We start from the raw sequence: 66,141 nt of genomic DNA, 5'->3' as shown, positions 1-66,141 counted from the left end.
CAGCAGGCTGTGGCATTTCCTTGAAGTGGCAGGCTCTTTAATTAGAGCCTTTCACTACAGAAGCCAATTAAAATTGGGTTTTATATTAAGTTGATGAGTTTTGTCGCTAGAACTTATAAGGTGTTTTAAATCACAGAGGCCCTGTTGACTGTCAGTAGGTTGATCACTGGTCAAAAAAATTTTGCCCTTTAGACTATGCAAACAAACCATTCAAAAACAGTGGCATTTTGAATGTGGAAACCTAAACCCAATCTAGTAAGTCCATCAGTCAACAAACCAGTCAAAACCAAAACAAAAGGAAAATGTTTCATAGTATGCATGAGAAGTCAGGGGCTTTTACTTATTTTATATCTTGTATGTCTGCATTGCTTGAATTATTTACCATGAAGCATGTAGTATTTTTAAACTACTCCTAACAAGACTGGTAAAGAACAAAATAAATGAAGAAAAGCTCCAAAGCATTTGAGAATGAAGAAAGGTATTTCCCATTGCTACTCATTCAAAATACAAAACATCATCAAATATTTAGAACATGTACACCTATCTGGACAGGATGCCTTGGTCCAGCAATGGATTTGCACAACCTCCTTTTCCAGGGAATACTACCTTTTAAATGGCCAAGAGTCATATTTTAGGGTTTTCATTTCTACCATGTTAAAGTTGTTAGAAATGAAAGTTGGTGGTTATCCTCATTTTAGAGATAAGAACAATGAGATTCAGAGACGTGTGGTGAGTTTACTACTCAGTCATCTGGATTCTAAATAGCAGGGATAAATCCAAATCTAACTTTACCTGGCAGAGAGGCCTATGTTATCTCCTCTGCATCAGAGACTTTACACTGTCTTCCTCCCACTGTGATACACATGCCGCTTCACATTCACATCTACGACACACAGGTGTATTTAGGGTCATGCATGGGATTCTCCACCTGCTGCCTGTAATTTGAGCTCTTTCTCTCCCTCCGGACAAAGCACACTGAGCCACTACTAAGTGGTATTCTTGTAGGGGACAACCCTGAATCCATTCTAATTCCTAAAAGAGTCTAATAACTTGCTTCTTATTGCTAGAACCCACACACTAGCACATTGCACACCACCTTGGAAAACCATACTGCACCACACCCCAAAGGGCTTCAGACTTTACAGAAATGCTTTAATATATATATATATATATTTTAAATCGTCCTTGCAGTGTTGCTAAGAATGGCTCTTCCACTATTTCTCCATGCAAAACATGTTGGGACACATGGCCTCATGACCTGCATCAAAGGACAGCCAGTGTGAAAACTTCTGCATTTCCTTTAACTCAGAAATTGTACTTCTAGGAATTTTTTTGAGAAAATAACCACTATTACATTTGATTTAAAAGACTTAAAATAAATCTCAGTTTATTTTTTTTTTAAAGATTTATTTATTCATGATAGAGAGAGAGAGAGAGAGGCAGAGACACAGGCAGAGGGAGAAGCAGGCACCATGCTGGGAGCCCAATGCAGTACTCGATCCCAGGACCCCGGGATTGTGCCCTGGGCCAAAGGCAGGCACTAAACTGCTGAGCCACCCAGGGATCCCCAAATCTCAGAGTTTAAACAACTGAAAGGATATCATGTCAGTATATACCTATTCAACCAACAGTAAATGAGTAAGTTGGTATGTTCTATTTTTGTGCTAGGTTAGTAAATTTAATGTCTCCAAGAAATAAAACACTGAAAACATAGGTTAAGATGCTATGTTTAAATAGGACATATTTGTTTCTAAATATTTTAGCTCAACATTTTAAATACAAATTAAGCTAGTTGCACCTAAAAGATGGACAACCTCACAGTACATTTTGAACTTGAGCACTTGTGCCAAATTACAAACAGGTTTCTCTGGCCATCAGGGCTCTGGGCCTCTCTGAACAAGTCTTGATTTAGGCCTGGACATTTGCCATCTGGTACTACTTTGGCTTCTCAAGTCAGTGGTCTACATCTGCTCCTACCTTGATACTTAGTTTCCAACCTCCTATTTTCCTGAAACCACATTCCCTTGACCTCAAAGCAGCCATTTGGGATGAATGACCACTGCAATTCAGTGTGTCTAAGCCACACACTGGCACAAAGCAGGCATTCAGTGAATGAATGGTAGTACACACCCATGGCTACCGAGCCTTTGTGCAAACTCTCCTCACAGGTTCCGGGAGCCCATATTGTCCTGTTATTCTCCATATCCCTGTCAACTGCCCTTTAAGTATTTTTCCTAGTTCCTTCTCTACCCATTTCTGAATGTGAGGGATTTCCAAAGTTCTTTTGCAACTTTTTCTTGTTTATATATTGACTCAGAAATAATCACCAAAAAAAAAAAAAAAAAAAAAAAAAGAAAGAAATAATCACCATTATGCACATTGCACATTAAGGAAAATCTCTTTTCAGTCTTAAGTCCCAGCATCACATTCCAAACTAAATGGGGTAACTACCCAAAAAATGTTGCTACTGCCCTTTACCAATCTACTTTTTTCAAGGGGAGACTGTATCTTATACTTTTTACAGGCTTCGCATGTTTTATATGCAGTGTGGGCCCTAGATACAATTCACTTACCTTTACTGATTTATAAATCTATGCATTCCTAAGTTGCTAGAGGCTTTTCAGCTTAAAAATAAATGGGAAAACCAAGGTCCTAAGTTCTATGCCAAAAAACAATGGTTTCCAAAGTGAGGTGTGTGTTTGTGCCAGGGGCTGATAAACAATGATTTGTTTGAATGTAGAAAGAAAACATTAGAATGTTTTTTCATCTCATCCTAATTTGAGGTCTATTTTTGGTGGCTTATAATTATAATAAACACACATGCATATCATTTACAAATACATTAGTGTATAGTCAAGAACTTTTTTACTTGTGTAATTTTATAATTTAAGCTTGGAGTCCACTGACAAGAATTGTCCTGACTTAAACTATGTATTATTACATACAATTCACCGGGTGATAAAAAAGAAGCCTATTAAGGAGCCTATTAAAATACTGACACAAACAGACCCTATAGTTGGATGTACATCTCAAGTTCAAATGTGATAAAGATATCCTGACACCTATCCTGACTATTATCCCCATGTAAAATTTTAAAAATTCTGAGAAAGTTGAGGACAAATAAAGATCAAATAATTTTTATGTTAAAGGAATTCAATATAAAAGTAGTTCTTCCCACTACTTTTTCTATTTCTCTCTTGACAAAACTCAAAGTATAGGACTATCTACATACCTCCCGCACTGTGAATTACTTGATATCACAGGATTACTGGATGAGAAGAGATCTTGGAACTCATCTACTTCATCTCCCTCCACATTCTAGAAGATCCTGCCGCATTGTCCAGGCATGACCAGACAACTGCCTTGCTAAGAACTTATGGGAAGAGAAGCTTACTCCATAAGAAAGTCATTCTGCTCCTGGCGTTGTAATCATTTTTCTTCCATAATCTTCCAGATCTGCCCCCTGGGACAAATAGCAACTCTCCAAGTGCCTCCTTTGGAACCATAGTGTAAAATCTACTCACCATCCTAGACCTCTTTCCCTGCTGAATGGAATCTAGCCAGGTACTGTTTCACTTAAAAACAACAAAACCAAAGACACGGAGAATCAAACACCAATTTTACATGAAAACTGGCTATCAATGAATAAAGAAGACTTTGTGTACGTGTGTTCTCCTAAACTAACGTTGCATTCCCCCCCCCCCCCCCCCCATGTTTTTAAGTAGGCTCCATGCCCAGCATGGAGCCCAACTGGGGCTTCCAACTCAATGACCATGAAATCAAGACCTGGGCTGAGGGGCACCTGGGTGGCTCAGCGGTTGAGCATCTGCCTTTGCCTCAGGTCCTCATCCCGAGGTCCTAGAATCGAGTCCCACATAGCCTGTTCTCCTTCTGTCTGTGTCTCTGCCTCTCTCTGAATAAATAAAGTCTCAAAAAGAAAAAAAAGAAAAAAAAAAAAAAAGAGAGACCTGAGCCAAGATCAAGAGTTGGATGCTTAACTGACTGTACTACCCAGGTGCTCCAGCATTCCCTACCTTTTAAAGCAGAGAAATAATACTACATTCATAACAAGTCTATAACAAACTAACACATTGGCTCTCATATAAAAAAAAGATTCAAGGACAGATTCCTGTCCACATTTTGGATTTGTACAATGCAATTTTTATTAATCCTAATTGGATTTACATTCTAAATATAATTTACATCTATTAATCATATTGGTACAAAAGTTCAAAATTAGATTAAGTCCACTTACTATTACAATATGTTGCTTTGCCTTGCTGAAAAATTTTTTTAAATATTTTTTTATTTATTTACTAGAGAGAGAGAGAGAGAGAGAGAGAGAGAGAAGCAGACTCCATGCCTGACATGGGACTCGATCCCAGGTCTCCAGGATCACACCCTGGGCTGAAGGCGGCACTAAACCGCTGAGCCACCAGGGCTGCCCTGCCTTGCTGAAATTAAGATGTATTATCAAGCTGTCCCTTGACTTCATGTTTTATATGCATTTCAAAAAAGAAAAACTACTTTGAAAACTATAAAGTATCCTACATATATGGCACTGCCTATAACAAGCACTGGGTATGACTTTAGTTAAAAAAAGAAATCCGAAAGTTTTTAAAAGTAATCCACAAAAGCAACAAGAATGATTTCTTGCAATTTAGGAAATACTCCATTTAAAGATAATGAATAGTTGCATGCTCCATCATAAGCATTCAAGTAGGCACAAAAATAAGACAATTCCTGGTACCTATGGATCCTAAATAAGAACAGCATACATAATGTCAGAAAGATAAAAGACTCTTCCTAGTGCCTGAGAGCCAGAAAGAGGATCCTAGGAGACTGGAGAGCATCAGGAAGAGTTAGATATAGGCCTCTAAAGAGTGGAAGAGAGAAAAAGAGGGCACCTTAGTTAAAAGGCAGAAAAATTGTGTGGAGACAAGAAAAGAGTAGTGAGAATTACTCAAGGAACAACACGGGCTCAGCAAGGGCAGCAGAAGGAGCTGGCTTGCAAGCACACGCTCTGGGGCCAGACTGTGGAGGACCTGCCAGTCTCAGCCCAGGAGTGTGTTCATTTGATGGGAACCGACAGCGTCAGAGGTGGGGATATGGCTTGAACTATGCTTCCGGAGAATTTCTTATTGCAGGGAAAACAAACATGGTTGGGGGAAGAGACTAGTAAACTACACATGTAGTCAGGCCAGTTGAGGAAAGGGAATTCACAATTAAAAGCTAATGCATACATTTACCTAGAGACTAAGAGCAAATATACAATTCTGTCCTTTTTAAAAAAAAAAAATTTATTTATTTATTCATGAGAGACGGGGGTAGGGAGGGCGGGGAGGCAGAGACACAGGCAGAGGGAGAAGCAGGCTCCATGCAGGGAGCCTGACGTGGGGACTTGATCCCGGGTCTCCAAGATCAGGCCCTGGACTGAAGGTGGCGCTAAACTGCTGAGCCACCGGGGCTGCCCTGTCCTTTCTTTAATATCCTCTTTTTTATGAAAATCAAGACACAAATTACCTATCTCTATCTTTTGGAATAGCTTCTCATCTGTATTACTTTCCTAGAATGTCAGCGCTTCGGGCTTAACAATATCAAATTCTGCAAATTCCTATAGCCTTCTGAGTTGTGATTAAACCAAGGCCAAGTGAAGACCCAATGAAATCAAGTCCCTCTTCAGAACTCCATCATATTAGGTTTGTTGCATTTTTATAATGAGGCTTTCACTAAATACACAGCAAATAGACATTGCTGAGGTAGTGCTATCCAATACCCATTCCTTATTCTTGCTGCTTAACTGAAAATAAACACATTATTTTTCTTTACTGCTTTTCAGAAACCTAGAAATGTTTCCAGAAAAAAAAAAAAAAATCAGCATTTGAGTTGAGCCCTGAAGAATGGGTAGCATTTCCACAGGAAGAGACTGGGTCAGACAGAGAAAAGAAAGCTCTTTCAGTAATAAAACACACAGGCAGAAACCAAAAAATAAAAAAATAAATAAATAAGAGACACATTATGTACTAATGTTCAGTAGGAGAATGAGGAAGAGGAAGAGTGGGAAGAGAGCTAAATTCTGGAGCACCAACTAACTACACAAGTACTTGTATCATTATGTCATTTTCTCCTGAAATCAGAACAATCCTTTGAGGAAGGATTAGTGTCTGTGTTTCATAATGTGACAGAAGATACTGTAGGGCTCAGAAGGCTGAAGTAACCTGTCCACATTCACTCAGCTGGGAAAAAGCAGAGCCGAATCTGAACCTCAATGCTGCCATTCAACTACATCCTTCAACTAGTTATTCACCTATGGCCTCAAATGTTGTACAACCTCCTACCCTAGTTAAGAAACTGTGTTCCTGTTAGAGATATTCCTGGCTACTTAAAACAAGGGTTAAATACGGTCTATTTTGTTACTATGAAAGTGCATATACAGAAATATGAAACAAAATGCAGACCAGAAATAAGATCTAGAAACATGAAAGATTTTGTTACTGTAACTTGAATTAACATAATAAAAACTTAACATAAAAAAAAAACCCCAACTATACAGCAAATCTACTGGATGGATCATTGGAAGGATCATTAAACAGCCAGAAAAATGGCTTACACAATGTTTGTAACATGAAAAGAACCCACTTGTTAAGTAAAATGGAAAACATCAATGTGTAAAAAGTGACTACACAAAATCCAACTTTACTACATTCTTCAAATTACTATGTGTAATGAAAATATTAATATTTTTATAATGTATCACAGTGGTATCATTGCAATACTTCAGAGCAAAATTCTTGCCTGTAAATCTGCATTAAAAATGACCTTGAGTAAATCAAAAGTTAAACTATGGATAGTATACTGTTAAAAAAAACAAGTATAAAAGATTGTAAAAAGATCTCTATCAAAAAAGTACCAACAGAATATATCACTAGTAAATATTAATCCCCCTACCATCGTGTCACTCTCCTGTCCCCAAACCCTGCAAGTGTTCCTATAGTGTTGGCAGTAATTTGAATTATTTATTGCAGTTGTGCATGCAATCTCCCATTCTAATAATTGCTCCCCACTGTCATCCATGCGCTCAAAGGCTCTCATTCACAAGCCTTATGTTCTGGCTGGCCTACTCACTTTCTCTCAAAGAAACTTTATGTACTTAATTGAGCTTTTGCTCACTCAGCCACCCTCACTTGGATTCTCCTATTCACTCCTACTCTTCACCAGCTGACTCCCCACCTTCCAGGCACAAATCAACCTGTCCAACCCACAAGTCATCTCCCTTCTACATAACCCTATAGACCTTATTGTTTATAAAACACACCAAACATACAACCCCAAATTGAGTAAATATATGTTATTTCCTAAAATGCATTTTAATATCTAAAGAGACCTTTACTGTATTTCTTTCAAAATAATGAGTTACTTCTACATAATGCTTTATAGCTCATAAAGCAACTTCATGTGTATTATTCTCAATATCCTGGTGACTTAAAAGAGAATGCTTCAAAAAAAGAAAACAAAATTAAATTTTTTTTTTAAATGGCCAAAAAAAAAAAAAAAAAAAAAACAGTGCTTCACTAATAATGTGCGGGGAGCTCATCCCATAAAGGTAGAAAAAAAGGTCAATATCTCTTACACACACACACAAAAATCAAACCTCATACCCAATGGCCAGATCTTGGTTTTTAAACACCATTCAGAGAAATGGCTCATTTGAGGACTGGGCAGAAAAAATACAAGATGAACATGGAACTTTTTGTAGTACTACAAGTAAGGAAATGCTCAAGAAAAGGAAGGGGTATAGTAAAGAGATACAGGAGCCAATCTGAAAGAGTTCCCAATGGCCAAAGTTGAAATAATTTGAAGAATAAATAATACTGAATTAAGTGTTCATATGTATAAACATCGGGAAGAACAAATCTTCCATATAGAAGAGTTCCAAATAATACACATAGGTACTCTCTCCCTTCCAGGAGGTGGAGCTAAATCCCCACTCACCTTAAGTTAAGGGCTGGACTTTGAAAAACCAGCATATGGGAAAGGAAAAAAATTGTAACTTTCCAGTGGAGAAACCTAGCAGACAGTACCTTAATCAAGTGATGAAGGCTAACACCACCTGTGATATCTTGTGGGGAATCATTTATTCCCGGGATGCAATGAGAAGGGCATATCACCTGTGGTCTTCTTCACTAAAACTTGGGGCCCTAATGAGAAAAAACCAACCAACCATGAGAACAAAACCAACCAAATGAAACTAGGGGACATCATACAACATACCTCAAAACTGTCAAGGTCATGAAAAACAAGAAGACTAAGAACCCACCACAGACCACAAGAGACCAAGGAGAAACGACAATTAAATGCAATGTGGCATCTGGACTGGATCTTGTAACAGGAAAAAAAAAAAAAAAAGACATTAATAGACAAATTAGTAATGGTAATATAAATGGTAACGTACCACTGCTGGCTTCTTAGTGGTGATAAACACCACAGTAAGATTTTAACAGTAGGGTAAACTTAATCTTACACCACACATTTTATAACTTCTCTGTAAATCCAGAAGTACTCTAAATTTAAGAGTTTAGGGGTGCCTAGGTGTCTCAGGTGGTTAAGCATCTGCCTTCAGCTCAGGTCATGATCTCAGGGTCCTGCTCAGTGGGGTGTGGTCTTCTCCCTCTCTTGCCCCTCTCCTTGTCTCTCTCAAAATAAATAAATAAAATCTTTAAGAACAAAACAAATAAAGAGTTTATAAAAAAAAAAAAACTGCAGAGATCCAGATCAAAAAACACGTAGAAGCATCATGTATCAAAATCTCAAGATTTCCCTAAAGTGTTTACTGCTTTTTGCCCAGAGGACTAACCTGCAGCCAGGGGACAGATCTCCCTCCCTTCCTCAATAAGTGCTCTATAGTAAGTAGCAGCACCTCTAATCTCAACTGGATATTTCCCATAAGTCCTTTGGGAGAAGAGATGATCAGGAAATAAAAGTCTGAACTCAGTACAAACAATATTAAGTTTATATGAATTCTTGTGAATAAAGGCATTTCAAGGTTTTGGAATCTAGTTCATCTATCTGACCAGATATTTAAGTCTCAGTAGGATTAAAAAAAAAAAAAAAAAAACTTAAATAAAAATAGGTGGAAGGCCTTTACAAGACAAACCTTGCCAGTATCACATGTTCCCATTTAGGAATAAGAATTTCTGGGTACCAGGACGCCTGGGTGGCTCAGCGGTTGAGCATCTGCCTTCAGCTCAGGGTGTGATCCCGGAATCCCAGGATCGAGTCCCACATCAGGCTCTCTGCATGGAGCCTGCTTCTCCCTCTGCCTGTGTCTCTGCCTCTGTGTTTCTCATGAATAAATAAATAAAATCTTAAAAAAAAAAAAAAGAAAAAGAATTTCTGGGTACCATAAGATTTTTTTAAAAATGTACATTTTAAAAAAGCATCTCAGTTGTTTGACAAAAGTGACCTATGAACTGGTTGACACGTGTGAGTAAAAGGAGGCAATATTAAGATTTATAACGAAACAGGGCAGCCCCGGTGGCCCAGCGGTTTAGCGCCACCTTTGGCCCAGGGCATGATCCTGGAGAGCCAGGATCAAGTCCCATGTCAGGCTCCCTGCATGGATTCTGCTTCTCCCTCTGCCTGTGTCTCTGCCTCTCTCTCTCTATGCCTCTCATGAATAAATAAATAAAATCTTTAAAAAAAAAAAAAAAGACATAACGAAACACCTTAATTATCTAGTATAAGTCTGATATTTAATACTAAATTAATATTTTAACCAAGACTGTCTTTGGCAAACCAGGATGTATGGTCACCATAACTACAGACCTAATTTTGAAAAACACTGTTACATTGTTATAGAGGAAACATTATGTTGGCCTACTTCCTACTAATTAAAATTTTAATATAGAATCCAAAATGCAAGTCACATTCAGAATTTTACAAGACAGAAGACAGTGATAAAGTGAGGTACTTATTTGATCTAAAGAAAGCCTAAGCTATTAATGATATGTATAGAAACAATAATGGTGTATACATAAAAAATGATTAGAAAGTAGTATGATTTTAACATAATTAGTTCACATTGTAGATCTGCTCATATGGATATAAACAAATAACTAAAGTCTGGCTCCATATGTGCAGATTTTAAATTTGGAGCCATGCCATGTACAAAAAATTGGACCTAGAGAATGGCTGTTCAAAATAAAAAGGATGGCTCAGTGGTTTAGTGCCGCCTTCAGCCCAGGGCATGATCCTGGAGACCTAGGATCGAATCCCACATCAGGCTCCCTGCATGGAGCCTGCTTCTCTCCCTCTGCCTGTTTCTCTGTCTCTCTCTCTCTGTGTCTCTCATGAATAAATAAAATCTTTAAAAAATAAAAATAAACAAAAAGCTCCGAAAAGATGGTAACTCAGTAAACAGCTAACCCAAAGAACATTTAAAATAGGAGACATTTTTGGGTGTCTGAGTGGTTTAGTCGGTTAAGCATCTGACTCCTGATTTCAGCTCAGGTCCTGATCTCAGGGCTGTGAGATGGGGCCTAGCTTCGGGTTCTGCACTGGGTGTGGAGCCTGCTTAAAATCCTCTCTGTCTCTCTGCCCCTCCTGCTACCCCCTACCTTGTACACTTTCTCAAATAAATAAATAAATGGATATTTCATTTTCAGTTCAATATAGTAATCTGCAATTAATGACACACTGAACTTTTATTAATAAAACATCTATTTTTCTCAAAAAGTATATAGGTATCTTAGTAAGTCTACACAAAGGGAAGGGCTTACGATTTTTCTGAAACATTTATAGAAGATAAAATTTGGCTAGCCGGAAAGATGTCAGACTGTAAAGTCACAGTAAACACAACCCCCCACTGTTGATCTTCATTTCTAGGCACTTGAAAAAGTACGTGTCTGGCCAAAATCAAACCAAACCAAAAACTCCTCCAAAATGAAAAATCTAGAACAAATAAAGTAATTCAGATTCAGTAGTTTACCTTGATATTAACTACATTTTAAAACACATGCAGTATATTCCATATACTAATAAAAATAAAAAACAAGGGTCTTTTTGCTAAAATAGTAATGTTGGTAAATTCTACTGTACTCATGCTACATACTTCTTGGGTTTGAATTATGATGCCATTAACTAGCTGTGCAGTAGCCTTAATATAAAACCAGTCTTATCTCAAATTGGGAGTCAACGTCATAAAGGACTTACTCATTCAATTAACTGACCTAAGCATTTTTCCTTTTAACATTACTTGTATGTTAATAGCCAATTACTTCTCCCTTTCAATAACTACACTTTTCCTGTGCAGGAAGGTTTCAGAATGACAACCTTTTTCCTTTCACTCTTAAGTATTCTATACACCTAAAATAGACCAACTGCAGGAAAAACAATGAGAAATGAAAGAAATTTCTTGCTGCCCTTAGAATGACTGAACTCTACACCTCTACACTCAAGAGACAACTCTGAGAAATTTTAAAAAAAAAAAAAAATGGGAAGAGGCAATGTAAAAATCTCCTCAAATGTAGAAGAAATTAGACTAGTTTAGTTTTAATATCTTCTTTAATAAGACATTACAGCACACAACTGAGCCCCAAGTGTGTCAGTTAAACATGGGGATGCAGATCCATAGGAAGTAAAATGGAAACAAATATAATCTTAACCCCATTCCTTTTGGCAATTAATGGAAACACAGAATACAACGGACCAATTCCCTCTCAGTGTCTCAGATTTTATAAAGTCTTTGAAGACACCATAACAGTTTTATGATGAACTTTGCTGTGATCTGTTAAAGAATCTTCAAATTAAATAATGAGGATGCTTAAGAATTATAGTTTTCCCCTTAGAGCAAATTTAACTCAAACATAATAGAAAGGGATTGTACTAATTATCCTTACACAAAGCATGAGAATTAATGTCTTATGCAAGACCAATGCAGCTATTTTCCTATCACTGAGGTATAACATTAAATATGGTGTCTTCAGCTGCTTATAAAAAAGGGTTAAATACAAGAACAAAAAGCTTTTATTCTGAATTACAGTCAGTAAAACAAATGAAAAAAAAAAATAAACCAAAACTTGTGAATGATTTTTAAATGATTTGTTACTAAATGTAAACATACATATGGTCAAAGCATTTTTAAAAACCTTTAAATTGTAATTTAACCAGAACTTCAATAATACCCACCACAAGCAATCAGGCAAATTCTTACGTTCTGGTACCCAACATATTAGGAAGTAACAGATATTAAATCTGAAACTTAGGAAATTAAATACATGAAAAAAAAAGACTAAATTAAGAATGCAATAGAAGTCGCTAAAAACTATCACCACTGAAGAAGCTTTTCCTTGTCAATATCTTAAACTTACAGTGAAGTCAAACATGGTGGGCAGAATCTGCACAGCTACAAAACAAATGCAGTGATAAATTACAGCAGAAAGAGGGAATGCAATTTGTAAATCCACAGGATCAGATTTGTGGTTCTAAGCAATTACCAGCAAATAGTTGAGTGTTCTTCCTATTATATTAACTTTAAAATTTAAAGTTACAGCAGTTACACTAGTAAAGTTAATAGTTGACAAGAGCAAATTAGAAGAACCCTAAAATTGTCTTAACTGGGAGGGATTTACCTCATCCATCTGAACCAGCCCATTTCCCCATCCTCAGAGCCAAAAGAATGTGGAGATTGGCCTATTTTAATTCTTTACTAGTTCAGACAGAAGTCATACTGTACACAGTCTTTGATTTTAGGAACCAGCACAAAGTAAACTCCTAAAATCAACTATTCATTTACAAAGGAAAGGAGGGAGAAGGTTTTGGGGGAATTAACCCAGCGACAAGCCATTCCAATCTTCCTGTTAAGGAAAAACCATTCATAAAATTGGCCAAAACATTAATAATTTCCAAAAAGTCCTTCAAAAATTGAGTTTTAATTGCCAATTAATGAACTTGGATTCTGAAAGAATCTGGTATAAGTTATATAAGATAGATCTTTACCAGTTCACATATGATCCATCATATTTTGTATTCAATGGCAGCCTCACTGATGATTTTGTTATGGCATATACTTCAGAACTTAATCTTTCAGAAGGGCTCACTGAAAATCCAACCACATTAGGAATTTATCAGTTATCTACAGGGTATACCTGGCTGGCAGCTACGGCCAGGTCATATAGCAAGTTGAAATATTCCAACCTCAAACATAGAAACATCAGAGGGGGAAATGACACACGATGTTAATACACTAAGGCAGCAAGTAAGTCATTTTTCACCTAGGTCAACAGCTGCCAATAAAACTGTATGAATGAGTCTGTTCTAGTTTAACTAATGAACCTGCCACTGAGCTGAGAGAGGGAGATTAAGAATTGCGCTTGCAATTCTAGCTGACGAATTCATTAGATTTTCATAAGGCAAATAATGTGGAAAGTTAGAACAGAACAGAATTTCTAGAACCATTTATCCTGTGATGTTGTAAAATCAAAGTACTACTTTATTAAATGAGTTATTTTACACAATATGAACATCAATATAATTACAATTGTAAAAAAATTTTTATAACAAGGATGGACTGATTTTCAGATTTCCAAATCAGAGTCAACTGTACATTTACACAGAATTGTCTTTGCATGAAGCCCAAAAGGGAACAGCATAAAAATGAGTGTTTCTGTAGCCCCTTTATTTTTGCTGATCAACAGTTTGTTAGAAAAGCAGCTGCAGGTTTGTTACCTAAGGTCTGAGACAGTAGAAGAGTCAAAGGTGTCATGAATTCACCTATAAAACATAAATGAAATTTTCTGTGAATGTAAGCATTGCACAAATACAACTTAAATGCATTTCAAATGTCTAAGAAAAACGCACCACATGCATAGGCTATCAAGTTAGTCTGATGGATTTGTCAAAGATTTTATAAACAACAAATCTTCGATGAATTTACTTTAAAAAGAAAAAATTATCTCACACCACCATCACCACTTAGGGAAAATAAAAAACTAAAAACCAACCACACAGAAAGTGTAAACAGATTATTTTCAAGCAACTATCAAGTTTATATAGTATATGCCTACATTTGCCATATACCTCAATGCACTCAGAAGCTCTGTTAGACACTGGAAGTGAAATACCTGCAACAAGGCACTCAGGAACATTGTTCTGCATCGTTTCTGGGAGCAAGACCCTCAAATGCCTTTGTAATAGTTATTTTCTTTTATCTGGTAAGTCTCTTCCATTCTTGGACCAGAGTTGGTCAGCATCACCTCATCCCCCCATTTTGGGCTACAGTAGTAAAATACTTGGGTGTTTCAAAGGCATTGAGAAGATCTGGTTTGGGAAAATGGGCTTTTATCAATTGTAAAGGTAAACATGAACTTAACACGGGGAAGCAATAAAAACTCAGCTGGAAGGTACACATTATTTTCAGTTACAGAAGATCATTTTGCTCTTGCTTACAACCTTGACATTAACAAATGAAAAGACAAAAGGTCAACTACCTGTAAACAACTTTATGCCTGAACATCAGCCAATTCTGGAGGAAGTGGAGTCTTAGGATGCTTGCTTTCAAAGTGCTGCTTGAAGGTCTTCGGGTCTGGCATTTGTGTCTAATTAAAAAATTGTGGAAAAAGAAACCTTATTCATGAAATAAAAATGTTAACTTTTCAAATCCTGAGCCTGCTCATGATAGACAATTATCTCCAAAACACTTTTAAGTTCCTGTAACTAGTGGCGGACATAAAAAAGGACCTTGTAACAAAGAAATTCCTAATATATCACCAAATTTCACATATGAACAAAGGGTGGGTCACTAAGAATGAGGCATTCTGCTTGTTTAACAGCAAACAGATACATAATGTGTTAAACATTATGCCAAGCAGGTTACCTGAATTCTCACAGAACCTTCCTATAGTAATCTTAAATTAGTTCCTACTATCCTTCCTCATTTCACATGATAAAGAAACTAAAACCTAGACTGTAACTTGTGCAAGATCTGTTTTAACTTAATACTAGTACTTCAGTTCTCAAATGCTACACTATACCAACTTCCCTATGCAACGACCTTCAATTATTTAGTCTTTAGCCCATTTGATTAAACCAAAACACAAAATGAAAGTTTTTGCTGTTTTGTTCTGAGTTTTTATTTTATTTTTTCAAAAATATTTATTCATGAGAGACATGGCGGGGGGGGGGGGGGGAGGGCAGAGACAGGCAGAGGGAGAAGCAGGCTCCACGCAGGGAGCCCGATGTGGGACTGGATCCCTAGGCCAAAGGCAGGCTCTAAACCGCGGAGCCACCCAGGAGTCCCAGTTCTGAGTTTTTATTTATTTTTAAAAAAGATTTATTTATTTATTCATTCACGAGAGACACAGAGCGAGAGAGAGAAAGGCAGAGACACAGGCAGAGAGAGAAGCAGGCTCCATGCAGGGAGCCCAACATGGGACTCGATCCCAGGTCTCCAGGAACACAACCTGGGCCGAAGGTGGCACTAAACTGCTGAGCCACCCGAGCTGCCCCAGTTCTGAGTATTAAAATAGGTGAACCACTCTAAGTACTTTTAGATCAAAGTATTTACTCATTAGTAATTTAATGAAATTTACTTTTACCCTTCCTCTTTACAGAGACAAGTTGGAAAGTTGTCTTTACAAGTCTAAAGTTGCTTGATTTAATTATTTTGAGTGTATCAATGTTCAGTATGGACAAGATATTTAATGGATTTCCTCTTTTAAAGAGAACTTTTACATAGCTAGGAACTTCTATTCCATCAGTAATGCCTTCAGATGATGAACTTTGGTCTCAGAATCATGTCTTGCCAAGATCCTTTCCCACAACCTAACCCAGGTACAGGACTTCGGGGAAAAAAAAAAAATACAATCACGTTTATACATATGGTATATATATGCATATATATTGGACAAACTTTACTATGTACTTTTCCTTTGGGGCTTCTGCTAAGCTTGAACAAAAAAGCAAGAAAGAGATTCTGGCTTGGAATCTAAGAGAAACTTCTTTGAAAGGCAGTGTGTATACAGTGGGCTCCAGAATTAGACTGCCTGGGTTCAGAGCCCAGCTCTTTGCACTAGCTGGGTGATCATGCACAAGTTACTTAATCCCCATGACTCAGTTTACTCTTCTACAAAATGAGAATAAAAGTCCTTTATTTCATATGGTAGATTAGTGGACTGATACATATACAACGCTTGATAAGCACTGAATAGTAGTTGTTATGATTATTCTTCAAATCTATTAAAACACATTAGTTCTAGTCAATGTAAATATATTCCATATAGTTTTGCAGACATCCTCACTATGAATTTAGTGGGGGGAAAAGAAGTCAACTCTATAATCAGAGATATATTCACTTGTATCCTACATAGCTTAAACTAAGAATGAAGATCTGATTTCCTTACAAAGTTCAAAAGGCGGTATCTGCCCTGAAGACATCTTTATTCTAAAGGAGGGAAAGGGACTTTGCTTTGTTCTCTCCCTTTCCCTGACAAAGAGAACTGTGCCTGCCCATAGGAGCCATTCAAAAAATTATCTGTTAAATAGACAACTGAAGACAGACACTTAAAATAACCAGCTCTCCAATCTACTGTTTATTTTGCCTTAGTTGCAAAATTTTAACCTATATAAACAAACGTCCAAGGAAAGAATTGTCCACAGGAAAACTATGTCTTTCAATTCCCCTTACCCTACAAACAGTGCAGGTATATATTAAGGCAGCTTTGGCAGCAGCCTTTTGGTCATGTCCTTGTTTCTTCTTTTGTCCAGCTTGCTTTTTGGCATTTTTCTGCTGAGATTGAATCTTCTGCTGTCCACGAGCCATATCTAAAAACAGAAGTTGAGGCATTACAGTGATTAATACAGAATAACATTCTCAGAGTTGGAGACTTAAGTTTTATATAGGTATCAAAATGTATGAGTTTTCAAATTCTCACATACAATGCTACTAGAGAATAAATTAGTACAACCACTGTGGGAAACTGGTAGTAGTCTATTCTATAACCTAACAATCTCAGAATATAACAAACTGAAATACAAATATATATATATATTTGTATATCAGAGCATCATTTCTAAAACTGGAAACAATCCAAATGCCAGTTACTGGTAAAATGGATACATAACTTGCCATATATTTATACAATAGAATATTATGCTACATCCAAAAAGAAACTATTGTTACAAGTAACAACATGGTTGTATCCAGTGTTAAGGGAAAGAAGCCAGATACAAAGTATATAGGTTGTATAAAGTTCAAAATAGGCAAAGCTAACCTAGGAGGTAGTGACTAGGAAAAAAAAAAAAAAAAAAAGGCATGGGGGGGAATTTAAGGGTGGTGATTGGTTCTATATCTTCATCTGGGTAGTGGTCATACGGGTGTGTTCATTTGTAAAAATTCATTGAGCTTTACATCTATGATTTGTGCACTCCGCTATATGTAATCTTTAAAAATTTACCAGAAAAGTTTAGTGCCATTTCCCAAGCATTTGCTGGAGCACTTTACTTTCCAGTATTCACTGTTGTGAATTAAGATTTTTACAACTTTAAGAGGTAGCAGCCATCTATTGCTGGGCATAATGGCTGCCCTGAGACCTCTGGTGAAGCCCAAAATCATTAAAAAGAGGACCAAGAAGTTCATCTGGCACCAGTCAGACCGATATGTCAAAATTAAGCACAACTAGCGGAAACCCAGAGGCATTGACAATAGAGTACGAAGATTCAAGGGCCAGATCTTGATGCCCAACATTAGTTACGAGAGCAACGAGAGCAACAAGAAAACAAAGCACATGCTGCCCAGTGGCTTCCAGAAGTTTCTAGTCCACAACGTCAAGGAGCTTTAAGTGCTGCTGATGTGTAACAACAAATCATATTGTGCAGAGATTGCTCACAATGTATTCTCCAAGAAAGCAAAGCCATTGTGGAAAGAGCAGCCCAGTTGGCCATCAGAGTCACCAATCCCAATGCCAGGCTGCAGTAGCGAAGAAAATGAATAGACAGCTTATGTGTATGTCATATTTGTGTTAATAAAGCCATAAAACTACCAAAAAAAAAAAAAAAGATTTTTACAACTTTAAAAGAAATAAGGGCTGTCATCTAAAGCTTCTAAAGGAGATACTAAGAGCAATGGGAACAGTTCTCTTAAATACTCAGGTTCCATAAAACTACTGTACTATCTTAAACCTTTCAAAAAAATTAGTCCCTGCAGTATTGCTGGAGAAATAATTAAATAAGACTAAATTAGTTTCCAGTTGAGAGAATGAACCTTGTAAAAAGGGTAAAGATGCCTTTACAAAACTGAAATGTACCACCTTTTACTGATAGTCTGAAATGAAGCTAGATGGATTAAAAATAAGTTACTGAGAAAAAAAAGTTACTTTACTTTTTCATTAAAATTAGTTTTCTTGGGGATCCCTGGGTGGCTCAGTGGTTTAGCACCTGCCTTTGGCCCAGGGTGTGATTCTGGAGTCCTGGGGACTGACTCCCGCATCGGGCTCCCTGCATGGAGCCTCCTTCTCCCTCTGCCTGTGTGTCTGCACCCCCCCACCCCCACCCCTGCTCTGTCTCTCATGAATAAATAAATAAAATCCTAAAAAAAAAAATAAATAAATAAATTAGTTATCTCAAACCAAGAAACAGACTCTTAACTATAGAGAACTGATGGTTCCCAGAGAAGAGGTGCATGGGGCATGGTGAAATAGGTGATAGGGATTAAAGAGTACACTTAATCATGAAGAGCACTGTGTGTATAGAATTGTTGAATTGCTATATTGTTCACCTGAAACTAATGTAACACTGTATATTACCTATACTGGAATTAAAAAAAAAAAAAATTAAAGTCCTCTATTATACAACACAAATTAAACCTGCTCATAAAGGGTCTAATAGGCCCCAGTTGCTTTTTAAGTATATTGAAATTGGGTCCTAAGTAGAATTCTGATGTAGGACTTTGACTAGCACTGCAATTAAGCTTTAAGCTTTTAAATCATTGTAGGATATGAACACAATATGGATCTAGATCATCTTTACCAGCAAACAGGGCTGGCTTTTTTTCTGACTGGAAACCTAGCTAGTTAATGGATATAAAGTCAAAGCATTTCATAGAAACACACGAGCTTCTTCCCCCAAAAAAAGGGAAACTGAAGAAACAAATACACTGCTTGGACAAATTCCCACTAGTGTTTAGCTCAGGACTGAAAGTCAAATAAAACACAGAAGAGGATCAATGCTTTTTTTAAAGACTCGGTTGAATATTTTAACAAACTATAAAAATTTTCAGTATGCTAGTTTAGTATATTCTCAAATAATAGTAAATATTACCAGATGTGTTAGCCCTTGAAAACTAAACTTTCATTTTAGTTTTTATAAAGCCAAATCTTTATTAATCCCAAGCCAAGTGGGATGATTTTTTAAAAAATGTATATGAAGTACAAATGCTATGGCAAGCATATGGAACCTATTCCCACAGAAACAGATTTGGACACTTAAGTATGATTTGGATGATAACAGGTATTCAGTCTTTATGTGTCCCCATTTTCTGTAACATCTTTTATCAGTACCTTATGTTAGAACACTTCAGTCCTCTCATGCATCTGAACTCTCCTACAGAATGTCTGCTACGAATGCTAGCACAGATTCTGTGGGTAACCTCAATGGATTTAAGCCGCCAATTCCAGAAGTTTCTTTGGTGGTTACAAGTTATTAACTATTTTCATGCAGTGATCTGTACAATGCAATGAGATGCACATTATTTTTAACTTTTCCACTTAGCGCTTCTCCTAAAATATAACATTACACAATAGATTTAACCCATTTTCATCTAACAGCAACAGATAAAACCGTAAAGGCTTTAATAGGTAGAAACTGTAATCGCTTATTCTTATTTTTAAAACAGAAATCTTAGCACCCGGTAAAGGAAATGGAATCAACAGTCTAAATGCGTGGGGTAGGCCCCTAACTTCTAACAACTCACTGCACTGACTTCCCTTCTGAAAGCAGAAATGCAAACGAGCGGGCCACCTGCTTTTGGGCAGCTCAGCTTAGGAACTGCTCTCAAGCCAACCCGATTCTGTACAAAATCCTAAGCACAACTTCGTGACTGCACAGGACAAACCAGGGCCACATGACGCCCTGAACGCCGGCTGTTAATGTAACTCCCATTTAGTGTGGTTTCCTCGGAAGGCTGCGGAGAGTCCTCTCGAGATGAGGAGCTCTACGGAGGCAACAAGCGCCCCCCCGCCCCCAAGATCCCCTTAAAACCAAAACAAACGATCCAGGAAGTAGGATCGTCCTCCACAACCCTCCGAAACGGATCAACGTTCCGGCCCCAGCTCTGAGCCCCATCCGTCGGGGGAGGAGGAAGGCACCGGAGGAAGGTCCTCTCCCGGGCGGGGAGCCCCGTGCCCCTTCCTCAGCCGGCCGCACAGCCCCCACCTGCCCGCCGCTTCTCCCAGGCCCCGGCTCCAGAAGCCCAGCGGCGGCTGCCGCCCCCGGGAAGGTTACCGCTGCGCTCGGCTGCCGCGGGCGGCCTGCAACCCCGCCACCTGCAGGCCCGGCAGGCGCCCAGCTCTCCCGCCGGCCCGCGCCCGCGCCCGCGCCCGCACAGGACCGTCCCGGCCCGGCTCGGCCGCCGCTCTCCCGGCGGCCCCTCGCCCCCGCCCCCGCCGCGACCCCGCCGCCGGGCCCCCACCCGGCTCCCCGACGTCCTGCGGCGTCAGCGCCGCCCCGCAGCCGCTCACCCGGGCCGGGACAGTCTTGCGTCGGAGACACCGCGCAGCGCGAGGGCCGGGGGAGGTGGCCGGAGGGAGAGGAAGGGGGAGCGCGCCCAGCACCGCCTCGACCGCCTCCACCCGCCGAGGAGGGGAAGGCGACAGGAGCACAACAGCCCGCGCCTCGCGCCCGCCGCCGCCGCCGCCGCCGCCGCCGCGCGCGCCCGCCGCCGCCTCAGCCTCGGGGGAGGCCCCCACGCTCGTGCCCGCGCACGCCGCGCAGCGCTCCCAGGCGCCCACTCGCCTTCCTGCCGCGGCCGCCTCCCCCGCCCTCCCCTGCTCGCACGCCTGCGCCCTTTCCGGTCGCCCGGGCCAATGGCCGCGCGCCCCTATTACATAAGCGCCGGGGGCGGGGCCTGGCGGCGCCGGCGGCCCCTGCGGGACGGCAACTGCAGGGGACGTCGCCCCGTGTCCCCGGCGCCCCGCCCCGGCCGCGTGCTCTCTGGGCGGCCTCTGCCGGCGCGGGGGCCGCGTGATGCCGGTCCTGTTGGGAGACGGCCCGCGGCCCGTTTCGCAAGTCGCTCGCGAGCTCACTCGGTCGGGCGGCGGCCGGGCCCCGGCCCCTTCTCACCCGCCTCCCGCCCCGCCGGCGCCCTGCAGTGCCGCGGCCCGGGGGCCGGCCCCGAGAGGTGCGCCGGCGCCGTGAGGCCGTGGGGCCCGGGCCCCCGCCGCCCCCGCCGGCCCCGCCGCCCCCGCGGACCCTCCTGGGGCCGCGCAGCCTTTGTTCTTCCACCACCGGCCCCCAGCCTGGTTCCCACGGAAACGGTTATTTTTACCAGTCTGGGGGCTTTAGTGAGAGGAAGATGCCAGCCTCACTGGGGTACCCCGGCCGGCTCAGCCATCTACTTCCAACGCGCAGACTTGCTAGTATTGGGGGAAATGGTGAAGTTGATTTTTGTTGTTGTTTGCCTCTTGATTTACAGGCCACGACATCGAGCCCCCAATACCCGATTAAGGACGATTGCGGTTGTGATCTGCGGATCATCTGGACCTTGGCTTTACGCCACCTCTGCCTTGCCCCGCCCCCACCGCGCGCGGCGGTTTCTAATTAGATTTACTGGTGACGAGGGAGGGGAAGCCCCTGTGTTCGGCGTTCACCTTGCCGGTTCTCACCTGCCCGTTCTCACCTGGCGCATAGCGTCCACTCTCCCGCTCGCCTGCCAGTCCCCAGGAGAAGCGAGTTTAATGTAAACTCGGGGGGTGGGATGCAGTTGTGACAGATGGTTCAGAGTAAGCCGGAAGGAGCTGGCCGCTCGTCGCATTTGGGCAGCATACAATGGTGTGGTTGATAAGTCCTTCCTTACCCTCATTTCAGCCTCTCTCATCTTTACTTTCATACCTCTCCCCGTTTTATTATTTTTATTTTTTTAAACACTCTTTTTTAAGATTTTATGTATTTATTCATGAGAGACACACAGGGAGAGAGGGGGCAGAGACCCAGGCAGAGGGAGAAGCAGGCTCCATGCAGGGAGCCCGACGTGGGACTCGATCCCGGGTCTCCAGGACCACACCCCGGGCTGCAGGCGGCACCAAGCCGCTGGGCCACCGGGCCGGGCCTGCCCCGCTCCCAGTTTTAAATTGACGGTCTTAAATCCTGTTGATACCTCTCCAGTATTGAGCTGCAAGCTCATTTTCGTCACCATCTGCTCAGTGCCTAGCAGTGTGCTAAACATGGTAGGCACTGATTAAATGGTTGTTGACCAAATGAACTGGAGGTATCTAAAGAAAGCAAAACTTTTGACATCTCATGAAGCTCTAGCTTAGTCAGTAGTCACCACAACCATAATGACTGTGTTAACCTGGCTAACAGGAGGGGGATGAGGTACTCAGAGAACCTAAAGACAGGAAATCCAAAGAGCTGTGTTTGTCTAGCCATGAATCAGAGTGGGCAGTGGAAAGGGACAGAGAAATTTGGCAGGCTGAGATAAGTCTTACCTGCAGAGGGGATTTTTGCTGTGAGGGGATATTACTATGCCACTTGTTACTGATGCCTAGACGAAATATCCATTTAAGCTAGTGTTTCTTAAAATTCTGCTTTATACCACCTTTTAGGTATAGTAAAAGCTAAGGACTTTGCCCCCAGAAAGTTCATATACATAGAAATTTATCTCCATTGGTAGAGTTTCTCAACGTTGGCACCACTGACACTTTGGGCTAGATAATTTGTTGCTCTGGGGGGGCCTATCCTAGGGATTGTAGGATGTTTGGCAATATCCCTGCTCTGTAACCTTTTGATGCCAATATCATGCTATCTCCAGTCATCACAAATGAAAAATGTGTCCATATCTTTCCAAGTGTCCTCTGGGGGGTCAAAATCTACCCTGGTAAAAAACTGCTGCTTTTACAGGATATGGTATTATGGTAACTTTATATGTTGGTTAGGGCATTTGAAATATGAAGGGAAGAAAGGAATGGATAAGATTCAACATCTGAGAAGTGATGAACAGTAAACGAAAAGTGGATGAATTAGCATTACTACCAGCTGGTGTCCTACTTATTCTATAGAAATGTGACAGCAACTGGGATATGAAAACCTTAGAAGGATTTTTATACACATTGCTGGTTTTAATTGTGAATGCTGCAGTATTTCTATTGACTAGTTCTCTTCTACCTTTAGACAATTACTCGAGGTTAATATACAGTAACCATATGCCTATTTTTTTTTTTAAGATTTTATTTATTTATTCATAGAGAGGCAGCGACACAGGCAGAGGGAGAAGCAGGCTCCATGCAGGGAGCCCGATGTGGGACTCGATCCTGGGTCTCCAGGATCACACCCCAGGCTGCAGGCAGCGCCAAACCACTGCGCCACCAGGGCTGCCCCCATATGCCTATTTTCAAACCAAAATCACAACCAGGTTAAAATGCTTCTCTAAAGACCTAAAAGATTTATTTATTTGTATTCATGTCCGATTTTCAGGAGTGAAAGAGTTGATAGTTAATATATTTCTCAAACAGATTATTCTGAATCACTTTCAATTTATCTGTGGCATGTAGGTTAATATCTAAATATAGTAAAGTGCTTAGCTTAGAGGTTCATTAAAGTTTAAAAGAGGCGAGGTCCTGGCCCCATAGGTCCTTCCATCTACTGACACCAATAATAGCAATAATGACAACAATAAATTCAAAACAAAAATGTTTCCTTTTCTAGCTCTTATTCCTCTAAACAACTTCTTGTTGCCATTTCTCGGGGCTACAACCTGGATTCTCTCATTTTCTCTATACTCTTTCCCCGAAGGAATCTCATTCACTCTTGTGGCTTTAAATACTGAACTTCAGATGACCCTACATCCGTCTACTAATTCAACCCTCTCTTCTGATTTCTAAATTGGTGTATCCAAATGCCTATTTTCCATGTCCACTTTAATATTTTATAGACATTTCACATTTAAATACCATATGGTATTGAATCAAAGAAGCTATTGATTGTAAGTTACATTTATCTCCACCAAGATAAAAAAAATGAGTGCCACTTGAACTATGGCATAATGCTAAGACACCCTTGATTATATAATACATCTCAAATTTCAGAGATGTTAAAATCAGTTTTTAAAATATTGTAATTTATTAAAATTGCATCAAAAAGAAAATACTTAGGAATAAATTTACAAAAAGAAGTGCGAAATTTATATTCTGAATGCTACAGAACATTATTGAAAGAACTTACAAAACACCTAAATAAATGGAAAGGCATTCCATGTTCATGGATCAAAAAAAAAATTAATATTGTAAAACTGGCAATATTCCTCCAAATATATCTGCATATTCAGTACTTCCCCTATCAAAATCTCAGCTGTCATTTTTGCCTAAATCAACAAGCTTATTGTGAAAACCATCTGGAAATTCCATGGAACCCAGATGTGATAAAATAAGAAGTATATTTGGTCTTTGACCCCGTTCCTGGCGCAAAGCTCCAAAAAACCTTGGAATTTCCTGAGTGATAGGAGTGTCTTTTGTCATTCATAAGAAGCTCCTTTTGAACATACCTGAATTTATGCTAATGAAATGACTTGGGGTGGGGCCCCTACATGTCAAGATAGGACTGGTTACCAGAGATAGACTAAGTGATTAGAGGATTAAAACTTCCAGCCCTAACCACCAACCTGTGGGGAAGCAAAGGGGAGGGGGCTGTAGATTAAGCTCTATAAAAACTACTGAGCAATATTTGATCAGCTTCCAGGTTGGTAAATGCATCCCCATGCTGGGAAGGTGGCACACCCCAGTGACATGGGAACAGAAGCTCCTGCACTTGGGACCCTTCTGAAATTTGCCCTATGTTCTTCCTCATCAGGCTGCACATTTACATCCTTTATAATATCTTTTACAATAACAGTTTAAACGTAAGTAAATGTTTCTCTGAGTTTTGTGAGCTGTTCTAGCAAGTTAATCAAAACTAAGGAGGTGATTATGGGAACCTCTGATTTATAGCAGATTAATCAGAAGCACAGGTAGCAACCTGCTATTGCTATTGACATCTGAAAGGGGATATTGGGGTAGTTTTGTACGACTGACCTCTTAACCTGTGGGACCTGATGCTATCCCCCTAGACAGTAAATTGCAGGATATCTATCTGGTGTTGCAAAATTGATGTTTGGAAGTCCTACCTATCTAGTGCCAGAAGGGAAGAAGTGTTGTAGTGCACTATTGGGAGTAGAGGAGACACGGGGAAGAGGAGTCTGTTTTACCCTTACATCAGAATAGCCAAAACAATGTTGAAAAGAGGAACAGAGTTGGAGGATTTATACTTTCCAATTTTCAAAACACACTATAAAGCTATAGTAATTAAGACTGTGGTACTATCATAAGAACAGACATATAGATCAATGGGATGGAATTGAGAACCCAAACATATATATTCACATTGACTTCAACACAGATGCCAGGAAAATTCAACAGGGAAGGAGCAGTCCTTTCAACAAATGGTGCTGCAACAATTGGATATCCACATGTATAAGAATGAAATTGGATCCCTACCTCATCTGTATACAAGAATTAAAATGGATCACAGATCTAAATGTAGATGCTAAGAGTATAAAATCCTTAGAAGAAAATACAGGAATAAGTCTCCGTGACCTGGGGTTAAGCAAAGCCTTCTCAGATATGACACCAAAAGCACTGATGACAAAAGAAGTAACCCAGGGGTGCCTGGGTGACTCAACTGGTTAAGTGTCCAACTCTTGATTTCCGCCCAGGTTATGATCTCAGAGCTGTGGGATCAAGCCCCACTTTGGGCGCTCCATGCTGGGCATGGAATCTGTTTAGGATTTTCTCTCTCTCCCTCTCCCACTGCCCCTCCTCCCCCATCTCCTCCCCCATCTCTGAAGAGAGAAAAAAAAGAGGTAACTCATTTAAAAAATGGGCAACAGATCTGATTAGGTATTTCTTCAAAGAAGACATACAAATGGCCAATGCGTACAAGGAAAGATGCCCACCATAATTAGCCCTCAGGGAAAAGCAAATCTGAGATAGAACTTCACACCTATTAAGATGGCTGTAATAAAAGAGATAGGTATTAAGTACTGGAGTGGATGTGGAGAAGATAGACACCCCTCCCCCCATACTTGCTGGTGGCAGTGTGAAAACCTTCTGGTAGTTCCTCAAAAGGTTAAATGCAGAGTTATCATATGGCCCAGGAATTCCTGTCCTAAGTCAACATCCAAGAGAAATGAAAACTTACATCCACACAAAAACTTGTACATGAGTGCTCAAAACCACATTCTGGCTATTCATAATAACCCAAAAGTAGAAACAACCCAAATTTTCGTCAATGATGAGTTGATAAATAAAAGAGGTATATCCATAAAATAGAATACGAGTCAGCCATAAAAAGACATTAAGCACTGAGACAGCATGGACAAATCTTGAAAACATTATGTTAACTGAAAGAATGTAGACACAAGAGACCACATATTGTATAATGATTTGATTTATCTGAAATGTTCAAAATTGGCAAGTCTATAAAGATGAAGTAGATTAGTGGTTGCCAAGGGCTGGGAGAATTGGAGGGGGATGGGAAGTGCTTGGTAATGGGCCTGGACTTTCTTTTGGGATGATGAAAATATTTTAAGATTGGCTGTGGTGTTAATTGCACAACTCTGAATATACTGAAAGCCACCGAATTGTGCACTTTAAGTAATTTGTATCTTATGTGAATTATATCTCAATTAAGCTGTTGTATTTTTAAAAAGTGATTTTGGATGACAAAAACTGGAACATCCAATATTTTCTCCACTGCCAGGCAGCAAATCTCCTTCTCATCCACTTTACTCCACCTCAGAAAAGGCACTGACACCCACTGGGGTAACCATTTCAAAACCTTATTGTTAGCCCTGATACTTCTCAATCCCTTATCTCCCACTTCCAATCTATTGCCAAGTCATGTTGACTCTATTTCAAAATATGTACTGACTCTCTCCGCTTTTCACCAACTGCACTGCCACTGTTCTAGTCCAAGTCGCCATCTTTCACCTGGTTTGTCTGGAGCAATTAACCTACCAGGAAGTGAAGAAATTCTTCAGCTCTCCTTTAGTATAATTACTTCTGGGCAATCATAATGATGTTTTAAAACTGCATATCTGCTCAGGTTACTTCCATGCTTAAAACCCTTCATTGGCCATTCATGGCACACTGAGTAAAATCCTGTCTTCTTATCATGGCACACAAAGCATTGTCTGGGCTCCTGAAATTCTTTTCTCTTGCTGTGCCCTAGCCTCCATGGTCTTTCAGTTCCTTAAGCCAACGATCTGATCTCTTGCCTCTCTTGTATGCCCTGCCCTCCCTTCGAGCATGGCTACTTTCTATTCTCTCTTCAAATTCCAACTGAAGTATCATATTCTCAGAGAAACCTTCCTTCCTTGAGCGCCCATCTGAATGAGGATTCCCCTGGGGGCACCTGGCTGGCTCAGTTAGGAGAGCATATGACTCTCAGTCTTGGGGTTGTAAGTTTGAGTGCCATGTTGGGTGTAGAGATTACTGAAAAATAAATATTAAAAAAAAATAAATAAATGAGGATTCTTCTGTGTGGAGAAAAAGGAACCCTTGTACACTATTGGTGAGAAAGTAAACTGGACAGCCACTGTGGAAAATAGTGTGAAGATTCCTCAAAAACTTAAAAATAGAACTACTATATGATCCAGTAATTGGGTATATACCCAAAGAAAACAAAAACACTAATTCAGAAAGATATATATACTCCTATGTTAATTGTAGCATTATTTGTAATAGCTAAGGTATGGAAGCAACCTCAGTGTCCATTGATAGATGAATGGATAAGGATAATGTGGTACACAAACACACAGAGGAATATTACACAGCCATGAAAGCAGATGAGATCATGCCTTTTGAGACAAGACGGACAGACCTGGAGGATATTATGCTAAGTGAAATAAGTCAGACTGAGAAAGACAAATACCACATGATTTCACTCATATGTGGACTCTAAAACAAAAACAATTGAATAAACAAGAAAAAAGTGAAAAATCGACCTGTAAATACAAAATAAACTGATGGTTGCCAGAGAGGAGGGGGAACAGAAAGATGTGCAAAATTGGTGAAGGGGAGATATGGGCTTCCACTTATGGAATTAATAAGCTTGGGAATAAAAGGCACACCATAGGGAATATAGTCAATAATATTGTAATAGCAAGATATGGTGACAGATGGTAGCTACACCTGTGGTGAGTATAGCATAATGTATAAACTTGTCAATCACTATGCTGTCCATCTGAAACTGATGTAACATTGTGTGTCAACTAAACACTTTTTTTTAGAAAAGAAACAAATGCAAAAGGCAGTTCTAAGGGGAAAAAAATCTATACCATCTACTATGTTCGTAAAAGTAAAAAATATTTAATAGCAAAAGAATAAAAAAAAAACTATAATGGGGGTAGCGTGTAGAACAGTATTTAAATGGGTAGCATCAAGGTTATCGGTTCCATTAAGGGCAGTTAATGAATGCAGAAAAACCTTCAGGTACTTACTTTTGAAAAACAGTTTTAATGAGGTATAACTGACATACAATAAACTGAATATATTTAAAGTGTCAATAGGTAAACAAATATTTTCCCTGGTTTAGTGCTCTTGCAGCATCCTGTACTTCTCATTCTTAGCACTTATCATGTACACAGTTTATTATTATTGTAAACATAGATTGTATTCATATATACATAAACATATAAGTATATATATACATAATTATATGTATATATGTTTACAGAATATATATGTACATATGTACATTTCTCCTTTCCATTTGACTTCTAAAACAATGAGATGTGACACTCACATAGTGCCTACCATCTACCAAGTACTGTACTTGACACATTTTCATTCATTTAATCCTCTTGATGATCCTTAGGTAACTGAGGTAAAAAACAGTTAAGTTACCCAAGATTACTCGACTAGTAAGTGGAAAAATCTGGTTTCAGACACCGGGCTCACTGGCCTACACCACAGCAGTAGGTGCTATAGCTCTTTTTGCCACCCTAGTATAGCCAACATTGAGCATAGTGTTTGGTATGGTATAGACATTGCATAAACCCTTGTTGAGTGAATATATGCCTGAACGATCCCTGCATACCAGGTGAAGAGTCCTCCTAAGTATCACAGAGCATGCTGTAATAGGATTTACATAGTGATAATAATATAAATATGGACCTACCCACAATTATAATTACAAATATAACTTAATTGGGAGGATGGGGAAGGAGAAGTCTATGTGTGGTGGGGCCAAAGGAGGGTGGGAAGAGCACTCAAAGAGAGCTAAGTTCTCACTTGCCACGGTTGGAAATCCCTAGATAATGCATAAAACTGAGAAAAACTTTTAAGGAGTCAGTATAAGAATCTTACTGGGCGACACTCTCGGGTCCCCTCCCTCTTCAGGAGCTTTATACTATCACTCAATAAACTTTGCTTTGTTACCCACCAAAAAAAAAAAAAAAAAAAAAAAAAAGGAATGTTACTTAGAGGTATAGAGATAAACACCAAAAGAACGGACTAAAAGAATTGTACATAGCTGTGGCTGAAAAGAGAGAATTTGGCAGGCAAGAAACCACTGTTTTTCATAACTAGTCTTGTAGGACTAGTCATATGTTTCAACTGTGTGCATGTGTTACTGTGATAAAACAGAAACTAAATGAACAAAATGGTTTGTATTTCTAATAATTTCCTAACCATGTTTGTTTCCAGGCGGTATGTATGTCTTCACGGTGCTCAGTGCTTCCAGGTATCATAATATCAGTCCAGGTATTATTAGCACCCTTGACATCTCCCTGCATTAGTTTCTACTTTTCATTCCAGGTAAGGACATGCTTTGGGTTCCACCGTTCCATTTTTCTAGTTCTCTGCATACCATCCTTATCTTTAGACCGTCGGGTAGCTGAATGAGCTAGGGGAGAAGAGAATATCCAAATTTAATGTGCCCATCCTCGTTGTCATTACATTAGTACTCTGAAGCAGGTGGAAACACCAAAACAAAATAGAAAAATCAAGCATGGAGTGTTTCATTTTTCCCCAGACACGAATTCATACAGGTGTCTCTTGGGTGAGGGCCTTTGCCTTGATTTTAACCATAAAGCGTTTTTAGTCCAGTTGATCGTTCACTGATTTTGTCGGAAGTCTGCTGACTGCACTGGTGATGGATGGCAGACTAATCCCATACACAGAAATGAGTCCTGAAAATGACTCTCGTCATTTCTCCTGACTTCTGCCGATCTGCAGAGATGTTTTTCTAATGTCTTCACTTTGGAGTTTGGAGGACAGAAGACAAGAAAAAAGCATTTAGTTGCACTCTGAAATTTAACCACTTTTTGGCTAAGTTTGGTTATTAATGCTTTTAACTACATGTTTAATTATATTCTATGTTTGATTTTAATAGTAGTTAAGCCATTATGGCTCAGAAGAATTTTTAATGACTGACTCCCCAGGTATAAAATCAAAGGGACAGTTTGAGTGACTTCCCAGACCCCTTCTAGTCCTTGAACTTCTGTGACTTGATGACTCAACATGAACTTCATGGTTATTTATTTATTTATTTATTTTTATTTATTCACAAGAGACACACACAGAGAGGCAGAGACATAGGCAGAGGGAGAAGCAGGCTCCATGCAAGGAGCCCGATGTGGGACTCGATCCTGGGACTCCAGGATCACACCCTGAGCCAAAGGCAGGCGCTCAACCACTGAGCCACCCAGGTGTCCCTTCATGGTCTTTTAACAGAGCTCTATTAATGAAAGGCAGAATAAAAATCACCCCCAAATATGCAAATTTGAAACCAAGGGTGCTTACTATTTACACAGAAAATGAAAATGTAATTTCATAATACTATAGGAAAGCATGAAATGTTTGAGGGAGGAGCAGAAAATAGCAAGAAAGAAGAAATAGTTGCTTGAAACTTCTGTGCCTGTGTTCATCATGGCTTTTATTCCCTGTATCTTAAGATGTTTTAATATCTGGGGGGCCTTCCAGCCACAGGGAGAGAGACTACACCTCCCAGGGCTAGCTAATCTCTGCAGATAATAACAGTCTACCTCGAATTATACCTTCTGTGTGCAAACGCAGTCTCACATCTGTCCCCCAAACACCCTCCTTTTCTGACTCCCTGACAGACACCAATATTTTCCCGGAACCTAAGTCGTCCCAGGGCCAGGTACCAGGCCATCAGAGTTCATCCCTGTAGCCCGAATTGACCTTTCTGTATCATCGTTCTGTTACTTACGTAAATTAAAATCCCGTGGGTCCAAATGAGACAGACATTTGGTCTCTGTTGACCGTGGGAACCAGGAGAACTCCCTGTACTGCATGTTCCTCGTGGCTATGGTTGGCTCACTTCTGTAGGACACCTTACAGATGATAACCCAGACCTCTGATTCAGTCCCCTTGCAGGCTGCATAGCTTTGCGGTATTTCCCGATCATGCATCCAACCCCTAGACTGGGCCACATTCGAAAAATAAATGTTTAATCTTAAAGTGTAAGGTGACAGGCCTGTGGGGACAGAGGTGGAGAATGACAGATAATCACTGCGGCTTTACTTGTTATTTTGGGACCATTAGTCATAGGCCATGCCCGACCAAAGCCACATCCCTCCTATTGTCTTCCCATATCAAACTGAATTCATTGTTGCTCTGAGCCTCCTACCCGTAACAATAGCCATAATTGGGGCACCTACTCTGTGTCTCTCATCCTCACATCAGACCTTCCCTGAAACTCCGATTATGTCTCATTTTTTGATGAAGAAACAGACTCCAAGAGGTTAGTTTTCTCACTGGCACACAGCTAGAAGGTGGGGAGCTAGTAAGCGTAAGAGCCAGGACTGAGAGTTGAAATCTGATTCTAAACCCTGCCTTCTCTCCCCCATGCCACACTGCCCTGGGAACGGATGAAATCCAGTGTGGAGAGCTCCTCGCGTGTCTGAACCGCATCACGCTGACAGTGGTTCACGTGGGCAGCAGGCATCTTTCTGTTGTCGTGACTAAGTCCTGCTGCTCTTCTGCGTTGCATGGGGAGAGCTCTTATGATCTCCGGCTCTGGTTTCTTACTCTGAAAAACAAGGGGTTTGGAGTAGATGTCTTTTATGATAACAATTTGGATTCTTAAAATGTAACTTTGCTACCCTCTGATGCATGAGACATTTCTATTTTAAATCCTTCTTATTTCCAAAGTAGACTTGAAGTACCCAACTACTCAAGTGTTAGCTTTATTTAGCTGATATTTTAACTTTTTTTTTCTTTCTTAGAATTCCAGGAAGTCAACAAAAAACGTGAATTGGTTAACCTGAAGGAGATCTTTAGTGGCCCGGAGTTTAAAGTACAAATAAAAGAAGGAGATCTTTATTTATTTTTTAAATTTTATTTATTTATTAGAGATACAGAGAGAGAGAGAGAGAGGCAGAGACACAGGCAGAGGGAGAAGCAGGCTCCATGCTGGGAGCCTGACGTGGGACTCGATCCCGGGTCTCCAGGATCCCACCCTGGACCAAAGGCGGCGCCAAACCGCTGAGCCACCCGGGCTGCCCAAAGATGTCTTTAATAAGCAAATGATGTGTCATTTGGGACAAATGTAATATGATGTGTAGGTTCATCCAACATGGTTGTCAGGATACTTCAAGCATACTGAGCATAGTTAACATTTCCAAGGTGTATGTGTGTGTACGTGTCAATCTCAGTATTTAATTTCGCTACTGATTGGTCTCAGCAGGGCTTGTGCTTTTAGCTCTTTCTGTTAGTGGGGATGGGTAGATACGCAAGATCCTTTTTGTGTCTGATCTATATTTTGACCTACGGCTTACACAGGTCAGACGTTTAGTTCACTAGAATCTGTGACCAGGATAGCATATTATTACCTGGCCCACCAGAGACTTGGACCAGAAGCCTTGTCCCATTAGCCTCAAAGTCTACTCGACTAGCCTTCAAGTCTGGGTTGCCAATCACTCAGTTCAAGAAATGTGACTTCTTTACATCAGCGGGGCCACTCATGCTACTTGATTGCATCTCTGTTTCTACATTTTCCCCAGGGATAGTAATACCTCTGTGGCACCTAATAGAAGCCAATATTTTGCCTGATATTTGATGTTGATTGCAAGTAGTTGACTGGCTTACAAGATAATCCAGTTAACTGGAGAGAAAGACAGTGATAAATGTTAAAAACAATTGTATTGATTAAAACCTAATTATAACTAAGTTGAAAATTGGCCTTTTTAAAAAGAACTTTTTTAGTTTAGAGGAAATTTAATATGAGGAAAAGAGAAAGAAATTGAGAGAAATAGGAAGAGGATTTTTCCTATTTTGAGGTCAAAAGTTTTTGAAGAAGCATATATATGTATATATAATAGTATATATATATTTATATATATATATATATATATATATATACTAGTACTTGTTTTTCTTACTATTCAATAAAATGCACTATTCATAAAATTTGCTATAACATGATGATCCTGAGTTCTTTGTCAGACAAACTCCCTTTTGCTGTTTTATCATTATTGTAATTAGGGTGTTTTTTTCAGCTGGCACAACATTGTTGATTTTTCTTTTTCTCATAAATGTTTAGCCTGAATTGTAATAAAAAAAAGTGGCAGAGTTAAAAAAACTAGGTCATAAATGTGTATTAAAATGGGAATGAAAGTAGCAATTCCAAAATATTGGAAATGTGACTGAATAAGCATTTGCAGCAGGGTGTGATCCTAAGTACTACCAATACATCTGGTTGCTGCCTCGTTAGGAAAGGGATGAGTCGACTTGCTAGACGAGTCCAACCGAGACTAACCAGAAGCTCTGAAACTGTGTGCTAGTTCTCACCTTCTGCTCTCCTAAGATGATGTTTGTCAGCTTAAAAAAAATTGCCAAGCAATGCATTTTTCAGCAAAACAAAATGAGCCAGAGGATTTTGATATTATAGCAGGGTTTTTGGTGATATCAGTGTAATTTCTGAGAGCAGTTGACGGATGTTCACCATCTTCTCGCTGAACACGTGCCATGCCATGTCACCAACTCCTTCATACTGAAAATCTCGTGAATGCTCTGGTAGCATGACATACCTGCAGAATTACAATGGAATCTTGATGACCACAGCTATCTTCATTTTCCATCATCTAAAAATATGATCAATCTATTTGCTCAAAGGAATTCTCACTCCACAAATCTGATTTTTATTTTTTCATTCATCTTTTTTCTCCTCCCACACAAAAGCTTGACAATGGTTGAAACTTTCTTTTTTTTTAATATAAATTACATATGTTTATAATTTTTCTTTCTTTTTTTTTTAATTAATTTTTATTGGTGTTCAATTTACCAACATACAGAAAAACACCCAGTGCTCATCCCGTCAAGTGTCCACCTCAGTGCCCGTCACCCATTCCCCTCCAACACCCGCCCTCCTCCCCTTCCACCACCTCTAGTTCGTTTCCCCGAGTTAAGAGTCTTTATGTTCTGTCTCCCTTCCTGATATTTCCCAACATTTCTTTTCCCTTCCTTTATATTCCCTTTCACTATTTTTTATATTCCCCAAATGAATGAGAACATACACTGTCCTTCTCCGATTGACTTACTTCACTCAGCATAATACCCTCCAGTTCCATCCACGTTGAAGCAAATGGTGGGTATTTGTCGTTTCTAATTGCTGAGTAATATTCCATTGTATACATAAACCACATCTTCTTTATCCATTCATCTTTCGATGGACACCGAGGCTCCTTCCACAGTTTGGCTATTGTGGCCATTGCTGCTAGAAACATCGGGGTGCAGGTGTCCCGACGTTTCATTGCATCTGAATCTTTGGGGTAAATCCCCAACAGTGCAATTGCTGGGTCGTCGGGCAGGTCTATTTTTAACTCTTTGAGGAACCTCCACACAGTTTTCCAGAGTGGCTGCACCAGGTCACATTCCCACCAACAGTGTAAGAGGCTTCCCTTTTCTCCGCATCCTCTCCAACATTTGTGGTTTCCTGCCTTGTTAATTTTCCCCATTCTCACTGGTGTGAGGTGGTATCTCATTGTGGTTTTGATTTGTATTTCCCTGATGGCAAGTGATGCAGAGCATTTTCTCATGTGCATGTTGGCCATGTCCATGTCTTCCTCTGTGAGATTTCTCTTCATGTCTTTTGCCCATTTCATGATTGGATTGTTGGTTTCTTTGGTGTTGAGTTTAATAAGTACTTTATAGATTTTGGAAACTAGCCCTTTATCTGATATGTCATTTGCAAATATCTTCTCCCATTCTGTAGGTTGTCTTTTAGTTTTGTTGACTGTATCCTTTGCTGTGCAAAAGCTTCTTGTCTTGATGAAGTCCCAATAGTTCATTTTTGCTTTTGTTTCTTTTGCCTTTGTGGATGTATCTTGCAAGAAGTTACTGTGGCCGAGTTCAAAAAGGGTGTTGCCTGTGTTCTCTTCTATGATTTTGATGGACTCTTGTCTCACATTTAGATCTCTCATCCATTTGAGTTTATCTTTGTATACGGTGAAAGAGAGTGGTCCAGTTTCATTCTTCTGCATGTGGATGTCCAATTTTCCCAGCAGCATTTATTGAAGAGACTGTCTTTCTTCCAATGGATAGTCTTTCCTCCTTTATCGAATATTAGATGACCATACATTTCAGGGTCCACTTCTGGGTTCTCTATTCTGTTCCATTGATCTATGTGTCTGTTTTTGTGCCAGTACCACACTGTCTTGATGACCACAGCTTTGTAGTACAACCTGAAATCTGGCATTGTGATGCCCCCAGCTATGGTTTTCTTTTTTAAAATTCCCCTGGCTATTCGGGGTCTTTTCTGATTCCACACAAATCTTAAAATAATTTGTTCTAACTCTCTGAAGAAAGTCCATGGTATTTTGATAGGGATTGCATTAAACGTGTAAATTGCCCTGGGTAACATTGACATTTTCACAATATGAATTCTGCCAGTCCATGAGCATGGAATATTTTTCCATCTCTTTGTGTCTTCCTCAATTTCTTTCAGAAGTGTTCTATAGTTTTTAGGGTATAGATCCTTCACCTCTTTGGTTAGGTTTATTCCTAGGTATCTTATGCTTTTGGGTGCAATTGTAAATGGGATTGACTCCTTAATTTCTCTTTCTTCAGTCTCATTGTTAGTGTATAGAAATGCCATTGATTTCTGGGCATTGATTTTGTATCCTGCCATGCTACCAAATTGCTGTATGAGTTCTAGCAATCTTGGGGTGGAGGCTTTTGGGTTTTCTATGTAGGGTATCATGTCATCGGCGAAGAGGGAGAGTTTGACTTCTTCTTTGCCAATTTGAATGCCTTTAATGTCTTTTTGTTGTCTGATTGCTGAGGCGAGGACTTCCAGAACTATGTTGAACAGCAGTGGTGAGAGTGGACATCCCTGTCTTGTTCCTGATCTTAGGGGAAAGGCTCCCAGTGCTTCCCATTGAGAATGATATTTGCTGTGGGCTTTTCGTAAATGGCTTTTAAGATGTCGAGGAAAGTTCCCTCTATCCCAACACTCTGAAGGGTTTTGATCAGGAATGGATGCTGTATTTTGTCAAATGCTTTCTCTGCATCTAATGAGAGGATCATATGGTTCTTGGTTTTTCTCTTGCTGATATGATGAATCACATTGATGGTTTTACGAGTGTTGAACCAGCCTTGTGTCCCGGGGATAAATCCTACTTGGTCATGGTGAATAATTTTCTTAATGTGTTGTTGGATCCTATTGGCTAGTATCTTGTTGAGAATTTTTGCGTCCATGTTCATCAGGGATATTGGTCTGTAATTCTCCTTTTTGGTGGGGTCTTTGGTTTCGGAATTAAGGTGATGCTGGCCTCATAGAACGAATTTGGAAGTACTCCATCTCTTTCTATCTTTCCAAACAGCTTTAGTAGAATAGGTATGATTTCTTCTTTAAATGTTTGATAGAATTCCCCTGGGAAGCCATCTGGCCCTGGACTCTTGTGTCTTGGGAGGTTTTTGATGACTGCTTCAATTTCCTCCCTGGTTATTGGCCTGTTCAGGTTTTCTATTTCTTCCTGCTCCAGTTTTGGTAGTTTGTGGCTTTCCAGGAATGCATCCATTTCTTCTAGATTTCCTAATTTATTGGCGTACAGCTGTTCATAATATGTTTTTAAAATCGTTTGTATTTCCTTGGTGTTGGTAGTGATCTCTCCTTTCTCATTCATGATTTTATTAATTTGAGTCTTCTCTCTCTTCTTTTTAATAAGGCTGGCTAATGGTTTATCTATCTTATTAATTCTTTCAAAGAACCAACTCCTGGTTCTGTTGATCTGTTTCACAGTTCTTTTGGTCTCGATATCATTTAGTTCTGCTCGAATTTTAATTAACTGTCTTCTTCTGCTGGGGGTGGGGTCTATTTGTTGCTTTTTCTCTAGTTCCTTTATGTGTAAGGTGAGCTTTTGAATTTGAGTTCTTTCCAGTTTTTGAATGGATGCTTGTATTGCGATGTATTTCCCCCTCAGGACTGCTTTTGCTGCATCCCAAAGATTTTGAACGGTTGTATCTTCATTCTCATTAGTTTCCATGAATCTTTTTAATTCTTCCTTAATTTCCTGGTTGACCTTTTCATCTTTTAGCAGGATGGTCCTTAACCTCCATGTGTTTGTGGTCCTTCCAAACTTCTTGTTGTGATTAAGTTCTAATTTCAAGGCATTATGGTCTGAGAATATACAGGGGACTATCCCGATCTTTTGGTATCGGTTCAGACCCGATTTGTGACCCAGTATGTGGTCTATTATGGAGAAAGTTCCATGTGCACTTGAGAAGAATGTGTATTCAGTTGAGTTTGGATGTAAAGTTCTGTAGATATCTGTGAAATCCATCTGGTCCAGTGTATCATTTAAAGCTCTCATTTCTTTGGATATGTTGTGCTTAGAAGACCTATCTAGTATAGAGAGAGCTAGATTGAAGTCACCAAGTATAAGTGTATTATTATCAAAGTATTTCTTCAGTTTGGTTATTAATTGGTTTAAATATTTGGCAGCTCCCACATTCGGGGCATATATATTGAGGATTGTTAAGTCCCCTTGTTGGATAGATCCTTTGAGTATGAGATAGTGTCCCTCTTCATTTCTCACTATAGTCTTCGGGGTAAGAAGATCTCTCACTTCATCTTCATCTCTCACTATAGCCTTCGGGGTAAATTTTAATTTATCTGATATAAGGATGGCAACCCCTGCTTTCTTTTGAGGACCATTTGAATGGTAAATGGTTCTCCAACCTTTTATTTTCAGGTTGTAGGTGTCCTTCTGTCTAAAATGAGTCTCTTGTAGACAGCAAATAGATGGGTCCTGCTTTTTTATCCAGTCTGAAACCCTGCGCCGTTTGATGGGGTCATTAAGCCCGTTCACGTTCGGAGTTACTATTGAGAGATATGAGTTTAGTGTCATCATATCTATTCAGTCCTTGTTTTTGTGGATTGTTCCACTGAACTTCTTCTTAAACGGGAATTTTAAGAGTCCCCCTTAAAATTTCTTGTAGAGCTGGTTTGGAGGTCACATATTCTTTCAGTTCCTGCCTGTCTTGGAAGCTCTTTATCTCTCCTTCCATTTTGAATGAAAGCCTTGCTGGATAAAGTATTCTTGGTTGCATGTTCTTTTCATTTAGGACCCTGAATATATCCTGCCAGCCCTTTCTGGCCTGCCAGGTCTCTGCGGAGAGGTCTGCTGTTACCCTAATATTCCTCCCCATAAAAGTCAGGGACTTTTTTTCTCTTGCTGCTTTAAGGATCTTCTCCTTATCTTTGGAATTTGCAAGCTTCACTATTAAATGTCGAGGTGTTGAACGGTTTTTGTTCATTTTAGGGGGGGATCTCTCTATTTCCTGGATCTGAATGCCTGTTTCCCTTCCCAGATTTGGAAAGTTTTCAGCTGGGATTTGTTCAAATACATATTCTGGCCCTCTGTCCCTTTCGGCGCCCCCAGGAACCCCAATTAAACGTAGGTTTTTCTTCCTCAGGCTGTCATTTATTTCCCTTAATCTATCCTCATGGTCTTTTAATTGCCTGTCTCTTTTTTCCTCAGTTTCCCTCTTTGCCATCAACTTGTCTTCTATGTCACTCACTCGTTCTTCCACCTCGTTAAGCCTCGTCGTTAGGACTTCTAGCTTGGATTGCATCTCATTTAATTGATTTTTAATTTCTGCCTGATTGGATCTAAATTCTGCAGTCATGAAGTCTCTTGAGTCCTTTATGGTTTTTTCTAGAGCCACCAGTAGCTGTATAATAGTGCTTCTGAATTGGCTTTCTGACATTGAATTGTAATCCAGATTTTGTAACTCTGTGGGAGAGAGGGCTGTTTCTGATTCTTTTTTTTGAGGTGAGGTTTTCCTTCTAGTCATTTTGCTCAGTGCAGAGTGGCCAAAAACAAGTTGTATTGGGAAAAGGAGAAAAAGAGAGAGAAGGAAAGAAAAGAGAAAAAGAGAAAAGAGAAAGAAGAAAAAAAGGGGGGGGGGGGAAGAGAAGAAAAAGAGAAAGAAAAAGAAAGGAGAAAAAAGAAAAAAAAGGGGTGGGGTGGGGGAAGCAATCAGAAATCAAGAAGAAAGAAAGAAAAAAAAAAGCACAAAACAAAAACAAAAACAAAAAAACAAAAAAAAAACACGGGGGAGTATCTTCCGATTCTGTATACTCTAAGTCCCTTGACTTCCCTTGGAACTGGTCCATCCAGCTGGTCTTCTGGGGGAGGGGCCTGCTGTGCTGATTCTCAGGTGTTAGCACTTGGGGGAGATGCTCATCCCCTGCCTGGTGCAGGGCTCAGTGGGGGTGTTCACCCCGTGAGGCCCTGGGAGGAAGCCACAGTGGCGGGGGCAGCTCTGGGACCCTGGAGTCAGCTCCCGCAGTAACTCCAGGGCTCTCCGTCTGCAGGGCCTGGGGGCTCCCGGGCGGGGCCGCTGATCTGCTCAGCTCCAGGCAGGAGCGTCCTTGCTGTCCTGGGCCCTCCCGGCCTCTGCCTGTCCCGGGGGGGAGGCCGGATCCTGGGCTGTGTCTCCGCGCCCTGTGCTCCGGGGCCTGCGCTGTTGGATTCGCGCTCCCGCCCCGCAGCCCCCTCCGCGGAGCCGCCGCCCGAGCCCCTCCGAGCTGTCCCCATTGCCGCGCTGCCCCCTCCGCGGAGCCGCCGCCCGAGCCCCTCCGAGCTGTTCCCGGAGCCGCGCAGCCCCCTCCGCGCGGAGCTTCTTCCTCCGCCCGAGCCGCCGCCGCTGAGCTGCTCCCGGAGCCCCGCAGCCCCCTCCGCGGAGCCGCCGCCCGAGCCCCTCCGAGCTGTTCCCGGAGCCCCGCAGCCCCCTCCGCGGAGCCGCCGCCGGAGCCCCTCCGAGCTGCTCCGGGTCCCGCCGAGCGCTGCAGCCCTTAGGGAGCTCGGCGCATCTCCCGGGGCGCAGTTCCTCTGTTACTGTCCCAGGGAGCCCGAGGGCATCCCCGCCTTTCTGGGGATCCTGCTCCAATTCCCCGGGAGGCCTTTCCGCGGGGAAGGTTGGTGCAGCTCCTGCTCCTCCGGGACGGGGCTCTCCTGTCCTGGGGACACTCGCCCCGGCCTCAGCCCGGCTCCTCGCGGGGCCCCTCCCCCTTGGAGGCCTTTTGTGTCTTTATTTCTTTTTCCCCGTCTTCCTACCTTGATAGAAGCGCGAACTCTTCTCACTGTAGCATTCCAGCTGGTCTCTCTTTAAATCTCAGGCCGAATTCGTAGATTTTCAGGATGATTGGAAGGTTATCTAGGTAATTTGTTGAGGACAGGTGACTTGGGGACCCTACTCTTCCGCCGTCTTGCCCCTCCCCCCTGGTTGAAACTTTCTTACATCATTCCTGCTTCATTGATATCCCAAAGTATGTGTCAGAGAAGGGAAATGTAGAGGGACTGCCTTAATTCAGCGTGAGGACTAATTAGGAATCCCTCTGGAAAATTATAGAAGTCAAATCAAGGCCTGCTCAAATGAGATAATCAGGAGGTTGATCGTATCTAGAAAACATGTTGATTTCTATGAATAACTCAAAATGTCTCATCTACTTACTTATTAGCCTCTTTGTAATTACATTGTAGGGAATAATTTTTCGTTTTTTCTTTCCGCCATTTATTTCCGCTACTTTGAATTTGTCATTACAGCAAGTAAAGCATTTCCTTAAAGCAACAAGAGTAGTATTTAAGAGATCTGTTAACAGTGGTGAGGAATTTAGAAATAGAACAGTCCTAAAGTTTGTAGGGAATTAGCAAAGACCCCCGAATAGCCAAAGCAATCTTGAGAAAGAAGAGCAAAGCTGGGGGCATCATGCTCCCTGATTTCAAACTATATTACAAAGCTATAGGAGTTAAAACACTGTGGTATGGGCATAAAAACAGACACAGAGATCATGGAAGGAAATAGAGAGCCTAGAAATAAATCCACATATTTTCAGTCGATTTTATTTTTTTATTTTATTTTTAAAAAGGTTTTATTTATTTATTCATGACAGACACACACAGAGAGAGGCAGAGACACAGGCAGAGGGAGAAGCAGGCTCCATGCAGGGAGCCCAACGCGGGACTTGATCTCAGGGTTCCAGGATCACACCCCGGGCGGAAGGCGGCGCCAAACTGCTGGGCCACCGGGCTGCCCTTTACAGTCGACTTTAACCTATGACAAAGGAGTCAAGAATGTACAGTGGGGGAAAGGCAGTCTCTTCAATAAATGGTACTGTGAAAGCTGGACAGCAATGTGCAAAAGAATGAAAATTGACCACCATCTTATGCTATATACAAAAATTAACTCAAAATGGATTAAAGACTTGAACACAAGCTCTGAAACCATACACTATGGGAGGTAGTATGGAGATTCCTCAAAAAATTAAAAATAGAACTACCATATGATCCAGCAATTCCACTTTTGGGTATTTATTGAAGAAAACAAAACATTGATATGAAAGGATATGTGCATACTCATGTTCATTGCAGCATTATTATTATTTTTTAAAGATTTTATTTATTTATTCTTGAGAGACACAGAGAAAGAGAGAGAGGCAGAGACACAGGCAGAAGGAGAAGCAGGCTCCACTCCATGCAGGGAGCCTGACGTGGGACTCGATCCCTGGTCTCCAGGATCACACCTTGGGCTGAAGGCGGCACTAAACCGCTGAGCCACCCGGGCTGCCCCATTGTAGCATTATTTACAAAAGCCAAGATATGGAAATAACCTAAATAGCCATCAATGGATGGATGAATGAACACAGATGTGGTATATATATACCATGGGATATTACCCCACCATAATAAAGAATAAGATATTGCCATTTGTGACAAATGGGCGAATCTTTTTTTTTTTTTTTAAGATTTATTTATTTATTCATGAGACACACACACACACACACACACACACACACACACACACACACAGAGGCAGAGACACAGGTAGAGAGAGAAGCAGGCTCCATGTAGGGAGCCCAATGTGGGACTCGATCCCAGGACTCCAGGATCAAGTCCTGGGCGGAAGGCAGGCGCTAAACCGCTGAACCACCCAGGGATCCCCAAAATGGGTGAATCTTGAGTGTATTAGGCTAAGCGAAATAAATTAGAAAGAAACAAATACTGTACGATCTTCTTATACATGGAATCTGGAAAAAAAAATATCCAAGCTCATAGATACAGAGAACAGATTGGTGGTTGCTCAAGGCGGGGGTGGGAGAGGGTTGGAAGTGGGAGAAATGGATGAATTGTCTTGTGGGCTTTTTTAACTTAAACAAATCAATTTTAAACAAATTGAATTTAAAAAATCTGTTAATAGTGGTGATGCACTGAGAAGCTTAATGGCTCTGGGCTCTGGTGGGAGTGGGGAGGCTCGGACCACTGTAAGCCGAGTGGGAGTGATGGTGCACCTGCTGCATCATGTGAGCAGTGAGAGAGGATAACTACATAGTCTCCTATAAGAAGGAAATTGTGCAAACAAGTTTGGCAAATAAGGAAAAGCACCCCCCCTTTTTTTATAGTATAAACAAATATCCTCAGGCAGAGATTGGCATTCAGATTTAAATCGCACATTAACTTCTATGTCCTGTCTAGTGAACTTCATGTTAAAAGTCTGCAGATCTTTTCTATTAACAGAAGTAATAAGATGTTTGCCACTATTCATTTAAATTAGGAAATGTGCATGTTTTCTGTGATTCCTTTCCTCTGCCACCTGGTGGATTTTACTTAAAACTGCAAGAGTAATGTCCTGAGTTGAACATGTCAAGCTGATGTTATGATTTACCTCATTAGAATTTTTCTAAGCTATTGACGGATACTGTAAATAAACAATTAAAAAACACATCCTAGGTTAATAATGGAAACTTCAGGGATATCTAGATCTCTTTTAGGATACTTTAAACATGTTTATTGTTAAACTATTTTTTCCTTAGGTCCATTTCTCTGCAGAAATGGAATGGTCATAACTTTAGGCAAAAGTCTGGGTTAAAATGTCCAATTTCTTTTGGAGTTTTTAGAATACAAAGGTTTCCAAGCATACAGGAAAGTTGAAAGAATTTTACAGGACATAATTGTATATCCCCACAGAGATTCTACAATTAACATTTTTTACTTTGTCTTGTGTCATATACTCATGATTAATGAATTTTAAAATTAAGTTGTGGGCATCAGTACACTTCCATCTAAATGCACTCATTAATAAGAGTTCAATGTTTGTTTATAGTTAGTTTTCTGTTTTTAAAGATTTTACTTATTTATTCATGAGAGGCACACACACACACAGAGGCAGAGACACAGGCAGAGGGAGAAGCAGGCTCCATGCAGGGAGCCCGACATGGAACTTGATCCTCGAGACTCCAGGATCACGCCCTGGGCCAAAGGTGGCGCTAAACCGCTGAGCCAAACTGTGGAAGGAGCCTCGGTGTCCTTCGAAAGATGAATGGATAAAGAAGATGTGGTCTATGTATACAATGGAATATTCCTCAGCCATTAGAAACGACAAATACCCACCATTTGCTTCGACGTGGATGGAACTGGAGGGTATTATGCTGAGTGAAGTCAGTCAATCGGAGAAGGACAAACATTATATGGTCTCATTCATTTGGGGAATATAAATAATAGTGAAAGGGAATAGAAGGGAAGGGAGAAGAAATGTGTGGGAAATATCAGAAAGGGAGACAGAACATAAAGACTCCTAACTCTGGGAAAGGAACTAGGGGTGGTGGAAGGGGAGGAGGGCGGGGGGGTGGCGGTGAATGGGTGACAGGCACTGAGGGGGGCACTTGATGGGATGAGCACTGGGTGTTATTCTGTATGTTGGTAAATTGAACACCAATAAAAAATAAATTTATTATTAAAAAAAAGAAAAAAAATAAACCGCTGAGCCAGTTTTCTTTCTCAGTTTTATTTCTTTTGAGGTAAATTTTATATACAAAGGGATGTAAAAAATTAAGAGTACAATTCGATGAGTTTGGTCCCTTTTAAACTCCTGTAAAACATAGAACATCATTCCACTTTCCCTTTCCTGTCTCAATCAATCCCTACCCCAACCCATCAGAGGTAACTGCTGCTCTGATTTTATCCACTGTGGATGGATGGGTGAAATATCTGTTCTAGAACTTCACATAAATGAAATCATAGTGTGCACTCTTTGGTAAGGCTTCTTTATTCGGCATGATATTTTTGGCAACAAAACATAATAAATTTATTATATGATGTCTTCCTTGAGCTATATTTCTCTTTTCTCCCCTCCTGCCATCTGATATCTTATTTTGACTAATAATATTTATTCTGTGCTGATCTTTACCAAGTACTTTCAAATCAGGGTTAAATGAATGGAAGCAAATTACAGAATGACACATACAGATAACTGGTATGTAAAATTTTTAAATACAAAATAAAATCACATCCATCTTTAAGTAATTCTCAAACTGGGGGATATTAGTTCTGTTTTCTGCAGGACAAAACTGAGGCCACTTAACCAGGGCCCTGGAATTAGACAAGAATCCTCACTCTGACTCGACAGCACACTTTTAAGTTTTCACGTGATTTCCTCATCTACCAAATTTTTGTCAGCATAATGTTGCTTGTATAAATTGTTCTTTCTTTTTTATTTATTTTATTTCCTTATTATTATATAGGTAAACCACAGTGTGTTTATCCATTCTCCTATTGATGGACGCTTAGTTTTTTATTATTATGAAAAACTGGAAAAAGCGTAGTTGCTGTTATGAACATTATATAAGTCCTTTTGTGAACATGTTTTAATTATTTTGGGTAAATACATAAGAGTGAAATGTCTAGGTCATGTGAGACACACAGAGACAGAGAGGTAGAGGGAGAAGCAGACTCTTCATAGGAGCCCGATGGAGGACTCGATCCCAGATCCCGGGATCATAGCCTGAGCTGGAGGCAGCCACCCAACCGCTGAATCACCCAGGCATCCCTAGGCCTTCTAATTTTAAATAAAGGGTTGCCAGGACTATATTCTGCTTAGAAAATTATTCAGTAAATCAATTTTCCCCTCATCAATAACATGGGCAAAGAGCTTCTAGATTCTTTTCAGAAATTATAACCTAAAGTTTTCTGCTATTCAACTCAATAAAAATAGTAGTTATAAGAAATCATAATTAAAACATCATTCCTTGAGAGTACACAGTTCATCAATTCCTGTTAAGACCCACATTTCATTCCTGGAGCAGAGAACTGAGTATCTGAATAGCTTTCATTTACCTCCTCCCTTTGTTATTGTTTTGTTGTTATTAATGTTCTACTTTAGAGTAGCTCGATAAGAAACAGCTATGTGAAACTCAGTTTGTATTTACTAGGAAGTCAACGAAGACACACTCTACTGTATCAAATGGTTTTCACCGATTCTCTTGTGATTCAATAGTGGGAACATCTAGGCTTCTTTTTCCTGAGCAACTCGCAGTGTTTATTTATTTATTTTATAGACCCTGTGATTCTTATGAGTAATTCTTTCTCTCTTTGGTCAGTAGGAAGCTGAGAAATTGTAACCTATCTACTTTGCCAGAACTTCTGCTATTTTTTGCCAGAACTGTGCATTTTTATGTATGTTACCACTAGCTGCATTTATAAAATGGTATTATAAATGGTATTATAATGGTATTATAAATACCATCCTTAGTTTTCTTTTCATCTTCCCCTCTTTACCTATTTTGATTCTTTTGTATTTTGTAACTTCCTCAAATAATTCCTGGACCAAGGTGAACATGAAATTAAACTAGTTTGTTATACTGTTTAAAGCACTGATATATATATATGTATATATATACTGTTTGGAACAGAGGTGGAACACAAAAACAGGTTATATACCATTGTTTTCCAATTAGGGTAATTAGAGTTGTTAGCCATTTAGTAACACCAGCATTAGTCACAATAGTCAAATTGTGGAGACAACCTAAGTGTCCATCAACAGATGACTGGATAAACAAACTTCAGTATACACATGTGACAGAATATAATTCAGCCATAAAAAGGAACGAAATTCTGATACATGGTTGAGCCTTGAAAATATTAGTGCTAAGTGCAATAAGCCAGACACGAAAAGACAAACACTGTCTGATTCCGCTTACATGAGATGTCAAAAGTAGACAAGTTCACAAAGACAGAAAGTAGAATAGGAGTTGCCAGGACTGGGAGAGGGGAATGTGAAGTTATTGCTTAATGGTTATAGAGTTGCTGTTTGGGGTGGCGTAAGAGTTTTGGAAATAGATGGTGGTGATGGTTATGTAACACTGTGAATGTACTCACATGCCGCTGAATCGTACACCTAAAAGTGGTTAAAATGGTAAAGTCATGTTATGTGTATTTTACCATAGTAAAAAAAATTTTTAAAGCGGGTTAAATATCATTCTTTTATGATTAGGATAATTAGAATCACTAGTCTTTTAAGGTGTTGTTAGTAATCGTCATGCAGTTTTTCCATAAGGCATCCTAGAACCCATGCCACAGAGTTGGTCATCATAAAGATGATCGTGTTTTATTAAAGGAACAAAGTTATAATCGAGAGTTACATTTAAGAGTACATGACCAAGGAAGCAGTAATATGTAAATTGTAGAGATAACCAGAAATGTGCCATAAGAGTCAAGACACTGTAGTAGTTGTCGCGGCTTAGCACTGTTGTGTGTGTTTACACACAAGAGAGGGCAGTAGGGGAAGGCAGCACCTGACTAGGGCAGGGGTGACCCTGTGCAAGGGGTCTGGCAATGTCTAATAGGGTACAGAAAAGTGTCCTGTCCTAGAAGACAGAGCAGTGGGGCAGAGAATCTGGAAAGGGAGCCATGACAGAGAGCCAGATAGACAGGCATACCTGTGACATACAGAGACGTCCGGGAGGCCTAAGTATGAGGGCCAAGCTTCCACCCATTGATGGGGACATAGGGCGGGACTCTAGTTTTAGGATGGAGTTAGGGACCTACTTAGCTTCACAGATCAAGAACTTGGAAATAAGGAAAGCTGGCAAAAGCTTTGATAATATTTATATCCTTCAATTTAACAAGTTGATTATAAGGAATTTCTTCCATAGAAGTAATTATCTAGCACAAAGATGTAACTATTAACACAAACATTTTAATAGCAACAGCGCGTAAAATAGTGAAACATTTGATTAACTTCAGTGCCCAGTAATAAGGAAATCCATACAGCAAAACAACACGTAATCCTTAAAAATGCTATTGCGGAAGAATTCCCAAAGGCTTGTAAAAATGGTTCCATTTCTGTGAATACTGCAGACTGTTCCTTGGTTAGACAGTACTTATTTACGTAAGTACTCCACTGAAAAGATAAAAGGGGTTGTGCTGCTAACGTTTTATATGTGAAGCCATTGATGTTACTCAGAACTTCTTTGGGTTGCAGAGGGAGATCACGGGCTAAGAGAGCTCTTTCTTTTGCTCATTTCATTCATGTTGTTAAAATGTGTTATTACCTTTGTATACTTACTGAAAGAACACTTTTGTAGTCTTGCATGAATGCAGAGACAAAAAGACTGTATTAAAAAGTTTGCTTCTGGGGCGCCTGGGTGGCCCAGTCGGTTGAGCATCTGACTCTTGATTTCAGCTCAGGTCATGATCTCTCTATCTCCTTCTCCCTCACTGCCCACCTTTGCCCCTTTCTGTCTCTCTCCCTCTCTAAAAACAAACAAACAAACAAACAAACAAACAAACAATACTTCCTTGTGTTAATGCAGAGGAACCCTGCTTCATAATAAATGCCAGTTTCATTCATTCATTCACTGAATACTTACCTTGTGTCCAGCATTGGTTAAAACCAGACAGAGCCCTTGTTTATCGGTTGTTCAAACTCTAAGACAGACCACCAATAACTACACCATGTGTGATTGCAGATAGTGATTAATGCTATTTAAAAAACTGAACAGGAGATAGCAAGACTAGGTGGGGTAGCTGCTTCAAGAAAGGTCTTGCTCTGAGAGGCAGATATATGACCAGCTATATATGTCAACCAGGTGGAAGTGTCCTGCACTGGACACTTCTCTTAAATATAAATCATGTAATTTTAAACAATTTATACTTATGTGCTCTGTGTTAAAGTATGGCAAGATGCCAGTGCTGTATTATTGAGAAGAATCTTGCACTAAATGTCATCTTGACTCACTTTATAATTAATTGAAAAGTCAGAAAAAGTATTACCAGGTAATTAATCTGGACTTTACAAAAGGAGCTTCAAATTTTCCTGTCCAGAAAATTTCTAGGACACCACTCTCAGTGGGTTCTGCCCCAAAGCTAGTAGCCCAGAGTACAAATTGTGACCATGGTGCCCAGCCAGTGCCGAGATAGCTCCTCCTCTTCCTCACCCATCCCCCCGTCAGACCCTGCAGGGAGGCCAGGTTTGTGCTAGGGGCTCTGCTTAGAGCCTACAGAGTTCATTTTTCTCATTCATTCTGTGAATATTTGCTGAGCGTCTAGCGTGTGCTAGGCCCTGGGTAAAAAGTAGAGAGAGAGCCAAAAAACATGCCCCTGTGCACACAGAACCTGTAGCCTAGTAGAAGAGGCAGACAATTAAGCAACAAATTACAACAAATTGTAATAACATTATGATAAGCTGCTTTGGGAATTCCAAACATCAAGCCCATGGAGAACTGTGAGAAAAGGGATGCCAAGATACTTGCCAATTCTCTTACCCATTATATATATATATTTTAAAGATTTATTTATTTATTTATCATAGACAGAGAGAGAGAGAGAGGCAGAGGCATAGGAGGAGGGAGAAGCAGGCTCCATGCCGGGAGCCTGATGTGGGACTTGATCCCGGGACTCCAGGATCGCGCCCTGGGCCAAAGGCAGGCGCTAAATCGCTGAGCCACCCAGGGATCCCCCCATTATATTTTAAACACAAAATTTTCAAACCTATACTGAGATAGAGTGAATAACACAATGAAGCCCCACATCCATCACCCAGCTTCAATAAATATCACCTCATAGTCAATCTTGTTTTCTCTATAGCTTGTTTTGTCTATACTGACTCCTGAAGCAAATCTCCGACATGGTTTCGTTTGTCAACATTTTTGTGTTTATTCTGTACTTAACTTATCTTCAGCTCCTGATACAGTATCTGCTCAAGGTAGGTGCTTTATAATGAAACTGATTTGTTTGCTGAACCAATAAACACTTGAGTGGATAGGAGAAAGGCACATGACCAAGGGCACCTTCTGCCATATTGGAGTTTGGACTCCATCCTGTGGGCACTGGGAAGTTGGTGCAGTCTCGAATCAGAGAGTGACCTAAAGCAGTCACTCTGTCTAAAGTGAAGAAAGAATTAGAGGTGGAGGCCTCATCCACAGAGGGGTTTTTAGGGGGCTGTTGTACAAATCCAGGCAACCAATTACACTTCTCTGTGGGAAAGGCTAAGAAACTGGAAGAAGTGAAAAGGAGGGAAGGCAGAAAAAAAAACCCCAACTAACACCCAGAGATAGAAAGAGGAAGAGGAAGGAAAGGAGTCAGTAAGACAGAACGAAGAAAAGGGGTAAATCAGAGAAAGAAGAGGGAAAGAGTATAAATGAGAGGATGCCGGGCTGTACAGAGGGAGAGGGGCACTAACATCGGGATCCAGGCAGTTTCTTACATTGATCTCTTGTGCCATACTGGGCAAAGGCCCACTGAGAGAGGGTTGCCCATTTCCTGCCAGTTCTCTTTGCCTCTGTGGGTGCCAGCAACACTCAAGCCACTATTTGATCCAAGGAGGTGGAGGAGGGAACAAAGGAATGGCAGTGACAATAGTTCTCAAGGTCTTGTGGGTATCCTAGAAGCATGCTGGCAATGCGGGGGCAGGGGGAGGTGAAGTCTAGGCAAGAAAAGAGCTGGCAGGAACCAGACTGAGGGGGAAGAGCATCCAGCCAACTGGGAAGAGGTTCAAGGCCAGGTCTTCTCTCAGAGGGAGCTGGAAAGGGAACAGAGGCTCTGGGCAAATGACCACTGTCCCTGGAACATCTGAGCAGTGTTTAATAGAATGAGGGTGGCTCCAGGCTCCCACAGTACACTGGCAGCAAAGGAGGGGGCAGCCACTCTGTCCTAAAGCACACACTGAGCCCCGGGCATGAGAGCCCCCTGTTGTCTCTAGCCTCCACCCTGCCCACCAGACTTTCAGGTTCAAGGCCTTGGTAGAGCACATCTTACGAGTGAACACCCTCTAGCACCCAAAGCTTGGCAGGCAGGGGACCAATATTTGAGATATTCCTATTTCCTAAACTGGCAAGGTTTAATAAGGTTTCCTAGGCGTCATGAATATTCATTTGCTTTAGGGGTGCTGTGAAGGATTTCCCTCCATAGGTAGAGCCAGCCTCCTACCGCACTGCTTCCTCTGTGGTCATAGGTGGTCATAGACTTTGGGTCCTGGCTCACAGTCATTGGTCTGGTTTGTTGATTGGGCGGAGTGATCTCCCACAGCTCCTCAGGAAAAATGAGTAGCATTTCTTCCTCTTCTTGTTCTTGTTCTTCTTGTTCTTCTTGTTCTTGTTCTTCTCCTTCTCCTCCTTCTTCCTCCTCCTCCTCCTCCTTCTCTTCTTCTTCCTTCTTTTTCTTTTTTAGATTTTATTTAAATTCAAGTTAGTTAATATATGGTGTATTCTTAGTTTCAGGGGTACAATTGAGTGATTCATCAGTTGTATATAGCAGTGCTCATTCCATCACGTGCCTTCCTTAATGCCCATCACCCAGTTACCCCATCCCCCTACCCCACTCCCCTCTAGTGACCCTCAGTTTGTTTCCCATAGTTAAGAGTCTCTTATGGTTTGCCTCCCTCTCTGTTTGTTTATTTTTAAGATTTTATTTATTTATGAAAGACACACACACAGAGAGGGAAAGTCACAGGCAGAGGGAGAAGCAGCCTCCATGCAGGGAGCCTGATGTGGGACTCGATCCTGGGATTCCAGGATCACACTCTGAGCCAAAGGCAGACGCTCAACTGCTGAGCCACCTAGGCATCCCTCCCTCTGTTTTTATTTTACTTTTTCTTTCCCTTCCCCTATGTTCATCAGTTCTGCTTCTTAAATTCCACATATGAATGAAGTCATATGGTATTTGTCACTTAGCATCATACACTCTAGTTCCACCCACATCATTGCAAATGACAAGGTTTCTTTCTTTTTGATGGCTGAGTACTATTCCACTGTAAGCTTTTGTTCTTGTCCTTCATTTTCCTTCTGAGCCAACCAGAGGCTGCCACCCGCCAGCCTGCAAGAGTATTTTCTTTGCAGACTCCACCTTACCCTGGGTGGAGGCTGAACTTGGACCTTAACAGACCCGTTTAGGTAATGGCCCTGAGCTATACTCCCTAACCTAGCTTTCATTGGGCAGCAAAGGTGGAATTTTGTTAGCTCTTTGCTGCTGCTTCTGTCCAGAACTTGGTGACTTGCTCTCCTTGGGCCCCTGGAGGACCTGGAGAATGTTGTGGGTGGCCAGGCTTCTGCAGGCAAGACTTGGCCACCAGCGGAGGAAGATGTCCTGACCTGGTTTGTCACTCCCCAGGGCTCCTGGTGAGATCCCTGACTGTCTTTTTGGCTTCTTTATGATATATATGGATAAGTTTCTCCCAAACTCTTCATGGAGTTATTTGAATCAAAAACAAAACTCAAAAAAAAAAAAAAAAAGAGAGAGAGAGAGAGAGAGAGAAACTCACAGGAACAGTAAACAAAAGGGACTCTAAGCAAGGGATTGGTGGATGTTATATAAATTCCCTGGGTCTGAAGCCACATATTTTTTATAGTAAAGAGAACAGCCACCCTTAGTTTACCTTGCTCAAGAACATTGGTTGCAGCCTACTGTGTGCACTGTGTTCCTGTGAGAAGGACAACCTGTGACGTTGCAGGTCCTGGGAAGTTCAGGCCCCATTTGATGGTTTTCCTATTTCTCTCCCTGTCTTTCCAGATGCTGTAGGCTCAGATCAAACATGAACCTCAGCCTCAAGTCTGAACATCTGAACATCTGGACTTAACACTGGTGTTTCTAATGGTACAATACAGTAATAGCTTGTCATGCATTGACAGAGAATAGTTCTGGATAATGACATTTTCTCTGGAATATGACCATGGAATTCCTGAAATTCATAGTTTGTAGCCATTTTAAAAAGAAAGCTTTCAATCATTTGTACTTTTCCTTAGTTAACAGAGTGGGCTGGAGCATAACTCAAACTTGTGCGAATTTAGAATTGCCATTGGACTCTCCTGATACCATATTCTGTCCATGGGAGAAACAGCCTGCCTTTTCCCTGAATTCCAGCAGATTACCTCTGAACCAGCCATCTGTGTCCCTGCTTCTATTTTAATAGTCCAAGTTTAATAGTCAAGTTTAATAGTTTTACTTTTGCACCACTCCCCTTTGGTAGGCTCTCTAAAACCACAGATATTCATAGAATGAGAATTTTTAGAGCTAGAAGGAAATTGGAGCTTCCAATTTGTCACCGAGGGCAGGACGGCAAGTTGCTAAGGAAACCTGAGAATCCGGTGTTTGTACCACTAAGTCAAGATTGCTCTCTCTGTGCATCTGAAGGAATCAATTACCAAGACTTTGTCTCCATTGCCACTATTGAGGTTAGAGTCTTTTAAATGTATTTACAGCTTAGTTTCATGGTCACTGTTAAATCGGGAACCAGGTCCAAGGAGGAGAACACTACTACACCCAGATTCCATCCCACCTACAGCAAATGTCATAGGGTTTGGAACTCCCCAACTTTCCACTTACAGCTCATGTGCCTCTTGAGTCAGTGTGGGATGCAGCCATGGGTAAGTCTGGGCAGTTAGGAGGTGTTTGAAATAGTCCAAGTCAAAGATCAGGGAATTGTGATGAAAACAGAGGAGCGTCCAGATTCACTCCCTGTTCCAAAGTGAGCACTGGCAGGTTCGGTGACTGATTTCTGGGCGAGTTAGGGGGGCAGTCTCAGATAAGCCAGCTCTCTAACTTGGGTGTGACATAAACCAAGGTTTAGAACACAAAGATAGGAGCTATTTTAAAAGTATAGCTAGCAGGTTTCTCTTTGTACATATATTTGAGGGGATGTGTAGGGGGAATACAGTCGTCCCTGGCATAACAAACACTCGCGTTACAACTATTCTGAAAATGTTTATGGAATTGCTCTGACTAGGAAGATCCTGTGGTTAGAAAGAGGCAGGACGCTTTGGTTCCCTGGCACTAGGTCCTTCCACTAACCAGCTATGTTCCCTGAAGCACGTCGTAACTTTCCTGAAATTTCTGAAACATATTTTAAAGTCTCTAAAATGAGAATATTTTCAAGGTCTGTTTTCACTGTAACATCCGAAGCCAGGTGTACTTTGATCAGCTCTGTCTCTTTTTCCAGGGGGGTATACTTGCTTGCTTATATTAGCGTGCTTGTGTGTTGCCCCTGATACGGCTCAGTCAGCCTCACAGCCTTGTCAGCTGAGTCCAGCAGAAGCTTTGTCTCTTGTCGGGGTACTGCCTGCCTCCTATGGCTTGAGCCTAGTGGGTTATGTGATAGTTGCCCTCTGCAATGGTTGCAGGACTTAGACTTCCAGCACTGTGCAAATTCATTTGCCATTCCATTTCTGAGACTTATTTCCTATTGTACAACCTTAGCAAGGATTTTTTGTTTTGTTTTTGTTTCTATTTTCTTCAAGTTGTGGTAAAAAATCACATCAATAAATTCACCATTTTAACCATTTTTTAAAAAGGGTACAATTTAGTAGCTCTTAGTATGTTCACAATGGGGTGCAATCATCACCCCTTTCAAATTCCAGAAGATTTTCCTGATGCCCCAGGGAAACCCTGCACTCATTAAGCAGTCACTCTCCATTTCCCCTTGCCCAAGCCTGGCAACACGAATCTGCTTCCTGGCTCTTTGGATTTGTCCCTTCGAAATTTTCATGCAAATGGAGTCATAAGATACGTGACCTTTTGTGTTTGGCTTTTTTCACTTAGCAAAATGTTTTCAAGGTTCATCTATGTCGTAGCATGTCAGTGCTTTGTTCCTTCGTATGGCTGAATAATATTCCACTGTATGCATATACCACATTTTGTTTATCCATGGATGTGTGGATGGATACATTGGAATTGTTTCCAACTTTTGGCAATTGCGAATAGTGCTGTTATGAATGTTTATGTGTAACTTTTTGCTTGAACTCCTGTTTTCAATTCTTTTGGGTACATACTTAGGAGAGGAATTTCTGGGTCATATGGTAATTCTATGTGTAACTTTTGGAGGAGCTGCCAAACTGTTTGCCATAGCAGCAGAACCATTTTATGTTCCCACCAGCAATTTGTGAGAGTTCCAGTGACTCTGCATCCTCACTAACACATGTTATTTTTTCATTTCTTTATTATAGTCATCCTAGTGGGTATGAAGTAATATCCCACTGTGGTCTGGGTTTGTATTTTCCCAATGACCAGTGATGTTGGTTATTTTTTGTGTGTGTGCTTGTTGGCTATTTGTATATCTTTCTATTAAAATCTTTTACCCATTTCTTTTCATTGGATTGTCTTTTGTTATTGAAATGTATAAGAGTTCTTTCTATATTTTGGATACTAGACCCTTATCAGATGTATGATTTGCATATATTTCTCCCATTCGGTGGATTATCTTTTCACTTACTTTTTTTTTTAAAAGATTTTATTTATTCATGAGAGACACAGAGAGAGAGGCAGAGACACAGGCAGAGGGAGAAGTAGGCTCCATGCAAGGAGCCTGATGTGGGACTCGATTCCGGGACCCCAGAATCATGCCCCGAGCTGAAGGCAGACACTCAACCACTGAGCCACCTAGGCGTCCCTATCTTTTCACTTACTTGATGGTGTTCTTTGATATACAAGTTTTTATATTTTATTAAATCCAACTCATCTATTTTTTCTTTCATTGCTTATGTTTTTGGTGTCATATCTAAGAAGACATTGCCAAACTCAAGGTCATCAAAAGTTACCTTTTTTGTTTTTTTCTAAGATCTTTATATTTTTAGTTCTTACATGTAGGTCTTTGATTTGAGTTAATTTTTGTATATGGTCTGAGGTAGAGGTCCAACCTTATACTTTGCATGTATATATCCAGTTACTTTGACAACATTTAGGAAGGTGCTTATAACTATTAGTTTAATTCCACAGCAGTTAACCATATTAACTGTGGTATGATTTCCATATATTGTGTCCATATGTAGTGGGTACTTTTGATTGTCTACTGGTGTCCATTATTCCTTCTTTCTTCCTAACAGAATCCTAGTTTTGTTTAGGTACCTACTCCTCTCCCACATGATTTAGGGTAAAGTGATCCCACTCTGTCCTCCAGATCTTGCTAAGTTTAAGCCTGCTATTCTCATAGTGTAGTCCCTAAAGTCCTTTCAGGAGTTTTATGGGATCAAAACTATCTTCAAAATAATACTAAAATATTATTTCCCTTTACTCTATAGCTGACATTTGCACTGATGTTGCACTGGTTGGTAAAACTGTTAGTCATTGGTGCATATTGTACACACTATTGTCTTATCATTGTATTCTTTTTTTAAAAAAAGATTTTATTTATTTATTCATGAGAGACACACAGAGAGAGGGGCAGAGACACAGGCAGAAGGAGAAGCAGGCTCCAAGCAGGGAGCCCAATATGGGACTTGATCCCGGGTCTCCAGAATCACACCCTGGGCTGAAGGTGGTGCTAAACCGCTGAGCCACCTGGGCTGCCCTTACCCTTGTATTCTTGCCTTGCACCATGCACTTGGAGGAAAAAGAATCCCAACTAGTTTCACTCAATGTCTTTGATGAAGTAAAAAGTTTTAATTCTATTAATTTTTGACCCTTGAATGCACGTTTTTGATATCTGTATTTTTTAAAAAGATTTTATTTATTTTTTCATGAGAGAGAGAGAGAGAGAGAGAGAGGCAGAGACACAGGCAGAGGGAGAAGCAGGCTCCATGCAGAGAGCCCAACGTGAGACTCGATCCCGGGTCTCCAGGATCACACCCTGGGCTGAAGGCAATGCTACCCCGCTGAGCCACCTGGGCTGCCCATTGGTATCTGTATTTTAAAAATGGCAAATGTTCATAAATCCCTTCTCCACATATTAAAGTATGATGCTTGTTTTGGGGGAAAGCACATGTGTGACTTCTTGGGTTCTGAAGTAATTTAACTCCTTTTTTGCTTGAAAGAATGACTGACAAACTATGGTTACCTAAACTTGAGGATTTGGTAGACATTATCTCAAACTTGGACAAAGTGAGCCACTTCAGAGAAAACAATGGACAATATTTGTTATCAGTGATAAAGGTCAAGCCTTGGAGCAAAATTAGAATTTTGGAAAATTTGTATTTGTTACTGTAAACTTGACATCTTCCTAATATTTATTGATAGCTTCCCAATATTTGAGGGTTTATATTAATCAGATTATTTTGATATCATATAATGAAATGTGTCAATATTTGGAAGATCTGCGTAATTCAGTGAACTAATATTTTCCAAATGGCCAATGCTTAACTCTACAAAATTATGCATAGGTTAAAGATCCATTCAAGGTGCAAGATAGACCAATGGATATAACAATATAAAAAGTTCACTGATATGATTTCAGGTCCACATTATAACTAATCTTCAGGAAACTAATCTTGAGTTTGAGTGTAATATCAAGAATATCTACAACTGGGCAGCTCCGGTGGCGCAGCAGTTTAGCGCCGCCTCCAGCCCAGGGCGTGATTCTGGAGACCTGGGATCGAGTCCCGCGTCGGGCTCCCTGCATGGAGCCTGCTTCTCCCTCTGCCTGTGTCTCTGCCTCTCTCTTTCTCTCTCTCTCTCTCTCTCTGTGTGTCTCTCATGAATAAATAAATAAAATCTTTTAAAAAAGAATATCTACAGTTATCTGACAAAGCTATGAAAATGCTTCTTCCTTTTCTAACTACATTATCTGTATAAGACTAATTTTTTCTATATACTTTAAACAAAACAACATTGACTGTTTCTGTTTTAATTTTCACTGCAACCAATATTGATAGATATAACCTACATAAACAGTGTCCTGAGACCAATAGTTTTGATAACTGCTGGTCTAAGCCATAATGGTATCATTGAGTTAGTAATTTTATTGTTACTAGAATTTGTCCTAGCTCTGTGTATTTTGTTTTAAGCAATACTAACTTTCTTCCTTGTTTAAGCCAGAGTAATTAAAGGTTTACTCTTGCTTATAGCCAAAGCATTCTGAATGGTACACCATGGTACAAGTTTCAAACCAATGGACTATCTTTCTCTGATGAAGTGTATCTAATGCTAAAATATCTTCAGTGGTTTTTCTTTCCTATATTTTAATGCATTTTCATTATGTTTTTCTGTATTATAAATAGCATAATCATTTAAATACAAGTCATTTGATTCTTATTGTTTATCATTCACAAGCTACAGTGAGCTTAACACTATACTTACTCTCTTTTGGCTAGCCCTTGCTTTTTTTTAGCTTCTCCAAGATGTCATACCTAATGTTGTTATCATTCTCTGAAGTCTCAAATTCTTCCGATTCCTGAGCCTGTTCTGAGTAAGGCAATAAAGATCTCATCAGCCTTAGTTTAGGACTCATTGGGGTCTAGAAAGATGTTTGCTGCTATTTACCTGGAATTAGTGTATAGTGGGGAGTTCTGGGCTACAAGGAGTGCTTACTTTTTCTTGCCATTACATTCTCTGACTTGGTCTCCCTGTTGGTTCCCTTCCTAGTCTTTTGGTTGCCTGTGAATTTGATAGTGAACATCCAAGTTTCTTTGCCTTCACAGCATTGCTTCTCTGGAAGCAGCGTTAATGGAATTCTGATTTTCCTTTGAGGAACCAAGTCTTGACTTAGTGCTTGTGATTTTTCAGGGAATTCTTCTTCATGGTACTCTTTCCATCACCTGGCAAAGAGAAAGCAGGTGGCCCAAATTAAGCCAATCAGGCTCTGTCTCCCCTTGGATATTGAATCTTGGTTGACAAGAAAGGATTAAAAACTGTTGAAGTTAGCAGTGGGAAGAGATTTTCCCTTTGTCCTTGGTATCCGAATCCTCAGACTCTCTCTAGTTCTGTCCTTTCTGAAGACTGGATATTCAAATTTTCCATAGCTTTGTGAGCCACCTGTATTCTTAATAGATTATTTTTTGCTAAAGGGAGCAGAGTCCAAATATGTTGCTTTCAACCAAGAACTTGGACAGAGATGTGAAAAGCTGCTCTGAGCTGCTTCCTACTGGATTGGGACTCTGGTGCCCTCCCTGCCTCACTGGGGCTCTTCTGCCCTCACCCATAGATCAGAGACTAATGAATGATACTGATGGACAACAGTGGAATTAATTAACGTGGCTACCAGCTACTTACCTGGTTAAACATTCACCATCCCTCATCAGATTCATCCATCAGATCACATCCCTGCGGATAAGGATCACCTGTCTGAGCCAATTCCACGCTCTCTGTATCTATTCAGACAGTGCACAAGTAATGTCTTGGATGCCTGATGGAGGACCAAGCACCACCTTGGTGCTGATTCATTTTCTCATCATCAGTTCTATGCTCATATTCTTCAGACTCAAGATTTCAAAGTATTTACAGTAGAGAAGGGACACCTACCTGTTTTACATATATCTTTATCATGCATTGGAAAGAACATGGAACCCAGCAGAAGAACATCTCAATTCAAATCTTAAGTTTACTACTTGCTATGTAGCCTTGGGCAAATAATTTCATTTCTCTTGAGTCTGAATTTCCTCATTTGCAAAATAGGAGTTGTAATTACTCCTGCTTTACTTGTCTCAGAGAGATTGCAAGGATCAAATTAGATGATGGATGTGACAGCTAATTCCAACAGACTGAGTTTCTAAAGGATTGGGATCTTTTACCTGCATTCCAGGTACATGGCACAGCACCTGGCTCATAGTAAATCCAACATGTTCTAGTCAACTAGAATTAGGACTAAATTGGTGATAGGAAAGAAAGAAGAGCAGATCTGGGAGCATGTGGCCTCATTATTCTGTTGTCTTATTTTTTGGCTGCTCTTCCACAACACTTTATGCTACCTAGACTGAATTTTTACAACACTGAAAACCTGGGTTTCTTTTTCCCTAGTTACCATCAAAACTGGAACAGCCTGAAAGAACAGCTGAGCAATTCATCAGGCTCTTGTGGCTTAGAAGGAGCTGGGTGCCCACTCTAAATGAGATTTCTATTGACACAAAGGCTCCACTGGGGATGTTACAATTTTGTGGTTACCTGTTAAAGGCATTGTCCTAAGCTTGTGTGAAAGCTTTTGTAAGACCAGCTGTCTCCAGCTTTGCATTAACTTGGACAGACTGTCAGCTCCTTTGCCATGTTGTTTCCAGACCAGAGAGATTGTTGAGTATCTCTCACAAATTTTTCTAGAATGACACAAGCCAGCATATATAGGTACATGTGCCCTTGGAATGAAGCAAAGACCAATGGGATTTTTTATTGTTAATTAAAAATTATTGAGGTCAAATTTATATTCAATAATTACACAGAGATCTTAAGTAAGTACAATTGGATGATTTCTTTCAAATGTATATACTTAAGTAACCAACTCCCCAATCAAGATGTAGAACATTTCTGTCACCCTAGAAAGTTGTCTTCTTTCCTCTTCCTTTCAATCATTGCCCAACCAGTAGAATTTCATATAAATGGAATCATACAGTATGTTGTTTTTTGGTCTACTTTTCTGTGTCCAGATTCTTAGTTTGGAGATTTATCCTTGTTGCATGTATGTGTAACTCTTTTTCTGAAACTGCTAATGTTTCATTTTATAAATACACCACAATTTATCCATAATGTTTTTGATATTTATTCTTGTTATTATGCATATCAGCCTTTCATTATTTTTTATTGCTGAGTAATATTCTATTACAAAAGACACCATAATTTGTTCATCTCTCTTCTAATTGAGAAACATTTGGGTTGTTTCTAGTTTTTGGCTATTATGAATAAAGCTGCTATAAAGATTCTTAAAAAGTCTTTTTGTGGAAGTATGTTTTATCTAGGAGTGCAACTGCTGGGTCACATAGTAGGTGTATATTGAACTTCATATGAATCTGTCAGACCTTTTTCCCATGATGTGCCATTTTACATTCCCACCAATAAGGTATGAATTGTTTCATATCCCCACTTATATGTGTTTTTCAGTTTAATCATATTACTGGGAATGATCTGGTTGACATCTTGCAGGGTCAGTGGGATTTTAATGGCATTTTCTATATTTGCTACATACATTTCACGAGAGTGATAAGAGGATCTTGGCATCAGTTAGATGTTCTGGTACTCCACACTTGCCTTCCCCCTGTCCTTCACCAACTTCTGCTGATATTTCTTTCATAATCTCCTCAAAAATCAGACTCTTTTCCATTTTCAGAGTTATTGCTATATTTAATGCTCTGACAGTTTTCATTCTGGGGTTGAACCCTTGAACCTAGGTTAAACTCTAGCTACTGTTCCAGAAAAGAGGAGAAACTTGAGGGCAAATGGCATCAGGAAAGAGGACTTCCTTTTACCTCCACCTCGTCTCAGCCTTTTAGCCTCCTTCAGGATTATAATGTCACTGGAGTGGGCAAATCAGAGCAGACACCATGGCCATTCTAACATGTGGAACAGAAAGTTCTTTGGGTATTGAAGATGTTTTCCAGGAATCATAGGACTTAATCCAGTGATCATCAGAGCTACATCAAGAGAATGACTGCAAGGTTTTGAGTCTAAAAGGCATCTCTCGGTTGATCCTTAGACTTTCGTCTCCAAAAAACTATTGGTTTATGGGAGCTCTCCAGGGTACTGGACTTCTGCCTGAAAACATCTCTGACACCAGACTAGCCTTCTATACCTGCGTTTAACTAATATCTCTGTGTGTTTCAAACATTGCTCTCCCTATACCAGTTTTTAATCCCAACTCAAGTTCTGCATGCCTATGACTACCTTTAAGATGTTCCCTCTACTTTTCCACCTCCTCAGCCACTATGTTAGGTCAAGCTACCATGGTCTTCCAACTTACTGCTTCTCAAAGTTTAATGAACAAATGAATCACTTGGAGGTCTTGTTAGAAAGCAGATTCTAATTCTGGATTTGGGTAGGGACCAATATTTTGCAGTTCCAACAAACTCATGTGTCAGTCTGCTGCTGCTGGTTTATTGATTAGACTGAGTAGCAAAGCCCTAACTAATTTTCCCACTACCACTCTTTTCCCTCAATGCTAGAGTTATCATTTTGAAAACAAAGCCTTTCAGAGACTTCTAGTTATGCTTAGAATGAAATCTAGTCTCCTTGTGGCTAGAAGACCCTTGCTTCATGGACTGGCATCTGTTTACCTTCCCTGCTATTCTCTATACTTCAGTCTCCTGGAACTTTTATTACATTTACAGAGGATCACATTCTTCCCAACCCCAAGGTTTTGTACATGCCATTTTCCTTCCTTGGAACCCCTTAGTTTTTGTGGGACTCTTTCTATTATTTAGGGATCAGCTTAAATGCTCCCTTCTTAGAAAAACCCGCTTGGAAGGTAAGTTCCATGGAGATAGAAACATGTCTATTTTCTTCCTTTAGTAGTCTTAGCACATAGTACACACTATGTGTGGTATGTAAATCTACCTAAACTGGTCCTAATTAACATAGCTTTTGTTGTTATTTGTTTATGTAACAGTTTCAAATAGATAACTTGGTTTCCTGGCTGGTACTCCAATCACTGTTTATTGCACCCCTGAACAATTGCCTATAGCTTTCTCTTTTTTAAAAAGATGTATTTATTTATTTGAGAGGGAGTAGGGAGAGGGGCAGAGGGAGAGAATCTTCAAGAAGACTCCTCACTGAGTGGGGCTTGATCTCATGCCCATGAGATTGTGACCTGAGCCAAAACCAAGAGTCAAACCCTTAACCAACTGAACCACCCAGGTGCCACCAATTGTCTATAGTTTTCTAACTGCTTTGCCTCTATATTTCCTGCATGTTATTCTCCATTATCAGTTAATGAACCTGAAACATCCAAATATGCCTATGACCTAATGTCCAGAACCTATTAATATGGTACCTTACATGGCAAAAGTGATATTAAAGATGTAAGTAAAGGATCTTGAGATAGGAAGATTTGCCTGATTTATCTAGGATCAAAGTCAAAGGTGATGACAAAATCAGAGGTGAGAGAAAGAGAGAGAGATTTGAAGTTGCTATGCTTCTGGTTTTGAAGATGGAGGAAGGGGTCATGAGCCAAGGAATGCAGATGACCTTTAGAAGCTTGAAAAGGCAAGGACTTCTTATCTCCAGAACTGTAACTTAATAAATTTATGTTGTTTTAAGCCACTAAATTTGTGACAGCTTATTATATCTGCAGTTGAAAACCAATACAGTTATTAACATAGAGAACATTCTAAAACCTAAGTACCAGCCAGATACCAGCCAAGGGTCATATCTGCAAGCAGATCCTTCTAAAGAGCAGTGTCAGTCTGCAATGTTAACTCTCTCCTGTATAAGCCTATAGCCAGCCAATCATCAGATATATGACAGGAATCAGCCAAGCTCAGCAGGGCTGTCTACCCACACCATAGCAGGCTGGAGAAGTATCAGTGAGTCTAGCTAAGACCAAAAGAACTTCCTAGGATATTATTATTGTGGGCAATATCATTATACATTATATGAAATCACTGAATTTTATGATGGTTTGTTATGCAGCAATAACTAACTAATTCACATGAAATTCAAGGCCTTTGAATAGGAATTCATGAACCCAGCTAGTATACCTCATCTTATCTCTTTTTCAGCAACTATTTTATTTATATTAGTCTATGCCATGTCAACCAATTTTTTTTCTTTTCTATCACTGTACTTTCCTCCATGTCATCCCCTTATCTGGAATGCCTTTTTCACCCACATCTTTGCCTATTATTTCAGAATGTAATTGATGGGCATTTGGCATGTACTTTTGTAAGCATCTGACTTTCCAAGTCTAGTCAACTGATGCCATTTGGAATTTGGTTAGGATCATGCAGTGTATTACTAGTATTAAAGGGGCCTTTAAGTCATTGCCCTCTATGAGCCCTCAAAAGAACAAATACATTAGGAAACATTTTCCCTTTAGATGAGAAAGTAGAGTTGATGAGAAAGCTGCCAGTTATTTTTTTCCTATTAGTGTAAGGAGGTTTATTGATTGTTTGAGTGTTTATGGAACTCCTATTTCATCAGTCCCATAGCCAAACTGTCTGGTACTCTCATTGGCACTTTATTATTGTATTTATAAATGCTAAAAACTCATCTGGCCCACGTTAGGCAGCTGGTTGTATTTCATTGCCATCTAAGAGTTAAAGCTAGCTACAAAGTCTTAAAATCAGCCAGTGCTCTGAAGTAACATTTGCAAATCTTGTTGACAATCACAGAATGGCAAATAAGCAAATGCTCTTATTGGGTTATAAAAAAAAACCACAATAACCAATATTTATTGGTTGCTTACTCTATTTATTGGACTGCTTACTCTGTGCCAAGCTTTGGGCTCAGTTATGGAGATACAGAGGTAATACAGAAATAGTCCTTAACCTTATGGAATTTGTAGTATTGTATGAAAACAGTAGTTAATGTCAGAAGCAAATAATATCCTTAGGTCAGCGATGAAATATAAAGGCACTTGAAAATGAAAAAAAATCTGGCAATCATAATGTCATCTTATAAGGATATCCTAATATATTTTGTATGACATGACCTATACTTTATAATTTTTGGTACCAATATTTCATAACAGTCTCATCCTCAACAATACTTATTGAGTGCTAATTATACTCTAGGCACTCTGTTTGATACTGAAGACAACATGAAAAGAATCACTATAGTTTCAGCACCCGTGAATCATGCATTCTATTTAAATACTAATAGCAAGAACACAATATCTGGGTCATATGAGTATGATTTATATTACCTTATTTGTATATTCTGCATTATTGCAATTTTTATATTTTGTTAAATCATCAAATACACTTCTAAAACTTACGTTGTTTTCTGGCCAAGCTCTTTTGATGGGGGAACAGAGGACTAGTTGAGGACAAACCACATTGACAAGTCCTTGAAACAGGGAGAGTGGGATGCCTGGGTGGCTCAATGATTGGGCGTCTGCCTCTGGCTCAGAGCATGGTCCCAGGGTCTGGGATTGAGTCCAGCATCAGGCTCCTTGCGGGGAACTTGGTTCTCTCTCTGCCTATGTCTCTGCCTCTCTCTGTGTCTCTCATGAATAAATAAATACAATCTTTAAAAAAAAGAAAAAGGAAACAGGGAGAGTGACATTCCTCTACAGACTCAACTACCTCGATGTTAATACTTTGCTAAGGGCAAAAGGCAATCAGCTCGACCCCCAGGATCCTATAAGCCTGCTTTAACATATAAAACTTCCTTTAGAAATTTCCCTTTATCTCTAAACCCGCAAGATATGTGTTGGTAATTATCCCCCAAGCACATGGCCCACTGATATAAATCTGAAGGGTCTCATGACTCAGGTTTTATTAGATGGTAACAAATGACCTTTTCCCAACCATAGCTAGCGCCCTCAAGGGCCTAGAAACCTTGCTTCCAAAATTCCTTAGAGAAGGGTTGCCTGGGTGGCTCAGCGATTTAGTGCCTGCCTTCAGCCCAGGGTGTGATCCCGGAGTCCCAGGATCGAGTCCCACATCAGGGTGCCTGGTGTGGACCCTGTGGAGCCTGCTTCTCCCTCTGCCTATGTCTCTGCCTCTCTCTCTGTGTGTCTCTCACGAATAAATAAATAAAATCTTTAAAGGAAAAAAAAAACCAAAATTCCTTAGAGAGTATGCTATCCCCAGACCCCTCCCAACTCCCAGGTATATAATGAGCCACCCCTCACAAGGCCTAGGGCAGCAACTCATCCTGCCCACAGGTCCTGTCCCTGTGATTTAATAAAACCACTATTTTGAACCAAAGACATCTCAAGAATTCTTTCTTAGTGGTCGGCTCCGGACTTCACCTATAATTCCAAAACTTCATCACTTGGATATAGAGACATAAATTAGGAGACTGTCAGAGTTGGATTATGAATGAACTGCAAGAATGAAAGACCAGACCTTGGGACTTCCAGTGATATTTTCATGGACTACCCAAGCATCTCACTGTGTAATGAATGTTGTGAAAGAGCACCGCCTTGACATCAGGAGTCCTTGGTTCCCCTCTGCCATGAAACACAGCTGTGTAAAACCACACAAATGGGCAAATGACTTCAGACCTTTTGTGTCCTATAAAAACAGGAATTTTAGCTCTCCTCGGCTCCAAAGATCTGTAACTCTCTGATCTATTTTTCCCATATAGTTGTTATTGACATTCCTCTGTGACTTCTGGAAGTTTAAATTTGTTAGAGAGAACCAGCTATCTAGACATAGAACTGACAGTAAAGTCCTGTGTTACTACTATTCATTTCAGCAGTAAGAACATGAGCAGCAAAGTGCATTTAGTAATTAACCGGGGCCTCTTTGTTTTTAGGCAAACAGGATTTGGGGCACTAAAGTGGTAGGATCACTGACTGTGAAAGCCTGTTT

General features: G+C 40.3%; 1 protein-coding gene and 1 pseudogene across 4 annotated transcripts; one reads left to right on the top strand and one right to left on the bottom strand.

Moving 5' to 3' along the window:
- Nucleotides 1–11,543: 11,543 nt before the first annotated feature.
- ZNF706 (zinc finger protein 706) lies at nucleotides 11,544–21,932 on the bottom strand. 4 transcript variants are annotated; one of them, XM_072734149.1, is made up of 4 exons: nucleotides 21,887–21,932; nucleotides 16,682–16,818; nucleotides 14,487–14,594; nucleotides 11,544–13,770 (listed from the first exon to the last, which is right to left on the bottom strand). In XM_072734149.1, exons 2-3 carry the CDS (start codon nucleotides 16,814–16,816, stop codon nucleotides 14,499–14,501), a joined length of 231 nt encoding a protein of 76 aa, XP_072590250.1. In that variant the 5' UTR covers nucleotides 16,817–16,818; nucleotides 21,887–21,932; the 3' UTR covers nucleotides 11,544–13,770; nucleotides 14,487–14,498. The 4 variants fall into 4 exon arrangements, with proteins under 4 accessions (XP_072590250.1, XP_072590249.1, XP_072590252.1 ...); XM_072734148.1 differs by lacking the exon at nucleotides 21,887–21,932 and adding an exon at nucleotides 20,730–20,944; XM_072734151.1 differs by lacking the exon at nucleotides 21,887–21,932 and adding an exon at nucleotides 20,494–20,624.
- Nucleotides 17,571–17,987, top strand: LOC140595155 (large ribosomal subunit protein eL32-like; annotated as a pseudogene).
- Nucleotides 21,933–66,141: the final 44,209 nt, after the last annotated feature.

Source organism: Vulpes vulpes, chromosome 13 (genome assembly GCF_048418805.1).
Source record: "Vulpes vulpes isolate BD-2025 chromosome 13, VulVul3, whole genome shotgun sequence".
Taxonomy (NCBI): Eukaryota; Metazoa; Chordata; class Mammalia; order Carnivora; family Canidae; genus Vulpes; species Vulpes vulpes.
Note: the sequence above shows the minus strand (reverse complement) of the source record. Positions and strands in the feature narration are given on the sequence as shown.

What these genes read in the sequence shown, in the direction of transcription:
- ZNF706 (XM_072734149.1), bottom strand. Translation starts at nt 16,816, where the DNA reads ATGGCTCGTGGACAGCAGAAGATTCAATCTCAGCAGAAAAATGCCAAA. An exon ending in ATACCTGCACTGTTTGTAGG is followed by an intron (nt 14,595 to 16,681) that starts GTAAGGGGAATT and finishes TTTTTTAATTAG; the next exon opens with ACACAAATGCCAGACCCGAA.